The sequence below is a fragment of the Sciurus vulgaris genome, assembly GCF_902686455.1.
Source record: "Sciurus vulgaris genome assembly, chromosome: 11".
NCBI classification, from domain to species: domain Eukaryota; kingdom Metazoa; phylum Chordata; class Mammalia; order Rodentia; family Sciuridae; genus Sciurus; species Sciurus vulgaris.
Genome location: NC_136472.1, coordinates 121,399,309 through 121,471,397, shown reverse-complemented (window position 1 = coordinate 121,471,397; position 72,089 = coordinate 121,399,309). Strand labels below are relative to the sequence as shown.

The 72,089-nt window shown below is 36.9% G+C and overlaps 1 protein-coding gene and 1 long non-coding RNA gene across 2 annotated transcripts; one reads left to right on the top strand and one right to left on the bottom strand.

Moving 5' to 3' along the window:
• Positions 1–33,926: 33,926 nt before the first annotated feature.
• Positions 33,927–37,764, bottom strand: LOC306641022. The gene is made up of 3 exons (XR_013757987.1): positions 37,639–37,764; positions 36,842–36,970; positions 33,927–36,157 (listed from the first exon to the last, which is right to left on the bottom strand). It is a non-coding gene; the product is annotated as an uncharacterized lncRNA (long non-coding RNA).
• A 5,256-nt stretch (positions 37,765–43,020) lies between these two features.
• On the top strand, positions 43,021–44,780 carry LOC306640859 (serine/threonine-protein phosphatase 2A 55 kDa regulatory subunit B alpha isoform-like). The gene is given in 2 exon segments (XM_079105506.1): positions 43,021–43,578; positions 43,581–44,780. Coding segments are annotated over 2 exon segments (1,215 nt in total). The 5' UTR covers positions 43,021–43,121; the 3' UTR covers positions 44,339–44,780.
• The last annotated feature ends 27,309 nt before the right edge of the window (positions 44,781–72,089 follow it).

Genomic DNA, 72,089 nt, shown 5'->3' with positions numbered 1-72,089 from the left:
ATTCATAGGAAAGCTTGTCCTCTCTAAGTGACTTTTGGATATGAATTCGTTCAACCATCTCTAAGTGTTACATATGCCTGTACTTGTCCACTGGACTGAAAGTAGAAGGACGTGAGGAAGGAAATGTTCAAGGACAAAATGGTCATATTAGAAGATACCTCAGATTAGAACCATTGCTACATGTGCAATTTTATTTACCAGTGCTGTGTGCATTGTGGACAGGTTCTTATGTGGAATATATCTAGTCCTTCTATATATTTAGAAATGCTTGATATATTTAAAAGAAGTAGTAGAATTAAAATGTTTTATAAGTAGCTTTTAAGAAGTGATGGGAAATACTGTGTTTGGAATTGTTAAACCACCTCTGAACAGAATATTGCCTGTGTTTTGTTTGTTGGGTTGAGGGAGGTGGGAGGGAAGAAGTGGCAAGGGTGTTTTGTTAGAGTGAGCTAGAAAACTTCAGCTTACCTGGCCCTGTGATGTGCATTTCATTTAACTTTGCTGTACTGTATATATTGTATATATACTGGACAAAGGAGTCCTGATTTTATAATAACTAGTCTCTAGATATTAAAGGGGTTGCCAATGTGTGACGAAAGTAGAGTTAGTAAGCTAACACATTTTGTACACTTTGTGTTAAATTCATAGAAAGGCAGTCTTCTGAAAAGGACTCTTGGAGAATATGTGGAAGATTCACTGGGTGGTAGGTTGGGGAATGAGAAAGTATGCATAGAGAAGCACTCTGTGCCCTTAGATTAGTTCAGGTTGTCTCACCATTGTTGTATGTGCACTTTAGCTAACATTGCTGGATATTAAAGGATAAGTCCTAATGCCCAAAGTTTGTTAGAAGTAGCAAAATAATCCTTATATAAATATCCTTTTGTTAGTTTTTAGGAAAAACTGGGAATGACCCTTGTTGATCCACCTGTTGGAGCTAGGGGTAGTCCTGAACTTAGGGTGAAGAGGGAGAAGAGGAAGGGTAAGGGTGAGGGACGTGCTCCTTGCTAGTAGCTCCATATCTGGAAGACAGGTTTAGATTATAACCGTAGATCTATATGTGCCTTTTTAGTAAGGTACTTGTGTTTATTGTGCACAAAGTTCATACTTTATTTCACAACATCTAAGCTTTCTGGATGTCCTGAAGTGACAGTGCACCATAAAAAGTAGAGGTAGTGAATTAGCCAATTTGTAAATACCTTTTTGTTATAGTTGATAGAAAAGATTCATCTTGGACATGGAATTGCTTTCTCTCTGGGCGTTGTGTATCAGGACTTGTTCATTAGGCTGGCAGCGTAGGGGCACAGGGATGCGCAGAGGGGAAGATGGGAGCAGGTGCTCAAAGATTTACATTTTGATGTGAGCCACTGGTGAGTTCATCTTCTGGCTGTACTACAGGAATACTTTAATTCGCTAGGAACATGCATTCTTCTAATATTTTAGTAGAAATCTGATAATGAAACAAGCCTGGTGTATTCTGTTGCTTTGTCTCATTTTAAGTTGAGCATTAAGGGAATGCATAATTTTAGTTGTAACTCTGCCAATATGTCTATCTAGAGGCCTGTTGCCATTTCTGTCTTCAGTGAAATTTTTGTCCTCAAGAAAGGATAACAGATTGAGTTGGTATAGTGTATTCTTGGTTATCAAAAATACTCATGTAGCTTTGGGAGTTTGAATGGTGAATACTCATGATGTGTGGAAAAGCATGATACACACCAGTCTCAATCACACAAAATGGGACACATGACCTGGAGGGACACATCCAACTAAGCTGCTTTTGACCTGATGACTTTGTTCTTTGCTTGTGCTTTTATTTTTTCTGTAATGCACACATTCACTTTTTAAAAATAAATGCTATTTTAAAAGCAAGAAAGACAAGGCAATAAAAAATAATTACACTTTTTAAAATGTTTCAAATGAAAAAAAGAAACAAATATGTATATGTATGTATGTCCATAAACCAATCAGCATTCAGAGAGAGAGAGAGAGAGAGAGAGAGGGAGAGAGAGAGAGAGAGAGAGAGAATAACAAAAACAAAGCAAGAAAAGAAATTTTTAATGAAAAAATAAGGATTGTTTCCACTGAAGTAGTCAAAATAGTCAACAAGAAAGATGGTCACTGTTTATGCCCAACTCTCTTCCTTTTGATTTCTTCTTGAGTTGTGAAGTAAGGGCCAAGGGTTATTAATCCCTTCCTCTTTTTATGTTGCTCACCAGGTACCCAGTTGGAGTTAAAAAATTCTCAGCTTCCCTTTTCACCAATATGAGGTAGGATGGGATAGGAAGTATTGGCAGCTAGAGTTTTATCTGCACAGACCAGTTCATTGCACTACAAGGGGGGAGCTGCTGCTGAGTTCTGTGAGTAGAGTCCTGTCAAATGGAACTTGGTTTTAATCAGGCTTCAGGGGATTAGTTGGGTATTTATTGCTCTGAAAAGATTACATCAACACACTCCTAGTACCAGGCAGTTGCCAATCTCCACTGGGAGTCTGTATCTCAGAAGTCTCCTAGGATTTCACTCATGGGACACAGGAGCCAATCTTTCAACCCCTCTGTTTCCCACAAATACAGCCTTTCCAGGTTTGAATCATGGAGCAACAAGGAATATAGCCTTCCTCTATCTCACTCACTCTTTTCTAAAGAGTCCTTGTTAACACAGACTGAAACCCGGTGGTATTCAATTCTTCTCCTTTGTGTGTGTGTGTGTGTGTGTGTGTAAGTTAACACTTTATTATAATCCCTAGGGCTAACAGTGAGAAAACAACTAAAACTATATGTAATAAAAGAAATGAGAACAGACCAAAATGATAAACTAGAAAATATATAACACAAAAGAAAATAATGCAATTAAAATTACGAGATTTAGACAAAGCAAGTATAAGTGTAAGAAGCAAGTCTTTTCTTATTAGAAAATATATTTAATTTAAAGGGATTAAATTTTCTAATTAAAAGGCAAACTTTGAAATGAATTTAGAAAACACAATTAAACTATATACTGTCACTTTAATTTTTCAGCATTTGTATCGGTGCATTATAATCACACATACTGGTTGGATTCATTGTTACATATTTGTTCATGCACACATATAACAGTATGACATGGCCAATGTAATTCCCCGTTATTTCCATTTTTCCTTCTTCTGTCCCTCTCTTTGGTCCTTTCCTCTACTGATCTCCCTTCTATTTTCATGAGATTTCTCCCACCATTCTTTTCCTTTTCCCTACCTTCCACATATGACAGAAAAAATATATCCCTGATCTTCTGAGTTTGGCTTAGTTTGTTATACAGAATTTTCTCACGTTCCATCCATTTTCTTGAAAATGACATACTTTCATTCTTCTTTATGGCTGAATAAAACCCCATTGTGCCTATATATGACATTTTTGTATCCCTTCATCTGCTAATGACCCTAAGACTGATTCCATAATTTGACCATTGTCAATTGTGCTTCTATGCATGGGATAAGTGTAGTATGGCAAATTTAATTCTTTAGGATAAATGCCAAGAAGTTACAAATACCTCACTGTCGTTTTGGTTTACATTACTCTGATTGTCAAACCAGATGTTGAACACTTTTTATATATTTGCTGATCATTTGTATTCTTTTGAGAAGTGTCTCTTTAGTTCATCTGTCCGCTTGTTAATGGGGTTATTCAGTTTTCTGGTGTTAAGTTTTTTGAGTTCTTTATATGTTCTGAATATCAATGTTCTGCCAGAAGAGTATTTAGCCAAGATTTTTCTATAGGGTCTCTCTTTACATTCTTGTTTCCTTTGCTATACAGAAACTTTTTAATTTGATGCATTCCATTTATTAAATATTGGTACTATTTCCTTAACTTTAGAGGTAATATTGAGAAAGTCATTGACTATGCCTAAAAACTGGAGTGTACACCCTACATTTTCTTGTAGAATTTGCATAGTTTCTGGCCTAATTCCTAGGTTTTTGATTCATTTTGAATTGATTTTTGTGCAGGTTGAGAGACAAGGTTCTATTATCATTTTTCAACATATGGATAACCAATTGTCCCAGCACCATTTGTTTGAAAGACTATTTTCTCCAGTGTATATTTTTGTCATCAAGATCAGATGTCTAGGTCTCCATAGGTTTGTCTCTGTGTCTTCTATTCTGTACCGTTGGTCTACATATCTATTTTCAAGTCAGTACCATGCAGTTTTTGCTACTATAACTCTGTAGTATATTAGAGACAGGATTGTGATGCCTCTTGATTGCTTTTTTTGGCTTAGAACAGCTTTGACTATTCTGGGTCTTTTATTATTCTAAATGAATTTTAGAACTGTTTTTTCTACTTCTGTGAAGATTGACATTATATTATTTTGATAGGGATTGAATTGAATCTGTATATTGACTTTGGTAATAAGGTCATTTTGACAATATTAATCCTGCCATTTGCCTTTTCAAGAACTATGGAGGACATTCTATCTTCTGTGTCTTCTTCAGTTCCCTATAAGTTTAAGTTTCATTATAGAGGTTTTTCACCTCCTTGATTAGATTTATTCTTTTTATTTTTATTTATTTATTTATTTATTTGTTTGTTTGTTTGTTTATTTATTTATTTATTTACTTATTGGTTCTGGGGGATCCCAGGGCCTCATGTATGCCAGTCAAGCACTTTACCACTGAGCCACATTCCCTCCCACCCCTAGATTTATTCTTAAGTTTTTTTGTTTGTTTGTTTTTGGTGGGAGGGTCATTGTGGAGGAAATTATTTTTCTGGTTTCTTTCTCAGCAGACTTATTACTGGTGTATAGGAAAGCTATTGATTTTTGTATGTTGACTTTGAAACCTGCTACTTTGCTGAATTTGTTATTACCTCCACCAGCTTTTTTCTTCTTCTAAATACAGGATCATATTTCTCCACATTTTTATTTGTCCATTATGGTTGTACATATGATGAAAATTTATTGTTACATATTTGTATATGCACACAATATAACAATTTAATTTGGTCCATGTCACTCCCCAGAATTTTCTGCCTGCCTCCTTACCTCCCACCCGTGGTTCCTTTTCTCCACTGATCTTGCTCTGATTTTTAGAAGATCCAACCCCACTTTTGTTTTCCTCTGTAGCTTCTGCATATGATATAGGATCATACTGTCTGTAATCAGTAACAATTTAATTTCTTCTTTTTCTATTTTATCTCTTTTATTTTCTGCTCTTTCCTCCTTCTAGTACTGTACTGGTAGAAGTGGTGAGCATGCACATCCATGTCCTGTTATGTATTTTAAAAGAAATTCTTTCAGTTTTTCCCCATTCACTGTGATATTTACTTTGGGTTTATCGTATGTAGGGCCTTTATGATGTTGAAATTAGTTCCTTCTATCCCAAGTTTATTCAGTGTTTTACCATGAAAGAATGCTGAATTTTGTTGAAGGCTTTTCCTACATCTGCTGAGATAATTGATTTTTGTCTTTAATTCTATTTATGTGATGAATTACATTTATTAATTTTTATGTGGTAAAACATCCTTTGATTCTTGGAATAAAGCCAACTTGGTCAAGATGTACAATCTTCTTAATATGCTGTTCAATACGATTTGCTAATATTTTAATAAGTACTTTTGTATTTAAGATCATAAAGAATATTCATTTGTAGTTTTTCCTTGATGTGTACATATCTGGTTTTGGAATGAGTATGATATTGGCTTCATAGAATGTATTTGAAAATGTTCTGTAACTTTCTATTTCACGGCACAATTTAGGAAGATTGGCATTAGTTCTTCAAAAGTCTAGTAGAATTCAGCAGAGAATTCATTTGGTCCTGGACTTTTCTACATTGGAAGGCTTTTTATTACTGTTTCTATCTCATTGCTAGTTATTCCTCTGTTTGATTTTTCTGGTGTACTCTTGAACGAATTTTGGTGGGTCATATGTGTCTATAAATGTACCCATTTCTTCTTGATTTTCCAATTTATTGGAATACAAGTTTTCAAAATACTCCTTAATGAGCCTTTGGATTTCTGTGATGTTTGTGGTGATTTCTCCTTTTGATCTCTAATTTTATGAATTTGCATTGTTCTGTTTTTTTTTTTTTTTGGTTAATTTGGTTAAGAGTTTATCAATCTTCTTTACCTTTTCAAAGAACCAACTCTTTATTAAAAGATATATAGAATCCCTTAAAATATATAGAATTCCACCCCCATATGTCAACTGTTTCAAAAAATTAAATTAAGTTAAATATAAATATCTCAGAGGTCAAGGAAGAAAGTATGAGAAAAGTAAATAAAAAGTGTTTTGAACTAAGTGATAATAGAAGCTTAAAATATCAGGATCTCTGAGATGAAACAGTACTTAGATGAACATTTATAACTTAAAATACTTGTATCAGAAAAAAAGCTAGAATGATAAATTATTTTCAAATGATGTAGTAGAAAGGAAAAAAAGTAGGAACAGAAATATATGAAGTAGAGAAGAAATAATACAGCTAAAAATCAAACAAGTTTAATCAAGAAAAAAACACAAAAATTAATATCAATGGAAAGGTAGCTATCAAAATAACCCTACAGATGCTAAAATATATTAAGGTAATATTACAATTGTATGCCAGCATATGTGATAGCTTACAGAAGATAGTCTATATTTGTGAAGGATCTTTGCGCTGCTGAGAAGAAAGTGTATTCAGTCATTGATGGATTAAATATTCTATATATGCCTGTTAAGTCTAAATTATTGATTGTATTTTTTACTTCTAAAGCTTCTTTGTTTAGTTTTTGTTTAGGAGATTAATCTAGTGATGACTGATGTATGTTAATGTTACCAACTATCATTGTGTTATTGTCTATTTTATTCTTGAGATTGAGAAGGGTTTGTTTGATGTACATAGAGGCTCCATTTGGGGGAGTATAAATATTTATAATTGTTACGTCTTATTGATATATAATTCCCTTAAGCAGTATGAAATGGCCCTCTTTGTTCCTTCTGATGAACTTTGGCTTAAAGTCCACTTTATCTTATATGAGGATAAAATCTCCTGCTGGTTTATGCAGTCCATGTGAGTGATCTGTTTTTTTTTTTTTTCCCCATCCTTTCACCTTCAGTAGATGGATGTCTTTGCTTCTGAGGTGAGTTGACAGCATATTGTTGGGTCTTACTTTTTAATCCCATCTGTCAGTCTGTGTCTTTTGATTGATGAGTTTAGGTCATTAATGTTCAAGGTTATTATTGAGATGTGATTTGTGTTCCTGGTCACTTGGGTTTATTTCTAGTTTTTAATTTTGAATTACTTTTGACCCTTCCTTTAGTGTGTTCCTCCCTTTTCTGGTTTTCACTTTTTTTTTTTTCCATTTCATCTTCATGGAATATTTCATCGAGAATGTTCTATAGTGCAGGCTTTTTGGTTGTAAATTCTTTTAATTATTGTTTATCATTGAAGGTTTTTATTTCATCTTCAAATCTGAAGCTTAATTTTGCTGGATATAGAATTTTTGGTTGGATTCATTTTCTTTCAGCGCTTGGTATATGTTATTGCAGGACCTCCTAGCTTTGAGAGTCTGCATTGAGAAATTAGCTGAGATCAGAATTGGTTTTCCCCTATATATCATCTGATATTTTTCTCTCACAGCCTTTAAAATTCTGTCCTTATTCTGTATGTTATAATATGCCTTGGTGTGACTCTTTTGTAATTTTGTACATTTGGGATCCTGTAAGCCTCTTGTATTTGATTTTCCATTTCATTCTTTAGGTTTAGGAAATTTGGGGATATTATTTCATTGAAAAGTTATTTTACCATTTCTTTAGTTTGTATGTCAAAGCCTTCATTTATCCTGAAATCTCAAATGTGGTCTTTTCATATCCCACATTTCTTGGAAGTTCTGTTCATGGTCTCTTAACATCTTTTCTCCGTGATCAACTTTATTTTCAACTTTATTTTATATATTTTGTCTTCATTGCCCAAAACTCTGTTTTCCAAGTGGTCTAGTCTGTTGGTAATACCTTCTATTGAATTTTTAATTTGGTTTATTTTTTCCTTCATTTTGAGGATTTCTGTCTGATTTTTCTTCAGAATCTCTATCTCTGTGATTCTTCACTTCCCATGTCTTCTCTCTGATTTCACTCATTACATCATCCTTTACCTCGCAGATCAGTTTATGCACATTCTAAACTCTTCTCTGACATTTCTTCCACTCTGGTGTTGATGGCTGATGGAGTCTGTTTTTGAAGTAATTTGGGTTTTAGAGGGCAATTTGTTCCCTTCCTTTTTCATGTTGTTTGTGTGTCTACCCATCTAACAGTATGGATCTAAGGCAGTAGATTTTCTAACCTGTGGACTTCAAATGTCCCTGAAGACTTCCAGTACCTCACTGTTTAGGGAGAGACAAATAATAAGAACAACCAATTCCACTGGAGTTCAAAAGACTCTCAGTTTCTCTTCTCAGTAGTTTTAGTTAGGTCATTTGGAGCATGGTGCTCCACCCTCTGGTTTCCTGGAGGTGGAGTTTAGGCTTAGATGGGATCTAGGCTCTCCTCTGAATGGCAGTTGGTCTGGAAATTTTAAATCGGCACACTTGCAGTGTGCAGTACTTGCTCGTCCATGCTGGAAGGCTGTAGCCCCAGGATCTTCCCTGGGTTCAACTCATGCAGTAGGGGACCCAATTCTTAGTTCCCTACATCACCTATAAGTTCCCTACAGTTCCTCATCCCTACAGTTCCTCATCTGTCTCCAAACAATCTCTCCCACCCTCACCCTTCTGAGTTCCTGGCCAGCTGCATCTCCCCCAACCAGTCCCGCAAGCAGTCAGATTGGATGGGGAGGGAGAGAGTAGAATTGAGTTGGTTTCCAGGGCCAGTTTTCCCCTGTGTAAACCTCTCTCCATGTTTGATTTTTCTCCTGGTCACTTAAGAACACTCTAGGTCATGCAGTGTGTTTTTACTGGGTCCGTATTTTCAGGCCAAACTGCATTTTGGGTTTTCCAGGAATCAGTCCCCTAACTACCAGCTCCCACGCAAAAGCTGCAAAATGTTTCCTTCCTTTGTCCTCCATACACCACCTGGAGAAATGGCAGCTTTTTTTTTTTTTTTTTTGCTCACCCACCTTGCTGAGAAGCTGTCTGTCTGATTCCTTGGTTTCACTCCATGGAGCAGCCCTTGTTCTCCTTTTTTTGAGGGTCTTGAGATTCATCCTTAGATTGTTAATTTGGGATCTTTCTCATTTTCATATGTGGCACTCACAGCCATGAACTTTCCTCTGAGAATTGTCTTCAATGTCCCAGAGATTCTGATAAGTTGTGTCATGATGCTTGTTTGAGTCTAAGAATTTTTATGTTTTTTTCCTGATTTCTTCTATCCTTCATTCTTCATTCAAAAGTGTGTTGTCAAGTCTCCATGTGTTTAATATAGTTTCAATAGGGTTTGTCAGTGTTAATTTCTAATTTCATTCCATTAAGATCAGACAACATACAAGGAATAATTTTTTGTTTGTTTTTTGCTAAGAGTTGCGTTGTGTACAAAAATATGGCCAATTTTGGAGAAAATTCTATGAGCAGCTAAGAAGAATGTGTAGTCAGTTATTAGATGAAATATTCTATAGATGTCTGCTACATCCATTTCATTTATAATATTATTTTCCTGAAGAGTTGTTTATGAGTTAAAGTCTTGATGATCTGTCTATTGGTTGTATCAAAATCACTCATTATTATAGCACAGGGGTCTAAATGAGGCTTTAGTTTGAGTAGTGTCTCCTTTATGAAATTAGGTGCACCAATCTTTAATGGATAAATATTTACTATACTATATATTTTTGTTGGATTGTTCCCTTTATCATGACCTTCTTTGTTTCTTTTGATTAATTTGGGCTTAAATTCTGTTTTGTTAAATGTGATAGTAGCCACTTCTACTTGTTTGGGAACTCCATTCACATGATGTGTCAATTTCCATCCTTACATTTGGAGCCTTTGGCTGTTTTTGCCTCTAAGTGCATCTCTTGCAAACAACATACAATTGCATCTTGTTTTTTAATCCATTCTGCCAGTCATGTCTTATGATTTATGAGTTGAGACCATTTACATATACTGTTAAAGATGCTTATTAATTTCTGTCATTTTGGTGGCCTAAACTCATCAATCAAAAGACATAGACTGGCACATTGGATTCAAAAGAAAGACCCAACAATACGCTACCTTCAAGAGACTCATCTCATAGAAAAAGATACTCACAGACTAAAGGTGAAAGGATGGGGAAAAAACATACCATGCACACAAACTAAGTAAAATGTGGGAGTTTCCATCCTCATCTCAGAAAAAGCAGATTTCAAGTAAAATTTAGCCAGAAGGGATAAAAAAGAATATTTTATACTGTTTAATGGAAGCATAAATCAGCAAGACATAAAAATCATAAATATTTATGCCCTGAACAATGGTACATCCATGTACATCATGCAAATCTTTCTCAATTCCAAGAACCAAATAGACCACATCACAATAATACCAGGTGACTTTAGCACACCTTTCTCACCACTGGACAGATCTTCCAAACAAAAAATGAACAAAGAAACCATAGAACTCAATAACACAATAAATAATTTAGACTTAACAGACATATATAGAATATACCATCCAACAAGAGCGAATACACTTTCTTCTCAGCAGCACATGGAAACTTCTCTAAATAGACCATATGTTATGCCACAAAGCTACTCTTAGCAAATACAAAAATACCTTGTATTCTATAAGATTATAATGGAATGAAATTAGAAATAAAAGACAAAATAAAAAACAGAAAATACTCCAACACCTGGAGACTAAATAATATACTATTGAATGATGCATGGAAAACAGAAGACATCAGGGGGAATATAAAAGAAAATTCTTAGAGGTAAAAGAGAACAATGATACAACATGCCAAAATCTCTGGGACACTATGAAAGCAATAGAGCAAAATTGAATGCATGGAGCAATAGTAAAAAAATGGCATGGTACTGGCACCAAAATAGACAGGTAGATCAATGGTACAGAATAGAGGACACAGAGACAAACCCACATAAATGCAGTTTTCTCATACTAGACAAAGGTGCCAGAAAACATACAGTGGAGAAAAGATTGCCTCTTCAACAAATGGTGCTGAGAAAACTGGAAATCCATATGGAGCAAAATGAAATTAAACCCCTATCTCTTACCCTGCACAAAACTCAACTCAAAATGGATCAAGGACCTCGGAATCAGACCAGAGATCCTGCACCTAATAGAAGAAAAAGTAGGTCCAAATCTTCATAATGTCAGCTTAGGACCAGGCTTCCTTAACATGACTCCCAAAGCACAAGGAATAAAAGCAGGGATCAATAATTGGGATAGATTCAAACTAAAAATATTTTTCTCAGCAAAGGAAACAGTCACCATTATGAAGAAAGAGCCTACAGAGTGGGAGAAAATCTTTGCCACACACACTTTAGATAGAGCACTAATCTCCAAAATCTATACAGAACTCAAAAAACTTTACACCAAGAATACAAATAACACAATCAATAAATGAGCTAAGGAAATGAGCAGACACTTCATAGTAGAAGATCTACAAGCAATCAACAGATAAATGAAAAAATGTAACATCCCTAGTAATAAGAGAAATGCAAATCAAAACCTACCCTAATATTTTATCTCACCCAATTAGAATGTCTATTATCAACAATAAAAGCAACAATAGGTGTTGATGAGCATGGGGGGCAAAAGGTATACTCATACATTGCTGGTGGGGTTGCAAATTAGTGCAGCCACTCTGGAAAGCAGTGCGGAGTTTCCTTAGGAAACTTGGAATGGACCCACCATTTAACCCAGCTATCCCACTCCTCGGTTTATACCCAAAGGACTGAAAATTAGCATACTACACTGATGCAACTACATCAATGTTTATAGCAGCTCAATTCACAATAGCTAGATTGTGGAACCAACCTAGATGTCCTTCAATTGATGAATGGATAAAGAAACAGTGGTATATATACACAATGGAATATTATTCAGCCATAAAGAAGAAGAAGATTATGGCATTTGCAGGTAAATGGATGTGGTTGGAGAATATCATGCTAAGTGAAATAAGCCAATCCCCAAAAACCAAAGGTCAAATGATTTCTCTGATAAGTGGATGATGATACATAACAGAGAGTGGGAGGGAGGCAAGAATGGAGGAAGGATGGATTAAATGGAGGAAAATGAGGGGTGGGGAGGGGTGAGGGAAAGAAAAAATAATAGCATGAGACAAACATCATTACCCTATGTACATGTATGATTATGCAAATGGTGTGAACAACCAGAGAAACAATATTGTACCCCATTTGTGCACAATGAATCAAAATACAGTCTGTAAAAAATTAAAAGCTAAATAAAAATAATAATAAAAAACTAGAAAACATAAAAATAAAAATTTAAAAAAAGAAGAAGCATCAGTTCATACTTGGAGGCAAACCAATAAGACTCACTTCTGATTTCTCAATTCAGACCCTAAAATCAAGAAAGGATTGTAATGAGATATTTAAAGCTCTAAAAGAAAACAACTGTCAGCCAAGGTTACTATAACCAAAAAGCTCAGTTTCAGATTTGATGGGGAAATAAAATCTTTCCATGACAAGAAAAAACTAGAAGAATCTATGACCACTAAGTCAGCACTAAAAAGAATACTGAAAGATGAACTGCACACTGAGGAACTAAAGAACAAATCCCAAAGCTCCCAAATAGAAGATCAAAAGAAAAGTAATCCACTAAATGAGAATCAAGAGTGTATTAAATATTGTAAAACACACCAAAATGGCAGGAAACCACAAACACATATCCATACTAACACTAAATGTTAATGTCCTCAACTCCTCAATTAAAAGACATAGATTCACAGAATGGATCAAAACAAACAAACAACTAAAACTACATGCTGGTTACAAGAGACTGATCTTATAGGCAAAGAAATCCACATACACTGGCGAGGATAAAAGGATGGAAAACAATATTCCATGGAAACAGACCCTGAAAACAAACAGGAGTGGCTATTCTCATTTCTGACAAAGTAGATTTCAAGAAAATTAATCAAGATAAAGAAGGTCACTACATCCTGATAAAAGGGAAAACTTCAAAAAGAAGATATAATGATGATAAATATTTATGCTCAAAAATGTCAATGCACTGCATTACATGAAAAAAATACTCCAGGATACTAAATCTCAGCTAGACCTGAACACAACAATGCTGGGTTGTTTCAATACACCCCTTATTACCACTAGTCAGACCATCAAAACATAAAAATCAATAGACACCTCTAACCTATATGATGCTATAAATCAAATGGACCCAACAAATCTACAGAATATTTTACCTATAAACACCTGAATTTATCTTCTTTTCATTTGCTCTTAGAACTTTTTCCAAAATAGAACATATTCTAGAACACAAAGCAAATCTTAACATATTCAAAAATTGATATAATCCCATCCAATCAGATCATAATGGAATGAAATTAGAAATCAACAGCAATAAAAATAATAGAAACCACATAAACACATTAAGATGGAACAATACTCTCTTAAATGAAGAATAGATCAATGAAGAAAGGAAAATAGAAATCAAGAAATCCTTAGAAATGAATGAGAATAGAGATACAACAAATCAAAATCTCTGGGACAGCATAAAAGCAGTTCTAAGAGTAAAATTTATAACACTGAGAGCTTACATTAAAAATTAGAGAAATTCCAAATAAATAAGCTTATGTTCCAACTCAAGACCTTAGAAAAATAGCAAACTAAATCCAATATCAGTAGAAGACAGAAAAATAATTAATATGAGAGTGAAAATTAATAAAACTAAGAATATAAAAAACAATTCACAAAATCAGTGCAATGAAGAGTTGATTTTTTTAAAAAGAGAAAAATGATTAATAAACCCTTAGCCAAACTAGCCAAAAGAAAAAGAGAAGACACAAATTAATAACATTACAGAATAAAAGGAGATATCACTACAAACCCTTCTGAAATCTAGAATATCATTAGAGCCTATGTTGAAAATTTAGACTTCAATAAACTAGGAAATCTAGACAACATTGAAAAATTTCTAGGCAGATACAAACTGCCTAAAGTGAAAGAGGAAGATATAGAAAACAGACCAATATCAAATAATAAAATTGAAACAGCAATTAAAATCCTTCTGAAAAAGAAAGCCAAGATTTAATGAATTCTCAACCAAGTTCTACCAGATCTTTAAAGAAAAATTAACACCAGTCTTTTCTCAAATTATTCCATGAGATTGAAAGAGAAGGAACACTCCCAAATACATTTTATGAAGCTGGTATAACCCTGATACCAAAATCAGACAAAGATGCATCAAGAGAAGAAAACTACAAATCATATCCCTGATGAACATAGATGCAAAATACTTAAGAAAATATTAGCAAACAACATTCAAAAACACATCAAAAATGTAATGCACCATGTTAAAGTGGATTTCATTCCAGGATGCAGGGTTGGTTCAACATATAGAAATCAACACATGTAATTCACCACTTGAACAGAATTAAGAACAAGAATCACATGATCATCTTAATAGATGCAAAAAAGGCATTTGATAAAATTGAGCACCCATTCATGTTAAAAACACTGGAGGAAAGAGAAACACTGGAGAAACTGAAGATGAAGGGAACTTACCTCAACATTATAAAGGCTATTATGACAAATCCAAACTCAACATTGTAATGAATGGAGGAAAGTTAAAAGAATTTCTAGTAAAATCAGGAACATGACAAGCCTATCCACTCTCACCACTCCTATTCCATAAAGTCCTCAAAACATTGGCCAGTGTGATCAAGCAAGAGAAGAAAATCAAAGGGATACAAACTACCATGTTAGCTGATAACAAGATCCTGTATCTAGAAGACCAAAAACACTCCATGAGAAGACTTCTAGAGGTTATACATGAGTTCAACAAAGTAGCACAATATAAGAAAAAACCCTTGGGAATGAATCTAACCAAAGAGGTAAAAGAGCTGTACAATGAAAACTATAGATCAATGAAGAAAGAAAATGAAGAAGACCTTAGAAGATGGGAAAACATCACATGTTCTTGGACAGACAGAATTAACATTGCCAAATTAGCCATACTACCAAAGGCAACATACAGATTCAATGCAATCTCCATCAAAATACCAGTGACATTATTTACAAAATTAGAAAAAATAATTTTTAAATTCACTTGGAAGAATAAGAGACCCAGAATAGCCAAAGCAACCCTGAGTAAGAAAAGCAAAGTGGGAGGCATCACAATGCCTGATCTGAAGTTATACTTGGAGATGTATTTGTTTATTTATTTATTTGTGCCAGGGATTGAACTCAGGGGCACTTGACCACAAAGCCACATCCCCAACCCCATTTTATATTTATTTAGAGACAGGGTCTCACTTAGTTGCTTAGCACCTTGCTTTTGCTAAGGCTGACTTTGAACTCTCAATCCTCCTGTCTTAGCCTCATGAGCTACTGGGATTACAGGCACGCTGTATTGTGCCCAACTTACAGAGGTGTATTTAAAAAAACAGCACCGTTTTGGTGAAAAAAAAAAAAGTAGATATAAAGACCCATGGAATAGAATGGAAGATACAGTGACTAACCCTTATACCAGCCACCTGATACTTGACAAAAGTGTCAAAATATATTATGGAAGAAAGAGCCTTTTTACAATGGTACTGGGAAAGCTGGATAGCTATATGTAGAGAATTAAAGCTAGATCCCTGTCTCTTACCCTGCATAAAAGTCAAATCTACATGGATAAAGACAGGAATTAGACCAGAAGCCTGCTAACTGCTAGACAATAATGTAGTGTCAATACTTGATCATATTGGTGTTGGCACCAACTTCCTTAACAAGCCCCCCAAAGTGCAAGAAATAAAGCCAACAATCAATAAATGGAATTCTATCAAAATAAAAATATTTGCACATCAAAGGAAATGATTCAGAAAATGCAGGGAGAACCTACACAATGGGAGAATAGCTTGGCCAACTACTCCTCCTATAGGTGATTAATATCCAGAATATATAAATAACTCAAAAAACCCCACCAAAACAAGCAAACAAACAAACAAAAAAAAAAAAAAATCAAATAACCCAATCAATTAATGGGCAAAAGAACTAGACAAACTTCTCAAAAGAAGAAAACCAACTTAACATATGAAAAAATTTTCAACTTGTCTCGCAAGGTGCATCAGGGAAATACAAATCAAAAGTACACTAAGGTTTTATCTTACTCCTATCAGAATGGCAATGATCAAGAATGCAAACAATAGGTAGGATGACTCAAGCTTCAAGCAGCAGGAGTACTGGTTCTCTCTGACGTGGGTGAAAGAGAAATTTCACTAAAACTCAGTATTGAACAGAGTGTCTTAGAGATCAAAAACTGAGTGCATTAAACGAAAAAGAAAGACTAGACTGGAGCGAAGCTGGTTATGGCAGCTTTGGCAGCTGTGGTGGCAGTGCTGGTTTACACAGAGAGGGAGAACCAGAGAACCACACGGATAGATTGTAGTACAGAAAATCCTGACATCAGAAAAGCAGCCCACCCTTAGCACATTCAGAGATTGTGCTGTACTCTGGTGCAGGAAAAGTGCCATGTGTTTCCCCACTAGCCACAGAGTGCTGAGGCCAGAGCTTTTTTGAAGTAGCCACACTGCACTTGCTGCAGGGAGCCAGGAGATCTGAGCAAACATGGCTACATGGTCCTGGCAACCGTTTGGCAAGCAAACTGTACCAAGCAAAGTGAGAGTGAAACAGACACAAAACAGTTTACCCAGTGATATTCAAGTTGTAAAAGAGAAGGGGAGCACACCTTGCTTCCCACTTTGAGTCTAAGGCTCACATGACCAGCCAAAGTGGGTCAAGAATCTGAGCAGGTGGATGTGAATACACTCAGGGACTAAGCCCAAGAACCCAGACAGGCTGTGTTTTGGAGCAACAGAGAGGGTGAGGGATTCGTTTCCCTGCCCCACAAGTGGGAGACTTTTGAATCCAGGTACACAGCAGAGGTGGCAACTCCCAGGCCGTGGAGGTGTGTTGATGTAATCTTTCCAGAGCAATCAACACCCAATAAAGCCCCCGAGGTCTGATAAGACCCAAGTCCTATCTGTTGGAACTCTGTTCATAGAACTCTGCAGTGGCTCCCCAGGAGTGCATCAAACTGGTCTGTGCAGATGAAACTCCATCTGGCAGTACTTCCCATCCCACATTATCTCATACGGGTAAGATGGGAGGCTGAGAATTTCGAACTTCAACTGGCAACTTGGTGAGCAACACAAAAAGAGGAAGGGTTTAACAACCTCTGTCCTGGCTCTCATACTCCATATGTAGTTCAAGAAAAAAGTGAAAGGAAAGAGAGTTGGGTATAAACAGTGACTATTTTCTTTCATTGACTATTTTGAAAACCTCAGTGAAAACAATTTCTTAATTTTTCATAAGAATGTATTTTTTCTTTTTTCCCCTTTGTGTGTATGTGAGCGTGTGTGTGTGTGTGTGTGTGTATGTGTGTGTGTGTGTGGGTGTGTGTGTGTGTGTGTTTGGTGTACTGATTGGTTCATGGACACATATACATATTTCTTTTTCCTCATTTTCAGCATTTTTAAAATGCAGTTATTTCTCCTTGCCTTGTCTTTTGAGGGTTAGGATTTTTTGATTACTGTATTTTGGTGGTTTTTTTTTAATTGTAAACAAATGGGATACATGTTGTTTCTCTGTTTGTACATGGCGTAAAGGCGTACCATTTGTGTAATCATAAATTTACATAGAGCAATGTTGTTTGATTCATTCTGTTATTTTTTCCCTTCCCTCCACCCCTCCCACCCCTCTTTACCCTCTATACAGTGCTTCCTTCCTCCATACTTGCCCCCCTCCCTAACCCTAACTCTAACCCTAACACTAACCCTTCCCTCCCCCGCATTGTGTCATCATCCACTTATTAGCGATATCATTCGTCCTTTGGCTTTTTGAGCTTGGCTTATTTCACTTAGCATGATATTCTCCAATTTCATCCATTTGCCTGCAAATGCCATAATTTTATCATTCTTTATGGCTGAGTAATATTCCATTGTATATATACAACACAGTTTCTTTATCCACTCATCAATTGAAGGGCATCTAGGTTGGTTCAACAGTCTGGCTATTGTGAATTGAGCAGCTATGAACATTGATGTGGCTGTATCTCTGTAGTATGCTGATTTTAAGTCCTTTGGGTATAGGCCAAGGAGTGGGATAGCTGGGTCAAATGGAGGGTCCATTTGTATTTTGGTTTTATATCATTTTTTATTTGTCTGTTTCTCTTTCTTTCCTTCTGTTAATAGCCAAATGCTATTGTTCTCTCTTTCTCTCTCCCTTCACATTGTTACTTCTACTCCTCCCCCTTTCTTACATTCATCATGGTACACCTCTTTTGTATTCTCTCTGTTCACTTTATGAATTTGTAAACTCCTTTCTACCTTCCTATCACATTTTCTCTTCTCTTAATTGACTGGATTCTTATCGGATTTTAGCACTGATTGGTTTACATAACTCCTGCCCCCAATATTAATGCCGTTGCAATTATTAGTGCTGTGGAAAACAAAGTTGACACCTGTTGTCTGTTACTTCTACTGACCCTACCCTTTTACCATTTCTGTATTTTTTTTAGAAAATTAACATTATAGATGTCATAGTAGGAACCAAGTATACAGATCAATGCTGTATATTGTTTGCATTGGTTGTTGCTATCCTTTGTTTTGCCCTATTCTCTGAAGTGCTGAGAACCAGTGTGGGCACTGCATGTTCACAGGGTAGAAACTCTGTTGCTGTACTAAATTCAACCAAAAGAACTTTCTCCATGCACCTTGCTCCACACACAAATTAATGACACTTGATTTTCCATTATACTTTAATACAACGATTAGAAGAGACAAAAAACCAAACTAATGACTAGGCCCCAAGTAGAAACAGTAAGGGATGGACATACAGGTCCCACATATGAACATCCATTGCTTTAGCAGAAACAGAGAGAAATCACACAAAGAATGTGGACAGCAAACCTACAAGGGGGACTCAATACAGATGACTCTAGGATACTTTGGCACCTGAAAAAGGCCCACACATAAGAGTGGAAGAGAAATGTCACCCATTAGATGCATAAAATCCAACGCATGGAATCCAACCCAAGAAATATGAAAAAACAAGCTAAAACAATACCTTCTAAAGGTCATAATTCACCAGCAAGTGACTCCCCAAAACATTAAACTGAATGAAATGTCAGATAAGGAAAGAATTGAAAAGAGTAGTTATAAAAATGATCAATGAATGTCAAGAGAACACAAAAACAACTGAATAACTAGGGAAGTCAGTACAGAATATAAATGAGAAATTTGATAAGAAGATAAAAAATTTTAAAAACAACCAAACAGAAATCTTGGAAATGAAAGACAGAAGAGATCAAATAAAATGTTTATTTAATCATTTCTCTGACAAAGTAGACCATGCTGAAGACATAATCTCAGAGCTGGAAGACAAAATGGTCAGACTTGAACATTCAGACAATAGTAAAGACAAAAAGTTAACATGATCAGAATATAAAAGAACTCTGGGACATGAAGAGACCAAATGTGAGAATCATCGGAATCGAGGTGGAGTGTGAGATGTGGACTAATGGATCAGACAGACTCTTCAGGGAAGTAATACCAGAAAATGTTCCCAACCTTCCGAATGAGGTGAACATACAGATGGAGGTGGCATTCAGAATCCCAAATAGACAGATCAAAAAAGATACTCTGCATAACACATTATAATTAAATTGCCTAACATACAAAACAAATTCAGAATTATAGAAGTCTTAAGAGTCAGGAGAATCAGAATCACTTCTGATTCCTCAGCACAAAATCTACTAGCTAGCCAGGATGGCTTAGAAAATTGTGTTCCAAGTCCTGAAAGAAAATAATTGTCAACCAAAACTGCCATATACAGCAAAGCTATCAATCAAAATTTAAGATGAAATAAAAACCTTCCAAGAAAACCAGAAACTAAAAGAATTCATGACTACTAAGCAGGTACTAAAGAACTTACTTAAGGTTTTTTTTTTTTTTTTTTTTTTTTTAAACCTCAGAGTTCACAAAAGAACAAATTTCATTTGAAGTGTAAGCAAGTGAGAAACAGTACCAAATTAAACATGATAAATTAATAAAAATGGTTGAAATTAATAAATATCTTTCTGTAATAACACTGAATGTAAATGGCCTCAATTCTCCAATAAAGAGATATAGGCTGACAGAATGGTTCAAAAAACAGACCCAACTGTATATTGTTTGCAAGAGATGCACCTTACAGGTAAAAAGAGACAGAGGCTTAAAGTAAAAAGATGGAAATTGATACACTTTGTAAATGGAGCCTGAAAACCAACAGGAATAGCTACTCCCATATCTTAACAAAGCAGATATCACACCAAAATTAATCAGAAGAGTGAAAAAAAACACTTAATATTGCTAAAGGGAAAAATCCAACAAGATATAATAATAATAATAATAATAATAATAATAATAAATATATATGCCCCAAAGGGAGTGCAACTAATTAAAAGAGACACTACTCAAATTGGAAGTCCAGATAGAGCCCAGTAAAATAATACTGGGTAATTTCAACACAACTATCTCACCATTAGATAGATCATATAGACATAAACACAGTAAAGACTCTTTCAATCTTGAAAATATTACAAATCAAATGGACCTAACAGATATCTATAGAATGTTTCATTCAACCATAGCTTAATACAGTTTCTTCTCAGCAGATCATGAAACCTTCTCCAAAATAGATCTCATTTTGGGTCAAAAGTAACTCTTAACAAATACCAAAATATTTTGATACAATTCCTGGCATCTTCCCAGATCATAATGGAATAAAATTAGTAATCTAATGCAACAAAACTATATAAGCACATGGAAAATGAAAATTGAAACTCTCTTTTGACTGATGAACGAGTGATAGAAGGAGAATTTTAAAAATTCTTAGACTCAAATGAGTATAGCGGTACAACACACCAGAAACTGCAAGAAAAAAATCAGAAATATCCCAAATAAACAACCTAATGATCAATCACAAAGGCCTTGATAAAGAACAACAAACCAATTCCAAAACCAATAAAAGGAAGGAAATAATTAATATCAGAGATGAAATCAAAGAACTTGAGAATAAAAAAATACAGAGGATTCATGAAACCAAGTGTTGGTTCTTTGAGCCCCTAGTCAAACTAACCAAAAAAAGGGAGAAAACTCAAATTAATGAAATTAGAGATGAAAAAGGAAAAATCACCACAGACATCTCAGAACTAGGGACTAGGGAGAAAATCTTGGCCAGTTACTCTTCTGGAAGAACATTGATATTCAGAATATATAAAGAACTCAAAATACATAAAGAATATATATAATTCGGAATATATAAAGAACACCAGAAAACTGGATAACCATTAATAAATGGGCAAATGAACACTTCTCAAAAAAATACAAATGGTCAATAAATGTATGAAAAGTGTTCAACATTTAGTGATCAGGAAAATGTAAATCAAAAGTACAGTGAGGTTTCATCTCACTTTGGTAGTCATCCAGAATACAAACAATAACAAATGCTGTAGATGATGGGGAGAAAAAGGAACAATTTTACTCTATTGGTGGGATTGTAAATTAGTTTAACCACTATGGAAATCAGTATGGAGTTTACTCGTGGAGACTCTTGGCCACCTAGTGTAGCTTTTCTTGTGCCAGGCTAGCTCATCCATGGGGTAAGCAGTGCAGAGTCAAGACCACTCCAGGAGTTGGGTGGAAGCAAGCTTGTGGCGAGCAGCTTGCAAACTTGTTTGTGGCGGGAACAGCTTTACATTTTATAGGTTTCTTGCCCAATCACAATGCGCCACAGGTTCCTATATGGTGCCCTTGGTAACACTAGTCAATTTGGGGGAGTTGTATACTTTCCTAGGTGGCCAGAGCAGAACGCTCCTCCCCATAGGTTTTCTTGTCAGGTCTGAATGTGTGAAGGTTTTCCTTACACACTTGAGACATTCGCTGCTGCCAGCCAAGAACTAGGATTTCTCCCAACATTTCCATTTTTATTAATTTGGACAAGGGATTCTTTCAGGAGGACCTGATTGACCTGAACCCTCATGAGTCTCTTGTTGAAAATGGACCACAAACATTTAAGAACTGCAAGTATTATAAGGAAGAGGACACAGGCTAGTCCTAACATTATCAGATTTGCAGGATTCAGCATATTTTTTAGCTTTGACCATATTTGCTGTATTGTAGTTGTATCAAATTGATTAACCCTAATTTTTGTCATGTTTGTGATTTCTTGTTCAATGAGGCGTGTTACACTGAGAAACTTTTGTGACCATTCGGCCTTTAGCTGTTGTTCAAGTAAACTTCTGGCATGTGTAAGGTTACAGACAGTAACATCTGTTATACAAACAGATGAAGGCTGAGTGATAATGGCAAACTGAAAATATTTTGCTACCATTAAATAATCTATTTGTTATTGTTTTATGTCTATTTGGGCTTGCAAATTGTGCATGCCAACAAAGGTAAGCATGGCTAATGATGTAAGGCAATAATAGAACAAATCAGAGGAGGAGTGTATAGTTTGTTGAAGGGCAGCAGGGGTGGATCCGGACTGGATTAAGGCAGCAGCGGTAGAGGAAATCAAGGCAGCAGCTATGGCAGCAGAGATTCTGAAGTCTCATTGTCTGTGGGATCCAGTTGATGGTCATGATGGGAGTGATTCTGTTAATGTAATAGGGAACATTAGATCTGTGTCAGTAACTACCGTATACCGAAAGGAGGGGGTATGACCATGATATGAAGTGGGATAGTAATATCCAGATGGTTAGCAAGAGGACAGCTTAATTGTGCACAGTTAATTATGCTACCTGCGAGACTGGTGGGATTGAAGTTGAAAACTTGGGTAACATAAAATGGTGGTTGTACAACTGCTTTATCTTGCTGTCAGTAATGACTTTTATCTCCATATACAGTGGCATTCAGGAATTTCAGGGGAGAAAGTTCTGTGCAAGTGTACTTGTTGCATAGGTTTTTTGTGCCAAAGGGGTTACTAGAACTATAGAACGCCAAGTGAAATGCCGTGGCTTCAAATGAATCATTAAATGATGGATCAGTGAAGACCACAGGAATAGCTACAGCAAGTCAGTGTTCTGTTAATCCCAGTTAAGTAGGGTCCGTGGCATAGAACACGAGGTGGAGGGTAATTAAACGTGTTAGGTCTGGAGCAATCATAAAGGATAAATTGGGGGTTGGGGGGATGCATTGTGTCATTGGGGGCGTCTGGATAAAAATCTATACGATTGATGTTGTCTAGTGGTCCCTGAAAGTAAATGGAATTAACCAATGTAGGACTGCCAAGGCCTGATTTGTTGGCCTTTTGATTATTTGAGTCACACACTTTGCATCTTTTTAGAGATTCTATATCATTCATGAGACAAAGGATGTTACTAGACCAGCAATACTGTAGAAAGTCATCTCCATTACTTGGATAATTGAACTGGAAATAATCATCAGTATAAAATGATATATTTGTAAAAGTTGTATTTATAAGCAAGAAACTTAGAGAATTCTTTATATCAATGCCGATGTTAATAGGTGACTTTGTTGGGGTATTTGGCACAGTGGAAAACCTAGGAAATGAAGGAGCCTGACTATAGACAATCTGAAGTATGGGGGTTGATGAACAAGTGTAAAAAAGGTGGTGGGGGGGGAACTTACCTGTGAGGTACTTACCTGGGAGTTAGCACTTATAATAGTGCACATGAGTAAGAATAGAGTGCCTGGGCTTCAGTCCCCAGATGGTGACATCTCCATGGCTTGGGTGGCTAATGCCTTTATGTCACCCCATGTTATTTTGTGGGCTCTCTGATGTGGGGGCCGTCAGCATTGTCTCTTTTCTGAGGCTCAGTCTTTGGGATTTGGCTAGCGGTGGCTGGTTTGACATTTCTGGCTGGTATTCAAATGGGGTTAGGAGTGGACTCTGGGAAAACACAAGAAAACCCTCATCCCTGGGTGATAAGAGGGTGTGGTCCTTGCCGTGCGTCTGTGAGTGGGTCTTTCCAGCGTACCAGGTGTAAGGGGGTCAGAGAAGGAAAGGAGCCCCGATGTTTATATGCGGGGGGGCTCACTCTGTTGCTGTCAAATGTGAGAAAAGTAAGTGTGAATAGAACGTGTGAGAGTGTGAGGTCAGGGACCAGGCATGCACAGATGTCCTTTTGTTTTTGCAATGTTTCCTTTAATGTACAATTGGTCCTTTCAATTATGCCTTGCCCTTGTGGGTTTCATGGAATGCCAGTTGTGTGAGAGATACCCCATGATGTTAAGAACCGTTGGAAGCCGGAAGAAGTGTAGGTAGGCCCATTATCAGTTTTTATGACCCAGGGACTCCCATCAATATCATAGCCATTTTCATAGCTTTTATTGCATTTGAGTTTTTTTTTTTTTTTTTCCAGACTGTGCAATAGCAAAAATAAGCTTGGAATAGGTGTCCACAATGACATGTACATATTTTAATTTGCCAAAGGAAGGAATATGGGTAACATCCATTTGCCAGAGCTTGTTAGGGAATAGGCCTCTAGGGTTGACTCCTTGAGGTTGTAAGGTGCCATAGGGGCACAATGTTTACAAGCTTGCACCCTGTGTTTACATTGTGCCAAAGTGAGTTCAGGAATCAAGACCTTCAGATTGCTGGCTAACATGTGAAACTTAGTATGCAGTCTGTGTGCTTGCTCTGAGGCACTCAACGAAATGGAGTAACATGAGATAAGTTTGTCCATTTTATCATTACCCTGGTAGATTTGTGTGGGATCGCACATGGGTAATATACCATGAAAATTGTCTGCTTTCAGTAAGTTCCTTTAAGGTGTGGAGGGCTTGATCAATGGGTTTATTGGTCGGTCTGAACACAGATAGGGGAGTGTTTTTGCCACTTGTAGACTGTATTTGCTATCAGAAAATATATTAATGGAGTTTTCTGGACATAGAAGAAATACTTGTATTACAGCCCTCAATTCACCTAGTTGAACAGACCCTGCATGATCTTCTAGATGTGTGATGTCTGGTCCATTTGCTGTTTTTATAAGTACCCCATACTTTTGCTTATTGGCATGGTAAATGCACGTGGAGCATTGGGTATGGGTTGTGAGGAAGAGAAGGCATTTTTTGGAGGAGAAATATCTAGGGATTGTAGTGTCTGAAGCATTTTGTTAGGAGGATAATTATCCAATTGTCCTGGAAAGTCAGAGATTAAGTTTTGGAATTGAGTGTTGTTTTGTATGAAGTGTGAGATTTCAACTTGTGTTATTGGAAGTACCAGAGTATCTGGCTCAGCGTTGAAGACCTTATTACAATAATATCTTAAGTGCTGTTAGAATAATGCTTTCCAATCTGCTGGTGATTTTGTGGTAGTGACTCCATGCAAGATGTACACAGAATAGAGTGCCATCCTGCTGCCAAATGACACCAAGGGGTGTCCCTGGGGACAACAAGACAATCCCTAGCAGGGGTTGACTTTCATCATAACATTGTGTTTTGAGGTCAGCAAGACAGTTATTGATTGACTGTTTGCTGGGCTTGTAGAGTTAGACCTCAAATGCTAGCTGACTCTACTTCAGTTACTCTGCCCACTTTTAAAATCCCTAAACAGATTAAAACCAACAATGGCCCTGCTTACACCAGTGCCCACTTCTGAGACTTTTACAAAACATAAAATATAACTTATCACACTGGCATTCCCTACAACCCATAAGGACAAGCTCTTATAAAGCTTGCCATCCTCAAACATACATTACTAAGACAAGAGGGAGACAGCTGGGGTAAAGGCATCATTGCTCTTCACTAAGGAATCTTCTCAGGTGCTGCAGACACCATATGGTGGATTGGCCCAATCCCCTTGCTAACTTGGGGATGAGAGTATGCTCGTGTGTCATTGCAGGAAGGACCCCAGGGGCTCCCAACATGTTTGGTGAGACCTCTTCATGATTCACAGAGGTAACAGCCCAATCCCCCAGTTCCCCAACAAGAAGACAAAGTGATTGCAAGGAAAATAATGAGCTCACGTCAGAGTCCAGGGCGCATCCCAGCCACCCCTCTACACTCAGGCGGAAATGGTTGGAAGAGTGATGGTGAGCTGGGCCTTGAAAAGGTAAGATTTAAAGAATGGAAAACAGTGTGCGAAGGGAAACAGATTCTGTCTGAAACCATTCAGAGGTGCTGATTACACTAACCGGGACAAAAAAAAAAAAAAGACCTTGAGACACACAGAATCAGTCGCTTGCAGAGTGCGCTCCTTGCTACTTGAAACCATCCTGTTCCAGATTTTTTTCTATTTATCTTTGTGGCTGTCTGGCACAGTTTGGATCCTCTTTTCAGTCATTTTGAGATCCACTTGCAAACCCTTGAAGAACTGTCTATTCCTGCCCTTTCTAACTTTCCTGGGAAACACGTGATTGTGTTGGCCACCAGTGTGAGCCAGGCATGAGGAAAGAGATTGTATAAACCGAGCTGCTGTAGCACCTCTGGGATGGTGACAGCCTGTGGTTTCCTCCTTCACACTTCTTCACACCTGTTCTCTGGCTGTGTCAAGCCCTGCGGTGATTCGTATTATCTTCCTATTGTACTGTCATATCTGTGCTAATCACCCATCTGAGAAGAACTAGGTAGCCTTGCACATACCTCTTCTGTGGATGCCCTCAGAACACTCCATACCCCAAACCTGATAAACCACTGTGGCAGGGTAAATCCTTTCTAGCTGTAGCCGATCTCTGCAGTTGCAAGGCCATGAAAGGTGAGCAGATCCTTCAATTGAATCTTGACCACCATTCTTTCCAGAGTGAAAGGAAGCCAATGGCATCAACTTACCACCTTATGACTGAGGAACCACTCTGCGAATAAGACACCATCAGGGACTCAAAGTCAGGCTTTCTCATGGAGGCAGCAGACACACAGTAGCATCATGTGCTTTACAGGTTTTGTGAGACACAGTCGTGCTATTGGGGTCATTGGCTAGCCAGCATTTCTACCATCAGAGCTACTTGGTGTTGTACCTATTGTCCAAGTACTGAGTAGGCCCAGCCCAGGGAATGGAAACCCTTCATTAGCCTAATCATCCTGACCACCTGGTTGTATAGTGCCTCTCCAGTGGTGGATGCCTCCTGGTTGGCATAAATTTGTGAGACCAGCAGGGCTCTCCCAGACTTCCCTGTGTTAGACGTTGCAATATTCGTCCTGCTGGTCCCTTGACTTGCCATGTAAACTCTTCCTACTGCCCATTGTACTCTTTTGGTCCTTTGTCAGGTTACTTCTTTCTTCACACAACCATTCCTATAGGCCAACTACAATCTATCCAACCGAATGCCAGTGAAAATTCTACCCAGTGGTCAAACATCGTATCTTGGATTACATGGAGGAAACTTAAAGCAGGTTTTAACTACCTGTTGCCTTAAATGTTATAAACAAAAAACAAAACAAAATTAAATCAGGGCCACCTTTAATCTCATGTTCCCTTTTTTTACTTTTCCTGCCCAGCTTATAAATTTGTTCTTTATTTTTCAAGAAACTGGATAAAAGTCTTAGCTTACAAGTTAGACAAGCGTGTGTGATTTTTTTTTGTTGCACAAGCTCTAATTTGTAGTGCCACCTCTTTAAAGTTTATGTAAAATTGTTAAGTTGTAAACTCAACTGTTAAGCTGTAAGCAGTAAAATAACCTGGTCTCATTGCTTATCTCTAATGGTAGATGTTTAACAACTTTCCAACTTCTATTAAAATTGGCTCACTTCTTCTACATTTTCTGGTCTAAATTTTAGTAAATGTTTTCCAGGAAAATTTAATTATTTTCCCTAGGTTTTCTTTTTTTTAAATAGAATTTCTGTAATGTGTATTATTTCATATTTATAATCTGTTTATATAAATCCAAATTTATAACTAATAAATATTTTATTGCTCATTTTTTGTTTTAATCAAGTGACTACAAGTAGGATACCTGTCATTTACATCATGGTTTCTTGAGGAAATTATCCTTCCCAATTCCACAGACTACTGCCACCTGGATCACAAGGAAGTGCTCAAAGTTGATGTTAGTCTGTGAGTCTAGAATACATTTCTACACCAATGGTTACTCTGCTTTTAAACTTGTTGCCCACATGCAGGCTTGTCTATCACAGAGGCAAAAAAAGATCTACTGGTCAAGCTCTGCTGACTGGTTGTACACTACATGATTCCTAGTTGGCATAAATTTATGAAGATTCACAGTACGTGTACCTTGCCATGAATCCATTCATGTGCCTCTTTCTGGGATCTCCATGTCCTTTATTTTCCCATCTCATTCTGCCAGACCCTTGACCAACTAGTGGAGCCTCTCACGCTGCCCATTGCACTCTGGGTGTCCTTCCTTTGGGGCAATAGTACCACATGCAAAAGTGTAGTGGTCACTCTGAATTTTCAATTTGATTGGATTAAGAGAAGCCTAAAATCAAGTCATATTGATAAGGGTGTTTCCAGGAATGATTGACATGTGGGACAGTGAACTAACATGGGAGACACACCTTAATGTGGGCAGTACAGTCTATAAGGTTGGAGGCCTAGGTGAACCAAAAAGGTGAAAGTGCTAGGAAGCTGAAGCAGATGCAAGCTTGATTCTTCTTGAACAAGTCCTTCGATTGCTGCTGTGATCACAGAGGACATTGAACTCCAAGTCCTTCACTTTCCATAGTGGATTCTGATCAACCAACGCCTCAGGAAGTTTCCAGGACTTTAGTCCCAGACTGAGGCTACAACATTGCTCCCTCTTGTTCTGAGACTCTTGCTTCTTGGACTGAGGAGTTACTGGTTCCTCCAGTTCTCGAGCCTGCCAATGGCCACTGAGGGACTCTCCAGCTTCTGGTCATGTTAGCCAATCTAATGTGTGTGTGTGTGTGTGTGTGTGTATATATATATACACACATATATATATACACACATATATATATATAGAGAGAGAGAGAGAGAACCCTGACTGACAAAAATCCATACACACACAGACACATGCACATTCCATGTATATATCATTTGTTTGTGTACCTTTCATAATTTTCTCCTATATTTAGATCCTTTTCTGTCCTTTACCTCTTTTCTTTCTTTTTTACTTTTCTTTGGGTTTGGGGGTCACTTGGGGCTGCTTTTTTCAGTTTCTGTGAGTAGCTTACAATAGGAAAAAGGGGTAGAGACAGATATAGTCTGGTGCTTTGCCTCTCGACAGCAGCCTCATCCTGGACTGTTATTTAAAGCAACATCAATCCTTTGGCACCCCTTTTCAAAATCTTTTTCCAATTTTCTCCCCTTTTCTTGGTAAAGATTAAGTCTAAAGCCTATTAGAATGACTTGATCTCCAGATAGGTAAAAATTTGAAACCCCCCACTCCCTTATGACTCCTGTCTTCCTCTGTTTGCTCCTGTTTGGTGATTTACCAGACAATTCCCTTGTGGTTCCAAGTGGCTTGTCCACAGGCAGCAGCATCCCTCCCTAGGGTGGTCCATGTACCTCTGAGTTGTCTGGATCCACTTGCAGTAGAGGAACAGTTGCCTCATCAGCATTTTTGAGGTTCTGAGTATTTAGCACAGGCCCTCTGTATGCTCATAAGCAGCAGAGCTCAATGAAGGCTGATATGAGTAATTCAGGTATTATACATTCCTGAATCAATTTTATGACGTCCTCAAGTGTCTTTGATGGACAAGGATAGTGTGTTCTGTGGCCCTGTCATTTTTTACTAGGCATTTTGTCACTGATCTCCAATGATAAGTTTCCTTGTACCCTATTATGTCACAAAATGAGTTGTGAAAACAGCAAAGGCGGCAAGAACAAGAGACTTCATTCAGAAGAACATCACATTTTGGGGAATGCTGTGGTCTCAGACGCATGCTGTCACACTGACTCCATGTATGGTTCTCAACTCACAGGGCCTCTGAAGTATACTCTTCCTCTATTCAACAAGGCATGTTGAAATGTTTGGGAGAATAGCAGCTGTGTGTGCCCACCATTTAAGAATGGTGCCTGGATGACCTGGTCAAGCCAACATTAAAGTTACACTCACTTCCTTCAGAGAATTCAGAAAAGTAGCTAACCATTCAAAGAAGGGGCACCCTAGGAGCGCCTTCCTGGAACCTAAGCAAGTTAGGCAACTCACAGTGGAACTCAAAGACTCAGTTTTGAGTTCTTAGGCTCAGAATACCCATCAGCACCTGACAAATGCACCAAGAGCAGCCACATGCAGATCAGATGTTGACCAGCAGAGGGCGCAACTTCCCGTGCTGCTGCTGCCACCTACTGGAGTCAGCTGGTAAACAAGAGCAGGCCCAGTGGCAGGTCAGGCAACTCTGAGGACAAACAAAAGAACTTGGTGTGCCCATAGTTTTAATATATGTTTTGTTTTTATTCAGGTAAGGTGAGGCCAACGGATCCGCAGACAACTGTGACTGAATTTGTGGTTTGTTACTCACAGCTTCCAAAAGGATAAAGCATACCACCTAGGCAGGGCCACATGGGGTAACACCAGGCCAGGTCAGGGGCAGAGGGAATGAGAGGAACACGTGGGCAGAGGTCTGTATCCTGGTTTCCATGAGTAGGAATTGTCAGGGCAGTGTAAACGGGGACAGGATTGTCTAGTTTGTATAATATCAAGAAGCCAATGGCACTGGGCTGATTAGGGAAGGGAAACAGAGGCCAAGAGTACAAAAGCCTGTGGAGATGGTGAAGTGTGAGGGCTCTGGACTGGTTGGTCTGCATCTGAAAGACATGCTGCAGGAGAGTCCTTTGCTACCTGTAGGAATTGGCTATCTCTGGGTAGTGTCTCTAGGATGCCAATGCATAATATTAAAGAACCATTGTTAATGCAGACTAAAGCCAAGTGCTATTCAGTTGAACTAGTTTGTTATAAAATAAGATGTCAGTATAATCCCCAGTGTTAATAGTAAGAGAGCAACTAAAATTTGGTGCAGTAAAAGAACTAGAATAAAATCAAAATGGAACACTAGAAAACATCTAGCACAAAAGAGAATAATGCAGAATTGAATAACAAAAAGATATGAGATTTATAAAAATCAAGTACTAAATGTAAGAGGCAAGTCTTTCCTCTTTAGGAAGCATATTTAATTTAAAGGGATTGAATTATTTAATGAAAAGGCAGATCTTTGGAGAATGGATTTAGAAAATATGATCAAATTATATATTATATAGAAGAAACTTACCTTAGATCCCAATTCATATATTCATTGATAGTGAAAGGTGGGAAAAGTTATTCCATTCAATTTGTAACCAAAAAGAAGCTGCAGTGACGACACTAAGATGAGACAAAATAGACTTTCACACAATAATTGTTACAAGAGGCAAAAAAAAAAAAAAAAAAAAAAAAAAAAAAAAAAAAACAAGAAAAAAGAAAAAAAGATCACATTTCACATACAATAAAACTTTTCACCACTTGAAAAGATATAATGATTTTAAAGATATGAATGTAATACTAGTCCTCAAAATATACTAAGCGGAACTAATGAATTGAAGTGCAAAATAGATCAACATGTTAGAAATACTGAGGTATCACAAGAAATCCAACATGTGCTTGGAAGTGTGTTGGCAATGCAAACTTTCCTTCTGCCAGAAGGGTGTGCTATTGAACAGGGCTAGCAAGTACACCCCGGCAGGCAGTCCACCTGCTATTTTCCCCAAACACGTTGCTTCCCATTGCCCCAATAGGAGTGACTCAGGGTTACAATCTATGACATTAGCTCATTTTAAAATTGGGGCAGACAAAGGGATGGGCTATAATTAAAATCACTACAATTGGATCTTAAATCCCAATTAAAGCTAAATACTGTATTCTGAAAATAGACCACCAAGCTTCCTATATCTCACAAATATCAGTAGTTGAATATCTCCATATCACATCTTTAATTATGTAGAGCAAAAGCAGATACAAGATAAACAAGGAAAAATACTATTTTTAAATGCTTTCAATCAAGCAGACCTAAAAGACATATATTAAAAATTTCACCAAACAACAGTAGACTCTCCTCCAGTGCACATGAATATTTGCCAAGATAAACCATATATTCAACCACAAAGCAATGATCAATGAATAAAAAAAGATTGAATTTGTACTACTATCTTGTGGGACCACAGTGGAATCTAATTAGAAATCAGTAATAGAAAGAAATCTGGAAAGTACCAAGATGTCTAAGTCAAATACCACACTCAAGGATCAATGGAGAAATTACAAAAAAATTAGAGAAAAATCATAACAAAACTTAAACTTAATGTATCAAACCCATGCCTGCAATGAAAGTAGTGCGCAGGAGGAAATTTACAGAGTTTACACTTACTCTTAAAAAGAGAAGAAACTCAAGGAACCAACTCTCCATCCGCTCTAAGGAAGCAGAAAAAAAAAGCCAAGTAAAAGTCAGTAGAAATAAGGAAATAATACAGTTTAAGGCTGAGGATATGAAATAGAAGATTAAAAAGTTAGGAGATTTAGAAATTGCAAGTAGTTACATGGAAAAGATAACAAAATCGACTAACAAAACCAGACTGACAGATTAAAGAATATCCTTTCCTATGTTCATATATGAAATACACCACCAATAAAACTCCACATCATGTAAAACCTCAAGAATGGGATCCTAATTAGACTAAGTTATACTCCATGTATGCATAATATGTCAAAATACACTCTACTGTCGTGTTTATCTAAAAAGAACAACAAGAAGGAAGAATGTGGCAAAAAAAAAAAAAAAAGTAGAAGAGTCAAAATTCTAAGAACCAGGAATGAAATCAGGGACCTATTTATTATTGAGCTCATAGAAATAAAAATGCTTATACTGAAAAGGGAGCTGAACCGTGGCCATGACAGGCTGCGTTTAGGGCATGAAAGATTTCAGTCCTAGGTTTCTATTTCCTGGAGCTCAGATAGCCGATTCCACTAGAACAAAGATCATCCCACATGAGTCAAGATCAGGACTGGCCTTTGGCAAACAACCGATCGGGAAATAACGAGCCAATGCCTAACATTCCAAACCATATATGTCAATATGTTAAGACCTGGGTACCCTAAGCCAATGGAAACATGCCAAACAATACATGTTGAAGATCAGTCAACTTTGCTTTGTTCAAATTTCCCGCTCTGCTGTGGAGCTCATAAAGATCCCGCTGAATGGGGCTCTCAGCTGATACCTGCTGCATCAGTGAATGCTGTGAGTCTGAGCTCGACCTTGCAATAAAGACCCTCTTGCTTTTGCATCGGAGATGGCGCCCTGATGGTCTTTGGGTATTCGTGATCTGGGCACAACAATACGAGAGTACTATGAACATCCCCACATCAGCAAATTAGAAATAGGTAAATTCTTGGAAATGACCAAATCTCACTCAGAAATTAAAATAACCACCAAGATGTCAATCAACTGATGAATGGATAAACATAGCCATGCAATGAAATATATTTCAGCTGCAAAAAAAGGAATGGTGTACTGACATATGATATAACATAGGTGAACCTTGAAAGCATTACACTTGATAAAAGAATACAGAGACATTCATATTATGTAATTTCATTTGTGTGAAATACCGGGAATAGGAAATCCACAGAGACAGAAAGCACACACTGTTGCAGGCTTACAGGGAGAAGATGTGGGAGAGCTTATCAGGTATGGGGCTTTTGAAGGAATGAGGAAATGTTCTGTAATTAGAGTGCTAGTGGTTGAACAATATGATGAATGTACGAGTTGAACTATTAAGTTGAACTCTTTAAAATGGTGCCTTTATGTGATATCAATAATTCTGCCTGACTGAAACATGCTAAATACAGACAAATGCATATATATACACACATACCTGTGAGAGTTATGTGCATGTGCAAGTAAGAAAAATTCTACAATTTATAGTTTGGTATTTTCTATAATAATTTTATTTAAAATATTCCACTTGGATCATTTAGACCATGTTACATTCTTTTCTCTAGAGGAGAATTTATATTTTCATGACATTGCTGTGACAAAAATTCCAATATGAGAGATAAATATTCTTTAATACTAAAAAGTTCACATAGTTGACACCCCAGAAAAAGAAAAGAGGTACAAGTGTTATCATAACAGTATTCATCTGAGTATATGAGAAACATAAATCTGAGTTCACACTACAATCTGTTGAAATAGTTAAACTGATATTTTAAAAGAGGGTCCTTCATAAAATGAGAATCTAATATATTGAAAGAATATGAACTATATACCAAAAGGACTTATAGAATTTTCTACCCCCAAATTGGAGTAAGGTTTATTATAGGATATTTTTCCAATAATTCCTAGTATTGGTTTAATTTAATATTTGTTCAATTTGACTATTTTAGGAAACTGTTAAGATTTTAAGTAATACAGATCATCAATATTTAGACATTAAGATTATTTAGAAATTTCAGTGCATCCTTATATCTGCTTCTGATACCACTGTTTACTGGTGATGAGTTCTGCTTCTTCAGGTGTTGAAGTATAACATCAGAGAGCACGCCAAGGCAAGCATATTAAGCAGGCTTTATTTAAAGGTAATAACACAGACTTCTACCGCTAGGGAGAAGGGGGCCATGGCTGATGTTCTAGAGTCCCAAGAAGTGAGTGTGCCCTGCAACTCATAGGTCGGGGTATCCTTTGTTCTGTTTCTCTCCCCACCCCCTTATCTCTCCTTTCTGCCTACGTGACTAGGCCCAGGAGTTACCTGGTGACATAGCAAAAAAAAAAAAAAAAAAAAAAAAAAAGGAAAAGGGTAAGCAGCAATGGGCAGGGGGAGGACCAAAGTGATTCAGGCAGGTAAGAGCCCAGGGGGCATTAATTAGCAGCTCCCTGCCTGTAGTCTTTGACAAGAGCAGGTAAATTTGGTAATCATGCTCAGGAGATCCTTGACATTCCATTCTCCCAGAGGCAGTCTCCAACTTCCAGATGCAGATGGCCTCCATTTCCTCCACTTGACCAGGTTCTCTATTTCTACACTAACTGCCTATCCCCAATGCTGGCTTCACTTCTAAGAAAGAAATGAACACAGAGCTTTAAATATCAAATAAATTTGCTCTAGTTTATCTCTTTGTTATAGTTAATCATCTTCTGAAAAAGAGTTCATTTTCAACAACCATGTTCTCCCTTCTTGTACAATGCTTACAATATTCTGTTCCATATTATAAAGGGGAAATATGTTCCTACTCTAACAAATATATTTTAAACAAATCATGTTCCGATTAAAGAGGTGATGGACTCAGTGGTCTCTGCATATATCATATACATGAAAAAGAAAATCTAGTCAACATGGTGTGGGGCACTGAGAACATATCATCTCAATGAGATGGAAATGTAAGGAAGACAGAAGGGGCTAGGAAAGGAAATCAGTACTTACAAATAAAGGAGGTTCAAAGGGCTACACTGTTGTGTAGGATCTTCCTAACACGGGTTAGAATCAACATTATTATCAACCAGCATTCAAAATGGCTCAGAAAAGATCATCCCTCACAAACCAAATTAAACATTTAGTGAATTACTTCCTAACAAAGATACTGCAACAAACAATTGGTGGAGTGTTTCTTCCTTGGATGAATCTTGGAGCTCTGACCTAGTATCTGTGATTTTCAGACCTGCTTCTATTCATGGTGAGAAGGTCCTCCAGATGTCTTCTTTCATGATCATGAAATACTACAGTCATTCCAAGTCTTTATTGTACAAGCCTCATTGTCTAGGGTGGGAAAGTCTAATAAAAGCACTGTTTAAAACCAAGAGACATTATGTTCAGGTTGACTAGGGAGAAAATGCCATGCATAAGAAGTGAGCTGTAGGATCATAGACAATCATAAGGTTGAGGAAGTTTCTTCCCCCAGATTCCATGACTCCTACATTCCTAATATTTCAGAAAGCCTCTTGTCCACAACAAATGGGAATTTGAGGTGGAAGCAGAGATAAAATTAGAAGGTAAGGAGTTTGGGGACAGCAGTTCCTGAAGATTTCTCAAATTAGGGTATTGCAATTGGCCACTTGAGTTCATTGCAAAAATCATAATAATCACAGCAGAGTGTCAGTTTGTTTCCATCAGCAGTATATTCACGACTTTCCCGACAATTTTTCATGCAACTGGACTCTGCATTCAGTGGGTAACTTACTGTGGAAAAAAAACAGAAGCAATGTCATTTTGATAACCAAGATACAAGTCTCCAATCCAAGCATGGGTGAACCAAAAATATTTAACTGCAAGAATATTTCTTCTACACTAGCTATTGGCCCCTATATTGTCAGTCCTGACATACTCTTTTAATATACATCTTGAAAGGTTCCTTCCTAATGGAGTTATTCCTGCAGGGGAAATACAGATTTGATGTTGAATCAGACAGAAGCCCCTCCCTCTGAGGAAAACATGTACAAAGGAATTGCTGAAAACCTTCTGGGTTCCAGGCTCTGTAGTAAGCACCAAGTTAGATGGTGAGAAATACCACATCTGCTCTCAAAAACCAGGTAGCAGGGAATGGCAGGCAATGTGACATATGAGGTACACATGGCAGGGAGACTTTGGGGACCCAATGGAAAGTATGTGCATTAAGCAAACTGTCAAAGAAGGCTTCCAATATAGAGAACTCCAATAGCGAGGAACAGCTCAAGTTCACTCCACTCCCACCTAAGAGCAGAATTCTTCAATTGAGAAGACCCTATCACAAGGATTGTGTCTCCATGCCTGGATCTGAATTGACTCTCTTCATATGGGTACCATGCCTAAAAGAAATGTGGTTAGAGCCCTGAAAGAGAAAAAAAAATTTTTGACAACTATAACCATATCTATGAACACACTTACTGTTGTATGGCCAAGTCCAGATTCTACGGATCATACAAGTTTCACCTTCTCCAGCTGTGCATGTTTCCACCTTATGTTCACAGATTTTATTATGGTAGCCACGACATTGTATACATTGGAGAGCTACAGCTGGAAGAAGAAACATTGTGCTAAAGGAGAAGGGAAGTATCAATGTCACTTCTCAAAGGGAGCAGAGACCATCCAAATTCCCTGAGAGCTTGACTCCACTGAGAGCTACCCTTAGGGATATGCTCCAGGCAAGAGCACATCTTAATATCATAGACTGAGCAGGAAGAAACAGGGAGATGATCTAATCTCTCCTTACAGAGGACAAGGAATCAAATGACTCGGATATAGGATAACTGACTATACTATTCATGGTTCATGTTCTGTCTTATCACAGTGATTACATACAGAAAGCTCAGAGCCTGCTGTGTTATCACAGCTTGGACTAAAGGTCGAGTGTTGTGACCTGAATGCTGTCTTCAGAATGACCAGGAGTCCCTAATTTCCTCACTTTATGGATAAACCAAGTTGAGGGAGTATATAAAGCTAGAAGTCATGTTGGATCTCCAGGGGTTGACTGGAGAAGGGAAGAATACAAGAAAGTAAGAAAATGGAAGCAGTCAAGTGGAGCCTTCCTATCTATATGTAAAACTAAACCTTATTCCATGGAAGCCAAGTTAGAGCTCACAGAATCCAAGGGAATGGGGAAACCAGGCAGTGCTTAAATATATGCCAGGGTTAAGCCAAAGCTGATACCTTAACCATCATCAAACCACCACCCTAGGATTTACCAATTTCTATGGCGAGCAGAAAGAGACACAACTTCATTAGGTTTTCCATTTTGTCTCGACTGATCTTGAAACAGGATGTGTCAAAGACAAGGGAGTCTTTCAGCAGGATTATGGTGCAGCACTGACTGCTAAGATCAGGCCCCTATTCCTTTTATAATGCACTCTGAGAAGGACATTGGCTAGTAGGTATAACTGATGCCAGAAGCAGATTCTAATCTAAGCGCTTCCAACAATGGCAATACTCCAGATCCATCTTCCATGACCCATTTCTTTTCTCATTGTTCCCCCAGGCTTCCTTTCTCTAGATTTGCTCCAACATAGGTGATCAAAAGCATATCTTACTATCATAAATTTTTATACACAGTGCACTAGGTACCTAACCCCTAGGGCAGGCAGCTTGTGGAGTCTAGAAAAAAAATGAAAATCAACACTCTTCCCAATCAGAAAACAAAGTAATCAGAAGGAAAACAAAGATAGATCACCTCAGAGTCCAGTGTACACACACCGGGGACCCCTGTGCATGTATGTGCATGAACACACACACACAGAGCAACAAGCTTCTTTTTATAGTGGGCATGAGCTGGCCCTTGAAGAAAGGCAAGAGTGTTCAATGGAAAACAATGGAAAATGGAGACCAGGGGTGATGATTAAACCAAATGGGACATAGGAAAGACCTTGGAGCTCACAGAATTAATTGCTTCCAATGTGTGCCCCTTGCTTTTTGAAACCATGGCCCTCTATGATCAGGTTTTTTCCTTCTTGTGATTTGGGCTATTATGAAAAAGTTATTCTTGATTCTGCTCCCATAAGTTCTTATAGTTACTCTCCAACAGTGAAAGACATATCTTTGTCCATGATCTTTCTTACATTGACAGGAGAATGTGGGATTTGTTGACCACCAATGTGATCTAGGCATGAGGTAGGAGATTCTATGTGTAGATGCTGCCCTTTGTCTCTAAGATTGATGACAGGCTCTGGTTTCCTCACTCACCTTTGTTTCCTGGATCTGTCAACCCAGCAGTACTTTATCTCATCCATCAGTTGTACTGTTATCTCTGCTGATCACCCATCTGAGAAGAACTAGGTAGTCTAACGTATACTGTTTCATTGGTTACCTTCAGAATACTCCATATACCAATCCGATAAATCACTCTGGCAGATTAAACCCTTTCTTACTCTATCTTCTGTCTTCAACTCCAGGGCCATGAGAGATGAGGAGGTCCCACCACTGAATTTTTTTTTTTGGGGGGGGTACTTGGAATTGAACTCAGGGATGCTTAATGACTGAGCCATTTCAAATCAACCTGCTTGAGAGCAAAGAATCATTTCATTTGTTTGGGGCTTATTTAGATTGCAGTATGAGAGATGCACTGAAGCACTTAAAATGTGTTCTGAGCTTGTACAGGATGGTGCTTTTTTTTTTAAATAGCTTCAACCGCATGGTGGCTGCTTATCACAGTCATTAAGAATCATGATTGGTGCAAGAATCAAACTGCCTTCACAGAAAGAGACTGGACAGAGTCTCAGTAAATATAGAAGATTGAATCTTGATCCCCATCTCTCACCCTCAAGAAAAATCAACTCAAATTCAATCAGAGACCTAACTCAGAGACCTGAAATTCTGAAACTGTTAGAAGAAAATTAAGTGGAAACTTTTCAATGCATTGATCAAAGAAAAGATTTCTGACTAGGGCCTCCAAAACACAGGAAACAAAAACCAAAATTGACAAACAGGATTAATCAAACTAAAAATATTTTTGCAGTTGAAAGGAAGCAATTGGCAAAATAAGTGGGAATCAACAGAATGGGAGACAATACTTTTCAGCTATTGATCTAACAGAGGGCTAATACATAAAATAAATAAAGAATTCAAAAAACATGACTATAAAAGACAAGAAATCAAATTAAAACAAGGGCAAATGATCTTCTCCCAAGAAGAAAGGCAATGGCCAACAAATACACTAAGAAAAGTTCAGATGTTTCTTGTTTTAGCTTTTCACAAAACAAGATAAATATAAAGAAGAATTGCCCTTCTAGTGATTCAAATATTATATGATGTTTTAGAAAATATTTCACATAGTGAAACTTTCACATATAAACACTATTTTCCTGCTTATTTCATATTCAATTCATCAACATAGCATTGATAAATCTGAAGAAAAAGTTACTTTCCCAAACCATTTAATGTTTCTTAAGAGTGAACGAGGGTGGGGAGACCAAGATGGGGTACTAGAGGGTGACTGCATCACATGTCGCTTCAGAAGTCAGGAGTGAAGAAGAGGAGGTATCGAGAGACTCAGGACCATCTCAGAGCCACCGGGTGAGTCTCTCCCACTGGGCAAGGCTCCCTGGCCAGGGTGTAGTCCCAGAATGCAGGGAACTTCATGGAGAAGAGTTGCCCAGTGAGACTCCCCTTCTGGAGCCGAGTACCCAATCAACCAGGAGCATTGCAGAGGAGGGCCACACAGCAAGAGGCTTCCATGCAGAGCTAGGCTTCCCTGGCCCGGGTGGCAGGCCCAGACCACAGGCAGCTTCTCATGGAGGGCCACCCAGTGAGAGACTGACTTGCAGGGTGAGGCTCCCTGGCCCAGGTGGTAGTTCCGGACCAAAGGGAACTTCTCGAAGGAGAGCTGCCCAGTGAGACTTCCACACCAAGTGAGTCTTCCCTCTGGGTGACGCTTTCCCACCAGGGTGGTAGGACCAGAGATCCAGGCCCAGATCAGCCATGCCCAGCCCACAGTCTAGTCCCCCTTTGACTGACCATCAGTCAACAAGTGGAGACACCTCTACCCACTAATAAGGAATATACCCCACCTGAAGACCACCACCCCTAGAGGGGCGAATTCCTTGTGGATCACTGCAATATCAAGTTCCTCCAAGAATTCAGGCTACTAAAGGCTAGGAGGTGAATTATTGTAAATCTACAGGGACACTATAAGTCAATAGGGGAAATCTACAATATCTCAGAGTTTCACTACTAGAGGGGAAGATACCTTAGCAATATGAGAAAACAAGGGAAGAAAGTGTCCCAAAGAAACTTAGATGCTACATCAATAAAATCCAATGACAGCATGGCAAAAGAAATGTCAGAAAGGGAGTTCAGAATGTACATAATTAAAATGATCAGAGAAGCAAAAGATAAGATGAAAGAGCCAATGCAGGCTTTGAATGATTGTACCAATCAACAGTAAAAAGAGCAAATGCAGGAAACGAAACTAACTTCCATAAAGAGTTAGAGATACTGAAAAAAAAAAAAAACAGAAATCCTTGAAATGAAGGAAACAATACATCAAATTAAGAACTCCATAGAAAGCATAAAAAATAGGATAGAACATCTGGAAGATAGAACCCCAGACATTGGAAACAAAATACTTAATCTTGAAAACAAAGTTGACCGAACAGAGAAGATGGTAAGAAATCATGAACAGAATCTACAAGAATTATGGGATACCATGAAAAGACCAAATTTAAGAATTATTGGGATTGAGGAAGGCTTAGAGAAACAAACCAAAAGGATGAACAATCTGTTCAATGAAAGAATATCAGAGAAGTTCCCAAATCTGAAGAATGAAATGGAAAATCAGGTACAAGAGGCTTATAGGACTGCAAATATACAAAATTACAACAGACCCACACCAAGTCACATTATAATGAAAATACCTAACATACAAAATAAAGACAGAATTTTAAAGGCTTCAGGAGAAAAGAATCAAATTACAATCAGGAGGAAACCAATACAGATATGAGCAGATTTCTCAACCCAGACCCTCAAAACTAGAGTGGCCTGGAACAGCATTTGTCAAACTCTGAAAGAAAATGGATGCCAACCAAGAATCTCATACCCAGAAAAACTTACTTTCAGATTTGACGACGAAATAAAATCCTTCCATGATAAACAAAAGCTAAAAGAATTTACAAAAAGAAAACCAGCACTACAGAACATTCTCAGCAAAATGTTCCATGAAAAAGAGATGAAAAACAATGATGTAAATCAGCAAAGGGAGGAACTGCCCTAAAGGAATAGCCAAATAAAGGAGAAACCAAGTGTGTTAAAAAAGAAAAATGAACTAAATGACCAGGAATACAAATCATATCTCAATAATAACCCTGAATGTTAATGGCCTGAATTCATCATCAAAAGACAGAGACTGGCAGATTGGATTAAAAAGAAAGATCCAACAATATGCTGCAAGAGACTCATCTCATAGAAAGAGATACCCACAGACTAAAGGTGAAAGGATGGGAAAAACACCATGCACATGGACACAGCAAAAAGCTGGAGTATCCATCCTCATTTCTGATAATGTGGACGTCAAGCCAAAATTAGTCAGAAGGGACAAAGAAGGACATTACATACTGCTTAAGGGAAGCATAAATCAGCAAGACATAACAATCATAAACATCTATGCCCCAAACATTTGCTCATCCATGTACATTGAGCAAATCCTTCTCAATTCCAGAAATCAAATAGGCCACAACACAATAATACTAGGCGATTTTAACACACCTTTCTCACCATTGGACAGATCTTCCAAACAAAAATTGAATAAAGAAACCATAGATCTCAATAACACAATCAATACTTTAGACTTAATGGACATATATAGAATATACCATCCAACATAGACTGAATATACCTTCTTCATAGCAGCACATGGATCCTTCTCTAAAATAGACCATATTTTATGCCATAAAGCTAATGTTAGCAAATATAAGAAGATACTACCTTGTATTCTATCAGACATAATGGATTGAAATTAGAAATAAATGACATAGTAAAAAACAGAAATTACTCCAATACCGGGAGATTAAATAATATGCTATTATATGATGAATGGATAACAGACGACATCAGGAGGGAAATAAAAAAATTCTTAGAGGTAAACAAGAACAAAGAAATATCTTATCAAAATCTCTGGGACACTATGAAAGCAGTACTTAGAGGAAATCTTATTTCATGGAGTGCCTTCAATAAAAGAAGAAAAAAATCAACAAATAAATGACTTAACACTACAGCTCAAAACCCTAGAAAAAGAAGAACAGACCAACACCAAAAGTAGTAGAAGACAGGAAATAGTTAAAAATCAGAGCTGAAGTCAATGAAATTGAAACAAAGGAAACAATAGAAAAAATTGACAAAATAAAAAATAGGTTCTTTGAAAAAATAAGCAAAATTGATAAACCCTTAGTCACAATAACAAAGACAAGACGAGAGAAAACTCAAATTACTAAAATTTGGAATGAACAAGGAAATATCACGACAGACATGATTGAAATACAAAACATAATTGGAAGCTCTTTTGAAAATCTATACTACAAAAGAAAAATCTCGAAGACATCAACAGGTTTCTAGAAACATAAGAATTACCTAAACTGATCTGCCGCCGTCCGCCCTCTCTACCCCCCCATCCCCAGGTGAGGGGGGTAAGTTCAGGAAGCGGAGACCCGGAGCAACTCAGCAGGGTCACCATTTGCTGTGCAACATGGCAGGAGCTGGAGGAGGGAATGATATTCAGTGGTGTTTTTCTCAGGTGAAAGGAGCAGTTGATGATGATGTAGCAGAAGCAGATATAATTTCTACAGTAGAATTTAATCATTCTGGAGAATTACTAGCAACAGGAGATAAAGGTGGTAGAGTTGTCATCTTTCAACAGGAGCAGGAGAACAAAATTCAGTCTCATAGCAGAGGAGAATATAATGTTTACAGCACCTTTCAGAGCCATGAACCAGAGTTTGACTACTTGAAAAGTTTAGAAATAGAAGAAAAGATCAACAAAATCAGGTGGTTACCCCAGAAAAATGCTGCTCAGTTTTTATTGTCTACCAATGATAAAACAATAAAATTATGGAAAATCAGTGAAAGGGACAAAAGACCAGAAGGCTATAACTTGAAAGAGGAAGACAGAAGGTATAGAGATCCTACTACAGTTACTACACTACGAATGATTTGTGGATTAATCTTTGGCATCTGGAAATTACAGACAGAAGTTTTAATATTGTGGATATCAAGCCTGCCAATATGGAAGAGCTCACAGACGTGATCACAGCAGCAGAATTCCATCCAAATAGCTGTAACACATTTGTATACAGCAGCAGTAAAGGAACTATTCGGTTATGTGACATGAGGGCATCTGCCCTCTGTGATAGGCATTCTAAACTGTTTGAAGAACCTGAAGACCCCAGTAACAGGTCATTTTTTTCTGAAATCATCTCTTCTATTTCTGATGTAAAATTCAGCCATAGTGGTCGCTATATGATGACTAGAGACTATTTGTCAGTCAAAATTTGGGACTTAAATATGGAAAACAGGCCCGTGGAAACATACCAGGTACATGAATACCTCAGAAGTAAACTGTGTTCACTGTATGAAAATGACTGCATATTTGACAAATTTGAATGTTGTTGGAATGGATCTGACAGCGTTGTCATGACTGGATCTTACAATAATTTCTTCAGAATGTTCGACAGGAACACAAAGCGAGATATAACTCTAGAAGCATCACGAGAAAACAATAAGCCACGCACGGTTTTGAAGCCACGCAAAGTCTGTGCAAGCGGCAAGCGAAAGAAAGATGAAATAAGTGTTGACAGTCTAGACTTCAATAAGAAAATCCTTCATACGGCCTGGCACCCCAAGGAAAATATCATTGCTGTAGCTACTACAAACAATCTGTATATATTTCAAGACAAAGTGAATTAGGGTTGGCATTCCTAGCAGAAGAGCCCACTTCCTGCTTAGTTGAGATAGTTGAATCTAGCATTCGTACCTATAAAAGAGAGAGGTCCATTGTGGCACCCCTTTCCAGTGTTTGACAGTGTGCCATTCGACAACACATTTTTATAGCTACATGGAGAAAACTCTGTGGATTATCATTGTAGTGTTCTCCATGTCTGCTAGTCATTTAGGTAAGGGTAGGGCACTTTTAATTTAAATGACTTCTTGCACCATCTTGCCTAATGGACTAGATTGGACTGTATCAACATTGAGTTACTCCACTTTTTATGCCTTCCATTGTGATGACGTCAAACACAGTGAAAGCCTTCAGTCATGCTATGGGATTTGTGTATCCTCATTACTGTATCATTTGTGGGGTACACCCCTTCTCCCTTTTTTAAATTAAATACAGCTCATTCTTACTGTGGCTTGTAGCATTCCTCCTCTCTGGCCTCCTGGACTCTCCCCCTTCATCTCTCTCACCCTTGCTCCTTCCACCCAGTCTTGGTGGTGGTATATTAAGAAAGAACGAAAGCACACACAAAATGAGTCAATTTGGGGTCAGTGATAAAGGGGGTATATGTTGCGAACAATGTTTTAATAACAGTTGGCTGTAATCACTCCTTGCCATGTCTGGCACTGAAAATAAGGAAAAAAAAAAACTACTACTGAATAAAAGTGACAAAGAATGGAAAGAAAAAAAAAAAGAATTACCTAAACTGAACCAGGAGGACATACACAATTTAAATAGATCAATTTCAAGTAACAAAATAGAAGAAGTCATCAAAAGCCTACCAACAATGAAAAGTCCAGGACCAGATGGGTTCTCAGCCAAGTTCTACAAAACCTTTAAAGAAGAGCTCATTCCAACACGCCTCAAAGTATTGCATGAAATAGAAGAGGAGGGAACCCTCCCAAACTCATTCTATGAAGCCAATATCACCCTGATACTTAAAACAGACAGAGACACATCGAGGAAAGAAAATTTCAGACCAATATCCTTAATGAACATCGATGAAAATTCTCAACAAAATCTTAGCAAATCATATACAAAAATATATTAAAAAGATAGTGCACCATAATGAAGTGGGTTTTATCCCAGGGATGCAAGGTTGGTTCAACATCTGGAAATCAATAAATGTGATTCACCATATCAACAGACTTAAAGTTAAGAATCACATGATTATTTTGATAGATGCAGAAAAAGCATTTGATAAAATATAGCACACCTTCATGCTCAAAACACTAGAAAAAATAGGGATAGTGGGAATATTCCTTAACATTGTAAAGGCTATCTATGCTAAGCCCATGGCCAATATCATTCTAAATGGTGAAAAACTGAAAGCATTCCCCCGCCAAAACTGGAATAAGGCAGGGATGCCCTCTTTCACCACTTCTATTCAACACTGTCCTTGAAACTCTAGCCAGAGCAATTAGACAGACCAAGGAAATTAAAAGGATATGAATAGGAAAAGAAGAACTCAAACTATCCCTATTTGCTGATGACATGATGATATATTTAGAGGAACCGGGAAGTTCCACCAGAAAACTCTTAGAACTCATAAGTGAATTCAGTAAAGTAGCAGGTTACAAGATCAATGCTCATAAATCTAATGCATTTTCATACATAAGTGATGAATCCTCAGAAAAAGAAGTTAGGAAAACAACCCCATTCACAATAACCTCGAAAAATATAAAATACTTGGGAATCAATCTCACAAAAGAGGTGAAAGACCTCTGCAATGAGAACTACAGAACACTAAAGAAAGAAATTAAAGAAAACCTTAGAAGATGGAAAGATCTCCCATGTTCTAATATAGGCAGAATTAATATTGTCAAAATGGCCATACTATCTAACGTGCTATGCAGATTCAATGCAATTCCACTCAAAATCCAAATGAGGTACCTTACAGAAATAGAGCAAGCAATTATGAAATTCATCTGGAAGAATAAGAAACCCAGAATAGCTAAAGCAATCCTTAGCAGGAAGAGCGAAGCAGGGGATATCGCAATACCAGATCTTCAACTCTACTACAAAGCAATTGTAACAAAAATGGCATGGTATTGGTACCAAAATAGACAGGTAGATCAATGGTACAGAATAGAGGACACGGACACAAACCCAAATAAATACAATTTTCTCATACTAGACAAAGGGGCCAAAAATATGCAATGGAGAAAAGATAGCCTCTTCAACAAATGGTGGTGGGAAAACTGGAAAACCATATGCAACAGAATGAAATTAAACCCCTATCTCTCACGCTGCACAAAACTCAACTCAAAATGGATCAAGGACCTCAGAATCGGACCAGAGACCCTGCAGATTATAGAAGAAAAAGTAGGTCCAAATCTTCAACTTGTTGGCTTAGGATCAGACTTCCTTAACAGGACTCCCATAGCACAAGAAATAAAAGCAAGAATCAATAACTGGGATAGATTCAAATTAAAAAGCTTTCTCTCAGCAAAGGAAACTATGAGCAATGCGAAGAGAGAGCCTACAGAGTGGGAGAATATCTTTGCCACTCATACTTCAGATAGAGCACTGATATCCAGAATATTTAAAGAACTCAAAAACACTATACCAAGAATACAAATAATCCAATCAACAAATGGGCTAAGGAAATGAAGAGACACTTCACAGAAGAAGATCTACAAGCAATCAACAAACATATGGAAAAATGTTTAACATCTCTAGTAATAAGAGAAATGCAAATCAAAACTACCCTAAAATTCCATCTCACCCCAATTAGAATGTCGATTATCAAGAACACAAGCCAACAATAGTTGTTGGCGAGGATGTGGTACACTCATACATTGCTGGTGTGGTTGCAAAGTAGTGCAGCCACTCTGGAAAGCAGTATGTAGATTCCTCAGAAAACTTGGAATGGAGCTACCATTTGACCCAGATATCCCACTCCTCGGACTACGCCCAAAGGACTTAAAATCAGCATACTACAGAGCTACAGCCACATCAATGTTCACAATATGTTCAATTCACAATAGCCAGATTGTGGTACCAACCTAGATGCCCTTCAACTGATGAATGGATAAAGAAACTGTGATATATATATATATATATATATATATATATATATATATATATACACACACACACACACAATGTATATATATACACACACAATGAATATATAAGTATATATATATATATATATATACACACAATGGAATATTACTCAGCCATAAAGAATGATAAAATTATGGCATTTGCAGGCAAATGGATGAAATTGGAGAATATCATGCTAAGTGACTAAGCCAATCTCAAGAAACCAAAGGATGAATGATCTCACTGATAAGCGGATGATGACACATAATGGGGGGTGGGAGGATTTAGTGTTAGGGTTAGGGTTAGGATTCGGGTTAGGGTGGGGGGAAAGAATGGAGGAAGGAAGGACTGTATAGAGGGAAAAGAGGGGTGGAGGGGGGAAGGGAAAAAATAACAGAATGAATCAAATAACATTACCCTATTTAAGTTTATGATTACACAAATGGTATGCCTTTACGCCATGTACAAACAGAGAAACAACATGTATCCCATTTGTTTACAATTAAAAAATGGATCAAGGACCTTGGATCAGACAAGAGACCATGCATCTTATAAAAGAAAAAGTAGGTCCAAATCTTCAACATGTCAGCCTAGGATCTTACTTCCTTAACAGGACTCCCATAGCACAAGAAATATAAGCAAGAATCAATAACTGGGATAGATTCAAACTAAAAAGCTTTCTCTCAGCAAAGGAAACTATCAGCAGTGTGAAAAGAGAACCTACAGAGTGGGAGAAAATCTTTGCCACTCATACTTCAGATAGAGCACTAATCTCCACAATATACAAAGAACTCAAAAGAGGGGTGGGAAGGGTGGGGAAAGGGGAAAAAGACAGAATGAATCAAACAACATTGCCCTGTGTAAATTTATGATTACACAAATGGTATGCCTTTACTCCATGTACAGAGAAACAACATGTATCCCATTTGTTTACAATTTAAAAATAAATAAAATTAAGAGTAATACTCAAAAAAAAAAAAAAACTAGAAAAACTTTACACCAAGAATACAAATAACCCAATCAACATATGGGCTAAGGAAATTAACAGAGACTTTACAGAAGAAGATCTACAAGCAATCAACAGATATATGAAAAAAATGTTCAACATCTCTAGTAATAAGAGAAATGCAAATCAAAACTACCCTAAGATTTCATCTCACCCCAATTAGAATGGCGATTATCAAGAATACAAGCAACAATAGGTGTTGGCGAGGATGTGGGGAAAAAGGTACACTCATACATTGCTGGTGGGGTTGCAAATTAGTGCAGCCACTCTGTAAAGCAGTGTGGGGATTCCTTAGAACACTTGGAATGGAACCACCATTTGCCCCAGCTATCCCACTCCTAGGCCTATTCCCAAAGGACTTAAAATCAGCACACTACAGAGATACAGCCACATCAATGTTCATAGCTGCTCAGTTCACAATAGCTAGATTATGGAACCAAACTAGATGCCCTTCAACTGATGAATAGATAAAGAAACTGTGGTATATACATACAATGGAATATTACTCAGCCATAAAGAATAATAAAATTATGGCATTTGCAGGCAAATGGATGAAATTGGAGAATATCATACTAAGTGAGATAAGCCAATCTCAAAAACTAAAGGGAGAATGATCTCGCTGATAAGTGGATGATGAGACATAATGGGGGATGGGAGGGAGGCAAGAATGGAGGAAGGCGGAAATCTACAGAGGGAAAAGAGGGGTGGGAGAGGTTGGAGGGGTGGGGGAAAGTAAAAAATAACAGAATGAATCAAACACCATTACCCTCTGTAAATGTATGATTACACAAATGGTGTGCCGCTACTTCATGTACAGAGAAACAAGTTGTACCCCATTTGTTTACAATAAAATAAAAGAAATACCCTCCATCTGTGTTAAAAGAATCAGTCAATGTCATGACCCTATGTACATGTATGATTACACAAATGGTGTGAATCTACAGTGTGTACAACCATAGAAATGAAAAGTTGTACCCCATTTGTGTATAGTGAATCAAAATGCATTCTGTAAAAATTAAAATTAAAATTAAAAAACAAAACAAAGAGTGGACGAGGAATGACTGAATATTCTCTCTGTTTTGTGGATGCTAACCCACAACAGGGGAGGGTGGGGAGAGGAATAATAGAAGTCCATTAGACTAGACAAAGGGAAATGAAGGGAAGGGAGGGGAGGGCAATAGGAACGATGGTAGAATTGATTGGTCATAACTTTCCTAGCCTTGTATTTGTGTCTACGTCACATATGACCACAAGAGTGGAAACCTAAATAAGTTATACTATATGTATGTATACTCTGCCAAAGTACATACTACTGTCATGTAGAACTAAAAATAAAAAATAAGAGTGGATGAGGGCAATTCTTCTTACTTAAATTTTTTTTCAATGTTGCATAAAAAATAGCAGTAACACCTTATAATGGCTGAACAGTTGTATAGTAGGACAACATATGATTTTAACATTTTATTTCTGAAAAGGAATAATGAAATCAAAGATTGTTAAGAATAAAAGAGTAAATGAAGTTCATTATTAATACCATTAGTTCAACAACATGTGATAAATTTAAGTAGTATTCACAATGTAGTTGATTATGAATATTACAAATAATAATCCCAGGCTCTAGACTTTGCATTATTCAAAATTTTTTTAAATCTTAAGCTTTTTTTTCTCCACCACATTTTTATGGGTGCATAATAATTATACAGAATACTTGAAGTTATTGTGGTGTATTTTTATATGGACATAATATAATTAAGTCGATTTCAATCCTGAGGACCTCACATTACCCTTCCTTCCTCCCTCAGCCAGACTTCCTCCCTCTCTCTGATCTCCTATTTTCATGAGATCCCCATTTCCCGTTGTTCTTTCTAGTCTTCACATATGAGGAAAATGAACAACCCTTTTCTGAATCTGACTTAATCCACCTAACATGATGCTGTCCAGTTTCATCCATTGTCCTTCAAATGACATAATTTCATTCTTCTTTATGGATGAATAAAATTCCATTGTGAATTCCACTTTCTTTTTCTTTTCATCTGTGGATGCTCCCATGACTGGGTGTTATAAATTGTGCTGCTATAAAAATTGGTATATATCTCTACAGTATGCTAACCTTAACTCTTTTGGAATAATTGTAAGGAATTATATATTTGGATCATATGATGGCTCCATTCCAAGTCTGCTGAGGACTCTACATAATGATTTACATGTTGGCTGTACTAATTTGCATTCCCAGCAAAGCCATATGAGAGTTTCTTCATTGCCCATTCTCACCAACATTTATTATTTTGTTCATGATGATTGTCATTCTAATTGGAGTGAGATAAAATCTCAGTGTAATTTTGATTTGCATTATATATGATGGCTAGAGATGTTGAGCATATTTTCATGTAATTATAGGCATTTTTGCTCCTTCTTTTGAGAAGTATTTGTTTATTTCATTTGCCCACATATGAATAGTTATTTGTGTTGAACTCCTTTAGTTTTTTCCTCTCTCTTTTTTTTTGTAACCATACACGTACGTAGGGTAATGATGTCTGTCTCATTCCACCATTTTTTATACTCCCCTCCCTCTCATTTCCCTCTATGTAAACTAAAGTTCCTCCATTCTATTATTTGTATTAATCATCTGTTGGAAGAAAAGAAGCCAAAGATTTTCTCCCATTTGTAAGTTCATTCTTCACATTGTTGTTTCCTTTGCTATTAAGAAGCATTGTAGTTTGATGCCATCCCATTTATTCATTCTTAGTCTTATTTCCTGAGATTTATAAGTCATATTTTAAAATTCTCTGACTATATGTTTTAGCATTTACTCTGTCTTCTTCTAGCCCTTGCAAAGATTCTGCTCTTAATTCCTGGGGGTTTGGTTCATTTTGATTTGAGTTTTATGCCAGGTTAGAAAAGGGATCTAGTTCCAGTCTTTTATATATCCATACCCTGGTTTCTTAGCACCATTATTAAAGAGGATGACATTTTGAAATATGAGTTTTTGGCATCTTTGTTAAGGATCAGGTGGCTAAATTCGTGTGAGTTTCTTTCTTTGTCTTCTATTCAATTAGTCTATGTGTCTATTTTTATGCAAGTAATGATGCTTTGTTTGTTTTTACTGTGGTTTCTGTAGTATAATTTGAAATTGAGTATTGTCTTGCCTTTACTATTTTTGCTCAGAAGTGGCTGTATATTTTGTTCTTCCATATAAATTTTAGAAACATTTTTTTCTCATTCTGAGAATATCATTGGCATTTTAATGGAGATTAAATGAAATCTGTGGCTCTCTTTTGGTAGTCTGGCCATAGTAACACTATTAATTCTGCCTGTCCATGCACATGTAAGGTCTTTCCATCTTCTAACTTCTTCTTTGATTTCTGTTTTCAGCAGTCTGTAATTTCCCTAGTATAGGTGTCTCATTTCTTTGTTTAGATATGTTCCTGAATATTTGACTCTTGTAAAAATATAGTGAGTGGAATTGGTGCATAGAAAAACTATTAATTATTGTATATTGATTTTATGTCCTGCGACTTGGTTCAATTTGTTTATCAGTTCTACAGCCGTCTAGTGGAGTTTTTAGGATGTTCTAAATATAGGATCTTATCATTGAGGACAATTTGACGTCTTCTTTTCCTTTTCATATCTGTTTTATTTCCTTATCTTGCCTCATTTCTCTGGCTCCTGTTTCAAGAGGCTCCACATCATGTACGACCACAAGAATAGGATCCTAATTAGAATGTTATACTCCATGCATGTATAAAATGGCAAGATACACTCTACGGTCATGTATAGCTAAAAAAATAAATAAATAAAATTTAAAACATTAATGATACTTATAAATTTTTAAAAAGAAAGGACAAAACACTGTACAACATGTTTGTGGTGCTGCTGGTATAAAGGAATCTGCCCTGCTGCTACTTGTATAAACATCTAGCACATACAATTATGTATAGTACATAATACTTGATAATAATAAATGGTTTGTTGGTTTATATAAAAAAAAGTACTATATTGGATAGGAATGATTGACATGGATATCCTTTCCTGTTCCTGACCAGAGGAAATGCTTTCAATTTTTCCACATTCTGTATGGTGTTGAATTTGAGTTTGTCATATATCACCTTTGTGATATTAAAGTAAGTTCTTTTATTCCTAGTTTCTTCAGGGTATTTATTATTAGTAGGTACTGAAGTTTGCCAAGAGATTTTTCTGCATCTATTTAGATGATCATGTGATTTTTTTCCTTGATTCTAGTTTTTGATTTGTGTATATTAACCATTTTTTCATCCTGGAATGAAATCAACTTGTTCATGATACACAGTTTTCTTAATGTGTTATTGAGTTCAATTTGCTAATATTTTATTAAGGGTTGTATATCTATGTTCATCAAGAATATTAGTCTATAATTTTCTTTCCTAAATTGTCCTAATTTTGATATCAGTCTTATATGGGTTTCTGTGATGAGTTTTGAAGTGTTCCCTCTCTATTTCATGGATTAGTTTGAGCAGCATTGGCTTTGGTTGGTTCTTTAAAGTTCTGATAGAATTCAGCTGTGAATTAATCTGGACCAGGGCTTTTCTTTTTTGGGAGGTTTTTTATTACAGTTTTAATATCACTGCTTGTTATTTGTCTTTTTTAGATTTTCTATATCCTTTTAATCTAATTTATGTATGTAATAGGAATCTAAAATTGTCTATTACTTCCAGAGTTTCCAATTTGTTGGAATATAAGTTTTCAAAATAGTCTCTCATGATCCTACAGATTCAGTCGTGTCTGTTTTAATATATTCATTTTCATCTCTAATATTATTGATTTGATTCTGCTCTCTCTTTTGGTTAGTTTTTCTAAGAGTTTATCAATCTTCTTATCTTTTCAAAGAACCAACCCTTTCTTGAATTGACTCTGAATTGTTTAGTTACTATGTATTTTATTTATTTCATCTCTGCTGTGAATTATTTTCTTTCTTCTATTAATTTTGAAATTGGTTTGTTCTTGTTTCCAGGACTTCGAGATGCATTGCAGTTTTTCTAATTTGGGATCTTTCAGATTATTTTATGTAGGTACTGACCACTATAAACTTTCTGTTTAGACCTGCCTTCATAATGTCCCAGAAATTTGGGTATTTTGTACCTCAGTTATGGTTTGATTCTAGGAATTTTTAAAAATTCACTCATTTATTCTATGATCCCATGTATTTATGTAGTTTGCATAGTTTTTCTTGTGGTTGCTTTCTAATATCATTCCATATGATCTGATATGATGCAAGAATTATATCTCTATTTTTTTGTATTCACTAAGACATGATTTGTGATCTAAAATGTGGTCTATACTGGAGAATGTTCCATTAGCAGATGAGAAGAAAGTGACATCAGTTGTAAAAAGAAGTATTCTATTTATGTCTGTAAGGTACATTTTATTTACAATATTCTTCAGGTCTAAAAATTCATTACTAATTTTATGTCTGAATGACCTATCTTTAAGTGAGAAAGATGTGCTAAAATCACCTCAAAGTCTTGTTTTGAGATCTATCTGAGACTTTATGTTGAGTAATTTGTTTCATGTGATTAGGGACACCAAGATTTGGTGCATAACATTATATCTTCTTTTGGCTTATTCCTTTTACTGTCTGAAGTGACCATCTTTGCATCTTGTGGTTAAGTTTGGGTTAAAGTTGACTTTTTCAGATATGAGACTAAGAAGCAATGTACTAATCTATTGATGAGGTCAGAGACCTCAAGATTCAATCACCTTCCAAAGACCCTCCTCTGAATATTGCTGCATTGGGTACCAAGGTTTCCACGTGTGACACTTTTGGGGGGTACTCCAGATCTAAAACAAAACCATCTCCCTGACATCACATAGCATCTTTCATGGAGGAGAAAGGAAAAACATCTTATAGAAGCAAATGATCAGTGTTCAGTGACACTACAACCTTAGGGCTATCCTGTCCCTTTTACAGAGGAAAACGTAACTTTTATAATTGGGGAAATTATGAGCAATAGAATATCTTCACACTCAGTATTGACCCTAATTTTTAGATCATCCTCATAATTAGAAAAGCTTCTTTCCTTTCAAAATCACCATAATGATTAATCAAACATGATGCTTCAATACAAGCCTAACGCATATACCATTTCAAGTGTGGATCTTTTTAGGATTTTAGAGGGAGACATCATAATGCCTTTTAAGACCTATAGTGAGAACTACCTCACAATCGTGTGTACGATGGGAGCAGAAACTGAAGGAAACAAAAATTAGCAACAAAAATTACTTCAGGATCTGGCCCCACTTCACTAAGCTGGCTATATTCTTGGCTTCCTCTATGGCTAATTTCTCACATATACTTCCCATCTATCTCCTTCTAGTCAATACACATTAAGTGTTATAATATGCCTAAGTATATAAGTACATGTGTAAAAAGTCTAGTTATCCTGTTCATTATTTGTCCTTCCCCTTCTCACATTCTATAGTATTTTGCCTATTCATCCATACCACCATCACTTTTCAGGTAATAAATACATTGATTGAAACCTGAGAGAGTTATACCCTTGTTGATCTGGAGGAAAATAACAATTATAAGAAATGGGTAGGATTACTTAGACTATCGTAAACAAGAAAGCTCTTCCCCCCAGGTTCCCTGAAACCTTCATTTCTGATGCAGAGAAAGCTCTAGTCCAAATTAAAAATGGAACCTGAGATAGGAATAGAAATCAAATTAGCAGAAGAGGAAAGAAATATGGGATCTAAGTTTAGATAACTGGCTTACAGATGTCATTGAAAAATTCAAAATGATGACAGCATGATTTCTGCATTGTTTGAGCACCAGTAATTTCCATACCCTCTTCATAATACATACATTTGGGACTGTGCATACATTGGATCAAAATCTGTAGAAGAGAAGAGCAGAAACCAAAGGTCATTTTGATGACCAGGATACAAGCCTCAAATGCAAGTGTGGGTAAACCAAGAATGTATTAAATGAAAGAATATTTCTTCTATACTAGTTATGGGTCCCCTCTTGGCATTCCTCCCACATGGTCCTGAGACACATATTATAAAGGTCTTTTTTCCAACTTCCTGCCAGGGAAACTGGTGGTGAACTTCACATTGTAGATATTGAAGCACACAGAAATACTTTGCTCTCAGGCAGACAGGCACAAAGGACTGGCTGAAAATAAGCTAGATTACAGGCTCTGTGGTAAGCACCAAGGTAAATTAGTGATCTAGTTAACGACCAGGTAGCAGGGAATGACAGGTAGTTAAAATGCACCATGATTGATGTTATGAAGTAGGCATACCAGGAAGACTGTGGTAAAACAGAGGGAGTCGTGCTAGAAGAGAGGGGTCATAAAAGGCTTCCAGAGAGGGGGCCTCAAAGCTGAGACAGAAGCTTGATCAGGGTTACACAAGAAGAACAGAGGCCATCAAGTGGAGTTGGGAAATGACTAGAGACCCAAAGATTTAGAGGATTTGGATCCTGAACAGCAGGGAAGATAGATGTGTCAGGAAGGGGTGAATAAAATGTTAGGGAAAAGCCATATTCCTCAATCTCTCCTGAATTTTATCATTCTACAAAAGAGAAAACATCATCACGTGGCTCAGAGCTTCACACCTGGACCTGAATCAACTCTCTTCATGTGGATGCCATGTCTGAAAGGAAGGTGGCCTGAAGGAGGAAGGAAATTTCCACAGCACTCATTAGATTGCTGAACACACAAGTACATGGAGGAATCCAGATTCTCTGGATTATACATGATTCACTGTCATCAGCTTTGCATGACCCAACTCATGCTCGCAGATGTTTTCTTTGTAGTTATGACATTGTGACAAGGGAGAGCTATGGCTGATAGAACAAAGACTGCTGAGAGGAAGGGAAGAATCAATGTCACTTACCCCAAGAGACCAGAGGTCATCCAAACTACCTAAGAGCTTGGCTACATGAAGGGTTTCCCCTTAGGGGTATGCTCCAGGTAACACATCTTAACACCACAGACTAAGCTGGAAGAAATAGGGAGAAGATCTAATCTATCCCCATAGTGGACAAAACAGCAACTGACTGTCAAGCAAGGACTCAGATCACTGTCAACAGAACTGTACTACTCATGGTTCATTTTCTAGCTTACCACAGTGATTACATACAGAATGGAGAGCAGAGAGCACTTTCTATGTTCTCAGAGCCCAGGCTGAAGTTGTAGGGTTGTGATCAGGGTATATATTCCTCAGACTGACTGGGAATCCTTGGTTCTTCACTACACAGATGAACTATTATTTAGGTAGTATTTAAAGTGCAGAGATCATGTTAAGTTTTTGGTGGTGGACAAGATGAGGGAAAGACCCTGAAAAGTAAGAAGATGAAAGAAGTCAGGTGACCAGAGATGGAGCCTCTCTATGTTGTAAACTCAGCTATATTCCTCAGAAGCCCAGTTTGTGCTCACAGAAGCCCAAAAGAATGGAGAAAATGAGGCACAGTTTAAGTATATGCCAGGGTTAAGCCCAGGTTGATACCTTAACCATGGTCAAACCACCACCCAAGAATTTACCAATTTCTGTGCAGAGCAGAAAGAGTTCCAATTTCAGTAGTTTTTTCATCTTGTCTTGGCTATTGTTGAAACTGTCTGTGTTAGAGTTCACAGAGCACTTCCGCTGGATGATGGTGGAGCACTGACCACTAACACCAACCCCCAGTCATTTTATAATGCGCTCTGAAAAGAACATTGTCCAGTGGGTGTAAAAGAGACTTAAAGCAGATTAAAATCTAAGTCCTTATCTCAGTGGCAATACTCCAAGTCTCCAGGTTCCTCTTCCATGACCTCTTTCTTTCCTCGTTCCTCCCCCAGTCTTTTCCCCTTTGATATGCCTCAACTATAGAAAACCTTAAGGATAATCTCACCATTAGAAATTTTTATGCACAGCATGCTGAGTGCCTAACTCACTGGGCCAGGTTGTGTGTGGGTTCTTGAAGAGGAATTTAAATCCATCTTCTTCCCAAACAGAAGCCAATGTGATCACAGGAAAACAGTGAGAGATCATTTCATAGTCAGTAGACACACTAGACATCGCTGCACACATAGGCAGAGCTCCAAGGCCACAAGAGTTGTGGTACCGTGGTGATATGGTGGGACTTGAAGATGATCAGCTTTAAATACTGAAAGATGGTGTTCCATAGGAAAGTAATTTGTGGCAGACCAAGCAGTGGTGGGTATTATACAAACTGACGTAATAGGCCATGGAACTCACAGAATGAGCTGCTTTCCAATGTGTTTCTTTTGCTACTTGAAACCATGGTATTGTGGAATCATTTTTTCTTTTCTACTCTTGATCAGGGCCATTTGGAAAGAGACATTCTTATTTCTGTTGTTGGCCATTCTCAGATCCAGTCTGTGAAGAACTTCATAAAGTCACACATAAACCTTCACCTGATGGCCTCCTAATATTCCGTGTACTAAACTGATAAGCCACTCTGGCAGGTTAATACCCTCCTTTCTCTAGTTTCTCTCTACAGTTATAGGGCCATGAGAGATGAGTAGTTCTCACAACTGAATCTCCTTCCTAAGGAGAAAGAGAACAATTGCCATCATTTTTTTCTGGCTGTTTGAAGTACTGTATGACAATTCCCATCCTCAAGGTCTGAAGATCAGGATCTGTAGTGGATACAACAGAGTCAGTAGCATGAGGTGTTCAATCATATTTGGTGAGAAAAAGTCAGGTTACTATGTTATTGGCGCTATTACCTAATCCTCATTTCTATCATCATAGCTACATGGTTTGGCACATTGTCAATACACTTAGTTAGCTGAACCCAGAGGCTAGAAAACATCTGCTGAATAACTCATCCTAACCACCTGGTTGTATTGTTCCTCTTGTGTAGTGGATGACTACTGATTGGTACAATTTTGTGAGACCATGAGCTTCACAAAGTGTTAGTGCTCTCCCATAAATCCTCCACATGCCTCTTTTCCAGACCTTCTTGTGTTTGACCTTATAATTTTAATCTTACTGGTCCCTTGACCTGACACATGAACCTCTCACACTGCCCATTGTACTCTGTTGGTCCTTTCTTAAGGGCACTTCTTTAACCATACAACCTACTCCAGTTGATCATGGTGATAAGCCTGCTACAATATATCCTAATGAATAACAAGTGAAAATTCTCCCCAGAGAGTAAATATATTTTCTTGGGTTATGAGGAGGTGATCAACACCATGCCAATGCTGTAGGTTGCATTAAATGTGGTCTCATGCAGAAGAAAGAAAAACAGACAGGAGGAAGAGGAGGAGGAAGAGGACAAGGAGGAAAGGAAGGGAGGAAAAGAAAGAATAATTTTTAATCTTTATGTCCCCTCTGTGTACTTTTTCCCCCTTTTTGTTTTATTTACATTTATTTTTCAGGTTATTGAACTTTCTATGATATAAGGATTGTTTCTGTAGTGTTGGAGATTGAACCAAGGGGCTACATCCACAAACCTTTTTATTTTTTATTTTGAGCAGAGTCTCACTAAGTTGCTGAGGAGGGGTATTGTTATGGTGAGATTGCAATAAATCACCAAGTGGATCTTAAAGCAGACTATGGAACCATCTTTACTCACCAGCTGGTGGGACCAAGGGGCAGTCTGCAAGTCTACACCCTTCAACCCCCTCCAGGTGTTAAGAGTACACCTTTTATACCATAGGTAAAGCATGTCAGTACATTAATTGTAAGTGGTTGTTGCTATGATTCAGGACTACAAACAAACATCATGAGATCTAAAATCATAAGCAGAAGGGGAAGTGTGTCAAAACGATCCTAGTCTGAGTTCAAGTTAAAGAATGATCACTAACATCTAGACAATCATTCTGACAGGGAACATTGTCCAAGAAAAAATGGGAACAAAAAGAGAACAATTTTACATAATATAAGAATTGCCACTTTGTGTTGCCAAACATACTATGATAAGCAACTGTTGATGGGTACAGAGGAGGGGAGTTCCCATGGGAGAAGCATATCCTACATGACTTGGAGTCTCAGGGTAAAATGAAATCTGTTTGGTCATTGCCCGTATAGCCTGGCCCATAACATTGCTAAATTGGTGAGGCTGTCCTTGAACTTGTGATACTCCTGCCTCAGCCTCCCAAGTTGTGGGGGTGCAGGAGTGTACCACCATGCCCAGCTTAAAAGTTTTTATACTTTTGATTTTGGTGTTAGATCACCAAGGTGTTTTTTTTAGCATACATGGCTACTCTGGTTTTCCTAACTGGTATTTAGTTCCCGAGCTTGATCAGATGAAGGATGAGGTTTTGGGTAAGAACCCTGAATAGCCAGTGTCCTGTATTTACTTCAAGAGGCACACCGTGTCTAGTTGTCTCTCTCCTCATGATAGTAAATTTGATCAGCAGAAGCAGGTGTTTTCAGTCTGATATTCCCAGGAGGATGCTTAATTTTTCATCTGACGACTTCAGTGAGTCCAAACCACGACCTTTATGTTTTATTACATTTCATAAAATGGTAATACTTAAATTATATCAGTTTTTTTCTCATTTATAGCTGTTAAAGATTTCAGTGTTTCTGATAAAAGGAGGATAAACAAATAAATACTTTATTACTTCCCTTGTTTTGCTGATAAAACATGGATCTCATCGTTAATGTATCCATAAAGAGGCCAACCTAAGGATGAGGACAGGTTCTCATACCTCCCTTCTTTCACATTTACTTGGGGCCAGGGTGAACAGGAGCCCCAGCCCCATGGACTGAACAGTGCTACCCAAGAAAGTTTTTCCCCACCCCCACTAGCCTGGTCAGTGGTCAGAAAATTGTAGTAGGATCTGACAGTAATATTTAAATGTGAGATAAAATGTCTTGGTTGTACCTGATTGTGGTTTAACTTTGTATTTAAGCGAACAAACAAACAAAAAAAAAAGAAATAAGCTTGAAAATTATTTGTCATCATAAAAATGAAACAGAGCTTAAAACATTTATTACCAGGAAAAAAAAAAAAAAAAAAAAAAGAGGTCAATACATTCTGTGTAGCATCCTGAACTTTTTTGGGAGGGCAGGGAGGTATGGGGGATTGAACCCAGGAGTACTTAACCACTGAGCCACATCCCCAGCCCTATTTTTGTATTTTATTTAGAGACAGGGTCTCACTGAGTTATTTAGAGACAAGGTCTCACTTAGCACCTTGCTTTTGCTGAGGCTGGCTTTGAACTTGAAATCCTCGTGCCTCAGCCTCCTAAGCTGCTGGGTTTACAGGCATGCACCCCCTCTACCAGCACATCATGATCTATTAATGTTTCATCTTTTGTTTTATAAAAACTTATCTGAAGTGTCCCAAAATAAGTAATTAATTTTCTGTTGAGGCACAAATTGCTTCAAGATCCTCTTCCACTTGGATACTGAATTGTATTAAACCCAGAAGACTTTAATAGCTTCGTTGCCTTATGCAAATATCTTCTAGATTATCTTGTGCACTCTCTGTTCCACAACTGGTATCAACCATTTTTCTAAGAACATTAGATTATGTTAGTGGGAAATCATATTTAGAGTCCAAAATCAAGGTGCCAAAAGTATTTATTTCTACTTATTTGGTCATTACTTCTAGGCTTATTTTGTGGATACTGCTAAAAAGTACTTCTTTATAGTGAGCTCATACTAATAATGTTTATTTTCAAATATTTGACTAGGGTTTTTTACTTTTTTTTTTGTTTGTTTGGTTAGGGTTTTTTGTTTTGTTTTGTTTTTTTGTACTGGGGATTGAACCTAGGGTACTTTACCACTGCCCAGCCCTTTTTATTTTTTATTTTGAACAAGGGTCTCACTAAGTTGCTTAGAGCCTAGCTAAATTGCTGAGGCTGGCTTTAAAGTCATGGTCCTCAGAATCACAGCCTTTGGGACAGGAATCCCCTGTGTTTCTCCTTTGCTAGCAAAGCAATAAACCATATTTTCCTTTTCCTCAAAATCATGTACTTGTTACTGGATTGGCATCAGAGAGAAGAACTGAGACTTCAGTACCCCAGGTGCAACCTGAGAGCAGCCCCCACTCCAACTTTCTTGGGCAGGTCTGGCTCTCCAAGCGACCCCCATTCCATCCTGAGAATAAAAGATGGTTGGTGAGTTTATTGAGAGCCGACCGCTGGAGATATTAGGAGATGGTGTGAGTTTGCCTCAGACCAAACCAGAGGAGCTGTTCCTTTACGTAAAAGAAGGGACTGAGGAACCATCCCAGTTGCTGCCGAAGCTCTTTTTGCTTTGGGGAAATCTTGCCTTCTCTCCCTGAACTACACAAGTTGCTCCATCAGTTGCTCTACGTTGAGAAAAAGGAAACTGAACTCAGGAAATTCGCGACACCCTTCGTCATTTGGTAACTCTCCCCAGGCATTTAGTTGGATGGGATAAAGCAAGAATTCTTGCTGTCACCTTATCCCATCCAACTAAATGCCTGGAGAGAGTGGCAGAATAAATAACTGCACCCAGAAAGGAAAAAGACAGAAACCAAGGCCATCGTGTGTTTTGTAGGTAACCTCTGCAAAGGGATCTTTAAGGAAGTATAAAGAAAAGGATGGAAAGGGCCTCCTCCATTGCATATCAATATGCCCAGTATAAGAGGAAGTCCCAAAAGGAGCCTCTGGGTACAACTGACGGTGAGGAACTCACTTAAAGTTGATGGCATTGTGATAATGATAACGGAGACAGGTCAGGCTTAAGAATATCTTGCGCTCCAACCCCTTGAATGCAACCTTGGAGAAAAAAGATTGAGGCACAGTTTTTGTATATACTGGATTGTCCAACCCTCTCCTGGAATAAAATTTGTTGTGTGAGTTAAATGCACAGATAACATTCATGTGAGGCTAACCCACAATAAGAGGGTGGGAGGGAAAGAATAGAAATTAAGTGGATTATACAAAGGGGAATGAAAAGAAGGGAGGGTAATAGGAAAAGAAAAAGAGACTGGAATAAATCTGATATATCTTTCCTATGAATGTATATGAATATACCACGATGAATCTTACTATTATGTAAATACACAAGAATGGGGTCCTAATTAGAATAAAATATATCCCATGCTTGTATCCTTATCTCAAAAAGGGACTCTACTGTCATATACAACTAAAAATTAACTAAGACCAAATACATCCACAAAATATAAATAAATAAATACATACATACACGCATACATAAAAGGCATATAAATAGCAAGGGAGGAAGTCAAATTATCCATGGGGAGATGGTGTAATTATACACAGTAAAATCTAAAAATTCTGTCAAAATGTATAAGAACTGATAAATTCAGTAAATTTTCAGGGTATCATCATACATACATCAGTAGCTTTTCTGTTCCCCAATAATGAATTACCTGATAGGGAAATCACTCTTTCATAGTAGCTGCAAAATAAAAAGAAATAAGCAAAATACCTTGGAATAAATCTAACTAAGGAAGTGAGAGAATTCTAAAGCAAATATAATAAAACACTGAAAATACTAAAAATCTAAATGGCGTGAATTATGTAACGTGCACGTTTGACTATGCCACAACAGACCCGCTTTTATGTACGCTTCAATAAAACATAAGAAAAGACGTGGGAGGTAGCTTAGTGGTAGAGGGCTCACCGATCACACACCAGGTTCTAGGTTCAATCCCAAGCACTACGAATAATAAGAAGAATGTAATGATGATATTTTATTTCTGAAAAGCAATAAATAAATCAACAATGGTTAAGACTAAAGGAGTACCTTAAGTTCATAATTGACAACATTGGTTCAACTACATGTGATAAATTTAAACAAAATTCACAGAGTAATTAGTGATGAGTATCACAATCCAAAGATTTAAACTTGTGATGCTAATATGTTTTTTCTCCATCTCACACTTTTAGGGCTGTGTAATGATACAGAATACTGAGTTTCGCTGTGGCATATTTGTACATGCATATAACATAATTAGATCAGTTTGAATCCCCAATCCCTCCCTTCCCTTCCCTTGCACTGGGCCTTCTTCTACCCTGATAGTCTTCCTCTTTTTTTTTTTTTCTTTTTTTTTTTTCTTTTTCTCATCAGATTCCCTTTTTTTCTCTCTAGCTTCCAAACATGAAAAACAACATACAGACCTTGACTTTCTGAGTCTGGCTGTTTTCACATAGAGAAGATGTTCTACATTTTCATCCATTTTCCAGCAAATGACATAATTTCATTCTTTTTTATGTCTGAATAAAATTCCACTTTGAATACATACCTCATTATCTTGATGTGTGCATCTTTCTAGAGACACTCAGTTTGGTTCAATGACTTGGTTATTAAGAATTATGCAGCTGTAAACATGGGTATGCATGTATCACTCTAGCATGCTTTTATAATAACTATGTGAGGAGTAGTATAACTGTCCTATGGTATTCCATTCCAAGTCTTCTGTGGAATCTACATATTGATTTCCATTATGTCTCTACTAATTTGCATTTCCAGCAACAGTTTATAATAGTTCCTTTTTCACTGCATCCTCCCCAACATTTAATATTACTTGTATCCCTGCTGATTGCCACTCTAACTGCAGTGAGATGAAATCTCAATGCAATTTTGATTTGCACTTACTTGATGGTTAAAGATATGTGCCTTTTTTAAACACAGTCATTGGTCATCTGTACTTCTTTTGAGAAGTTCATTTTATTTGCTGATAAATTAAATGGGTTCTTTGGGTTTTTTAGTGTTGTGGAATTTTTTTATTGTTGTTGTTTATACATTTTTTAAAATTATTTTTTTATTTTTACAGACTGCATTTTGATTCATTGTACACAAATGGGGTACATCTTTTTGTTTCTATGGTTGTGCACTATGTAGATTCATACCATTCATGTAATCACACATGTACATAGGGTAATGATGTCTGTCTCATTACACCATTTTTCATACTCCCTCTCCCTCTCATTTCCCTCTACATAATATAAAGTTCCTCCATTCTTCTCTCACCCACTACCCCCATTATATATCATTATCCACTTATCAGGGAAAACATTCAGCCTTTGGTTGTTTGGGATTGGCTTATTTCACTTAACACGATATTCTCCAATTTCATCCATTTATCTACAAATGTCATAATACTATTCTTCTTTATGGCTGAATAATATTCCATTGTGTATATATACCACAGTTTCTTTATCCATTCATCAGTTGAAGGGCATCTAGGTTAGTTTCACAATCTAGCTATTGTGAATTGAGTGCTATAAACATTGATGTGGCTGTGTTACTATAGTATGCTAATTTTAAGTCCTTTGGGTATAAACCAAGGAATGGGATAATTGGGTCCAAAGGTGGGTCCATTCCAAGTTTTCTGAGGAACCTCCACACTGCTTTCCATAGTGGCTGCACCAATTTGCAACTCCACCAGCATTGTAAAAGTGTGTCTTTTTCCCCACATCCATGCCAACATCTATTATTGCTTGTGTTCTTGATAATATCCATTCTAATTGGAGTAAGATGAAATCTTAGAGTTGTTTTAGTTTCCATTTCTCTAATTACTAGAGATGCTGAATACTTTTTCATATATTTATTAATCATCTGTATATCTTCTTCTGTAAAGTGTCCAATTCTGTGATCCATTTATTGATTGGGTTCTTAGTATTTTTGGTGTAAAGTTTTGTACCAATACTCCTCAAAGTACCCCAGGAAATAGAAAAGGAGGGAACCCTTCCAAACTCATTCTATGAAGCTAGTACCACTCTGATACCAAAACCACACAAAGACTCAAGGAAAGAAAACTTTAGACCAACATCCCTGATGAACATAGATGCAAAAATTCTTAACAAAATTCTGGCAAATCACATACAAAAACATATTAAAAAGATAGTGCACCATGATGAAGTGGGTTTCATCCCAGGGATGCAAGATTGGTTCAACATCCAGAAATCAATAAATGTAATTCATCACATCAATAGACTTAAAGTTAAGAATAAAGTTATTTATTGAAATATGATTATTTCAATAGATGCATAAAAAGAATTTGATAAAATACAACACCCCTTCATGCTCAAAACACTAGAAAAAATAGGAATAGTAGGAACATACCTCAACATTGTAAAGGCCATCTATGCTAAGCCTATGACCAACATCATTCTAAATGGAGAAAATCTGAAAGCATTTCCCCTAAAAACTGGAACAATGCAAGGATGCCCTCTTCCACCACTTCTATTCAACATTGCCCTTGAAACACTAGCCAGAGCAATTAGACAGACCAAGGAAATTAAAGGGATACGAACAGGAAAAGAAGAACTCGAGCTGTCACTATTTACCAATGACATGATTCTATATTTAGAGGATCCAAAAAAACTCCACTAGAAAACTTCTAGAACTTATAAATGAAGTCAGAAAAGTAGCAGGACATAAAATCAATATGCATAAATCTAATGCAATTCTATTCATAAGTGATGAATTCTCTGAATGAGAAATTAGGAAAACCATTCCATTCACAATAGCCTCAAAAAAATAAAATAAAATAAAATACTTGGGAATCAATCTAACAAAGAGGTAAAAGACCTCTACAATGAAAACTACAGAACACTAAAAGAAATTGAAGAAAACCTTAGAAAATGGAAAGATGTCCCATGTTCTTGGAAAGAAATACAGAAAGCAATTATGAACTGCATCTGGAAGAATAAGACACCTTGAATAGCCAAAACAATCCCAAGCAGGAAAAGTGAAGCAAGAGGTATCACAATACCAGAGCTTAAACTCCACTACAGAGCAATAGTAACAAAAATGGCATGGTATTGGCACCAAAATATACAGGCAGACCAATGGTACGGAATAGAAGACACAGAGACAAACCCACATAAGTACAGTTACCGCATACTAGACGAAGGAGCCAATGACATACAATGGAGAAAAGATAGCCTGTTCAACAAATGGTTCTGGGAAAACTGGAAATCCATATGCAGTAAAATAAAATTAAACCTCTATCTCTCACCCTGCACAAAACTCAACTCAAAATGGACTTAGGAATTAGACTAGAAACTCTGCACCAATAGAAGACAAAGTAGGCCTGAATCTTCATCACTTTGGCTTAGGATCAGACTTCCTTAAGAAGACTCTCAAAGCACAAGAAATCAAAGCAAAAATAAATGGGATGAATTCAAACTAAAAAGCTTTTTCTCAGCAAATGATACAATCAATAATGTGAAAAGGGAGCCTACAGAGAGGGAGAAAATCTTTTCCACACACACTTCAAATAGAGCACTAATCTCCAAAATTTGTTCTTTATACATTTTAATAATTTATACATTTATACATTTTATAATGTATACTTTATACATTGTATAATTCATCATCTGCCAGAAGAGTATTTAGCGAATATTTTCTCCTGTTATATAGGTTCTATCATCACACTGTTGTTTCCTTTGTGGCATAGAAGCTTCTTAGTTTGGTGCCAAACCCATTCATTGATCATTAGTATTATTTTCTAAGTTTTGGTCCTTCTGAGGTATTCACTGCCTATGCCTAAATGTTGGAATATTTTCTGTATGTTCTCTTCCAGCAGTTATGAGGTTTCTGGTCTGATTGCTACATTGTTAATCCATTTTGAGTTGAGTTTTGTGCTTGATGAGAAATAGAAATCTCTTAAAATCTCTTTTATATGAATATCCAGTTTTCTTAGCACCACTGGTTATAGAGACTGGCATTTTTCAAATGTAAGTTTGGGGCTCTTTTGTCAATGAACAGATGACTGCATGGTATGCAGGTTTGTCTCTTTGTCTCCTATTTGATTGGTCTATAAGTCTAGTTTTACACTACTACTATGACTCTGTAGTATAATTTAAAGTTGGGTATTGTGATGCCTCCAGTCTCTTTTGGTTCAGAATTGCTTTCACTATTCTTGTTCTTTTGTTCTACCATATACATTTTAGAATTGATTTTATTAGTTCTGGGAATAGTAACTTTGATATTTTAATGGAAATTGCATTGAATCTGTAGATCTCCTTTGGTAGTATGGCCATAGAAACAATGTTAATTTTATCTATCCAGGCATATGAGAGTTTCTTCAATCTTCTGATGACTTTTTATTTCATTTTCAGTGTTCTGTAATTTCCCTTGTAGAGTTCTTTCATCTCTTCGGTTAGATTTATTCTTAGGTATTTAATTTTCTTTTGAAGCTATTGTGAATGGAACCTTTTTGGTCAATTATTTCTCAGCAGATTTATTATTGCTGTATAGAAAAGCTATTCATTTTTGTATGTTGATTTTGTATCCTGAACTTTACTGAACTTGTTTGTCAGCTCTAGAAATCTGGCAGAGTTTTTAGGATCTTCTAAATGTAGGATCATAGCATCTGCAAACAGGAAAATTTAACTTCTTCCATTTCTATTTATATCCCTTTTAGTTCTTCTCTTGCCTAGTTGCCTAGCATCAAGGACTATGTTGAATAGAAGAGGTGATAGTGAACATCGTTGTCTTCCTGATTTAAGAGAAAATGCTTTCACTATTTCCTCAATTCTGTCTTGGAGCTTGTCAGACATAACCTTTATGACATAGCCTGTTTTATCCCTAGTTTCTTCAGGATTTTTTATTATACATGAGTATCAAATTTTATCAGTATTTTTTTTTTCTGCATCTATTGAGATGATCATGTGATTTTTTACCTTGATTTTATATGTTTGGTATATACATTTATTGTTCTTCATGTCAAACATCATTTCATCCCCAGGATAAAATCAACACGGCATGATGCACAATTTTTAATCTGTTGTGAAATTCAATTTGCCACTACTTTACTATGTATTTTTGCATCTAAGTGCATCAAGTGTGTTGTTCTGTACTTTTCTGTCTTTGAAGTGTCCTATTTGGTTCTGATGCTGAAGTGATACTGGCTTCATAGAATGAGTATGGTGGTGTTTTCATGCTTTCCTTTCATGGGATAATTTGTGAAACATTAGCGTTAGTTCTTCTTTAAAGGTCAAGTAGAACACAGCTGGGAGTCCATCTGTTCAAAGGCTTTTCTTTTTTTCCATTTTATTGGTTCTTTTTTAGTTATACATAACATTATGATTTATTTTGGCATAATATTAAAAGAATAGAATATAATTTGCTCTAATTCAGTCCCCAGTGATTCCCTTTTTCCTTCCTTCCTCCCTCACCCTGCTCTTTCCCTCTACTCATCTTTCTGTTATTTACTTACATCTTTTAAAAAAAAATTTTGTCCCCTGTGTATATACATAATGGTGGGATTCACTGTGGTATATTCATCTATATGCATAGGAAACTTAGGTTGTTTCATTCCAACGTTCTTCCCTCATCCTGTCCCTCCTCCCTTCCCTGCATTACTCTTCATCTACTCCACTGATCTATTTTTTTATCCCCAACCCCATGCACTTATTTTGGATTAGCTTCCACATATAAGAGAAAACATTTGATCTTTCACTTTCTGGGACTGGCTTATTTTATTTAACAGCATAGTCTCCAATTCCATCTGTTTATTGGCAAATGCCATAATTTCATTCTTCTTTATGGCTGATTCATACTCCATTGTGTATATGTACCACATTTTGTTTATTCATCTGTTGAAGGACGTGTAGGTTGGTTTCACAGCTTGACTATTATGAATTGAGCTTCCATTGATGTGATTGTATCCTTATAGTAGGCTGACTTTAGATTATTTAAATATATACTAAGGAGTGGGATAGCTATGTCATATGGTGGTTCCATTATTAGTAGTATCCATACTACTTTTCAGTTGTACTAATTTGCAGTCCCACAAACAATGTATGAGTGTACATTTTCCCCCACATCCTCACCAACACTCGTTACTGCTTATAGTCTTGATAATTACCATTTTGATTGGAGCAACGTGAAATCTTTATGTAGTTCAGGTTTACATTTCTCTAATTGCAAGAGATGGTGAACACTTATGTATATATCTGTGGACCATTTGAATTTCTTCTTTTAGGAAATATCTCTTTAGTTTTTTTGCCTATTTGTTCATTGGGTTATTTGGGGCTAGGAGGTATTAAATTTTTTGAATGATTTATGTATTCTGGATATTAACACCATGTCTGAGGAGCGCTGATAGCAAATATCTTCACCCATTCTGTTAGCTCTCTCTTCGTGTTCTTAATTGTTTCCTTTGCTGTGCAGAATCTCTTTAATTTGATGATATCTTTTTTTTTTTTATTGCTTGTCCTTTGGTAGTCTTGTTTGGGAAGTCAGTTCCTGTGGCTACATGTTGGAGGATTTGACCTATATTTTCTTCTAGCACTTGCAGTTTGATTCCTAGGTGTTTGATCCACTGCGAGTTGACTTTTGTGCAGGGTGAGATAGGGGGTCAAGTTTCATTCTTCTGCCTATGTATATCCAGTTTTCCCAGTACCATTCGTTAAAAACGTTATCATTTTCAACATGTTTTTGGCACTTTTGTCTAATGTCAAATACCTGTATTTTTGTGAGTTTGTCTCTGAGTCTTCTTTTCTATTCAATCGGTCTTCTTGTGTTTTGGTGCCAGTACCATGCTTGTTTCGTTACTATATCTCTGTAGTATAATTTAAGATCTAGTTGCTCAGGATTCCTTTGGCTGTTCTAGGTCTTTTATTTTTGCAAATGAATTTCAGAACTGATTTACTAGTTCTGTGAAGAATGGAATTGGTATTTTATGGGAATTGCATTCAATCTCTTAATTCTTTTGGTGGTATAAGCTTTTTGACAATATTAGTTCTGCCTATCCAAGAACACAGGAGGTCTTTCCATCTTCTAAGGTCTTTGATTTCTTTATTCAGTGTCCTATACTTTTCATTGTAGAGGTCCTTAACTTTTAAGATTTTTCTTTCTTGGAAGACTTTTTAATTAGTGTTGCAATCACATTGCTTATTATTGACATCTGTATGTTTTCTATATCCTCTTTATCTAAGTTTGGTAGCACCTAGAAATCTATAAATGTCCATTTCTTCTAGGTTTTTCAATTTGGGGGTAAGTAACTTTTCAAAATAGTCCCTGTTTATCCCATGAATATCAGAGATGTCTCTGGTGGCAAGTCCTGTTTTATTTCTTATTTAATTATTTCAGGATTTTCTTTATTTTGGTTATTTCCACTAAGGGTTTATCAATCTTATTTATCTTTTCAAAGAAACAACCCTTCATTATATTGATCCTTGTATTTTGTAGTTCATTTTATTTAATCTCAGCTCTGGCCTTTCTTAATTATGTCCTTTCTTTATTAATTTTGAAATTGATTTGTTTCTGTCTTTCTAGGACCTTGAGATGCGTCATTATGTTGTTATTAGGGGTCTTTCTGCTCATTTATGTAGGCATCAGTACTACAAACTTTTCACTGCATCCATTTTCTTAGTTTCCTAGAGATTTTGGAAATTGTGTCTTTAATCTTGTTTGATTCAAGGATTTTTAGAAGTATCTCCACTCATCTCTTCTATGATCCATTTATTGTTCAAAAGTGTAATGTTTTATCTCTGTGTATGTATGCAGTTTGTATAGTTTTGGGGGGATTTCTAAATCCATTCCATTATGATCTGATCAGATGCAAGAGATTATGTCAATTTTTTGTATTTGCTATGACTTGCTTTGGGACCTAAAATATGGTCTATGCTAGAAAGGTTCCATGAGCAGTTGAGAAGAAAATGAATTCAGCTGCTTTTGGCTGAATTAATCTATGACATTTGTTAGGTTCTCTTGATTTATAAGATTTTTTATGTCTAAAGATTCTTACTGATTTTATGTCTGAATGACCTTATCTATTGGTGAGAAAGGAGTATTGAAATAACTTGATATTATTTTGGCATCCATCTGAGTCTTTGTGTTGAATAGTGTTTACTTTATGAATTAAATCATCATATTGGGCATAAATGTTTTATATTACATCTTCTTGGAGTGCTTCTTTTACCAATAAGAAGTGACCTTCTTTGTCTCTTCTGATTACTTTTAACTTGAAGTCTGCCTTGTCAAATATGAGAGTAGCTATTCCTGTTTTCTCTCCAGCTGCATTTGCATAGAATATAATTATTCATCTACAAAAGCAAAGGACAGATGTCTGCAGAAGCCCTCCCTTATGACTATCCTACACTTTCCCAGAGGAAAATGCCAAATAACCAATCAATTTTCATAATTGGGGAAAACTGTGAGCAATGAGTGTTTTCACACTCAATCTTGATCCTCATTTTTTTAGCCTATATTCATTACTTGAAAATTCATTTCAAAAACACCATAACCATTAACTAAACATGGTGTTTCAATAAAAATTGAGCATACATACAACTTCAGGTGTGTATTATTCAATTGATGGTTTTAGGGAATAAAATGACACTACATGTCAAGATCCTTGGGAGGAACAACCTAACAACTGGGCATGCAATGGAAGTGGAAATTGTGGGAAACAGAAGGAAAATGAAAAAGGAGCAAGTCCTTCAGGACCTGTTCCTACCATAACTAATCAGGCTAATTTTCTTGTCTCCCGTATAGTTCATATTTGATTGACACTTCTCATCTACCTCTTTCTATTAAATATACAAATTGTGCTACAATATGCCTAAGTAAGGAAGCACATGCTTTTTAAAAATATCTAGTCATCCTGTTTTTCAGTTTTTCTCTTCCTCCTCACATACTGTGGTATTTTCATCAATTATTCCATGCTACCTTCTGTTTTTGGTGTAATAAGTTTATTGAAACCAAGAGTAAGCTATATTCATGTTGAACTGGGGGAAAATAATAAGAAATGAACTGTAGAATCA